Source organism: Misgurnus anguillicaudatus, chromosome 2 (assembly GCF_027580225.2).
Source record: "Misgurnus anguillicaudatus chromosome 2, ASM2758022v2, whole genome shotgun sequence".
Classification (NCBI taxonomy): Eukaryota; Metazoa; Chordata; class Actinopteri; order Cypriniformes; family Cobitidae; genus Misgurnus; species Misgurnus anguillicaudatus.
The window spans coordinates 4,063,242-4,124,189 of NC_073338.2; the positions used below are offsets into that span (position 1 = coordinate 4,063,242).

The 60,948-nt window shown below is 37.8% G+C and overlaps 2 protein-coding genes across 2 annotated transcripts; both read right to left on the reverse strand.

Annotated features, from left to right (window-relative positions):
- Positions 1 to 14,301: 14,301 nt before the first annotated feature.
- Positions 14,302 to 27,520, reverse strand: LOC129441506 (taste receptor type 1 member 1-like). Its single transcript, XM_055201165.2, has 6 exons — positions 26,720 to 27,520; positions 26,263 to 26,560; positions 23,228 to 23,950; positions 15,790 to 16,002; positions 15,573 to 15,693; positions 14,302 to 15,387 (listed from the first exon to the last, which is right to left on the reverse strand). The coding sequence occupies exons 1-6, from the start codon at positions 26,890 to 26,892 to the stop codon at positions 14,456 to 14,458; spliced, it is 2,460 nt and encodes an 819-aa protein (XP_055057140.2). The 5' UTR covers positions 26,893 to 27,520; the 3' UTR covers positions 14,302 to 14,455.
- Positions 27,521 to 38,065: 10,545 nt separating this feature from the next.
- On the reverse strand, positions 38,066 to 59,051 carry dhx30 (DEAH (Asp-Glu-Ala-His) box helicase 30). The gene is made up of 20 exons (XM_055201166.2): positions 58,822 to 59,051; positions 58,603 to 58,730; positions 58,194 to 58,304; positions 57,685 to 57,857; positions 56,558 to 56,666; positions 55,172 to 55,321; positions 54,795 to 54,947; positions 53,720 to 54,199; positions 50,275 to 50,658; positions 49,884 to 49,959; positions 49,552 to 49,656; positions 46,276 to 46,451; positions 45,987 to 46,193; positions 45,738 to 45,819; positions 45,387 to 45,580; positions 45,103 to 45,253; positions 44,507 to 44,664; positions 42,976 to 43,079; positions 39,096 to 39,235; positions 38,066 to 38,852 (listed from the first exon to the last, which is right to left on the reverse strand). Exons 1-20 carry the CDS (start codon positions 58,994 to 58,996, stop codon positions 38,593 to 38,595), a joined length of 3,516 nt encoding a protein of 1,171 aa, XP_055057141.2. The 5' UTR covers positions 58,997 to 59,051; the 3' UTR covers positions 38,066 to 38,592.
- Positions 59,052 to 60,948: the final 1,897 nt, after the last annotated feature.

A 60,948-nucleotide genomic window follows, 5' to 3' on the forward strand; every position in this document is an offset into this window, starting at 1 on the left:
CATTTGTATAAGAAAACCCTGAGGGTGCAGTAATTTCTCAAATCTCTGTTTGTCTATGATCAGCGTAGCGTTTTAACATCTTGCAGCCCCATCAGCTTTTAATTGGTCGTTTCAGTCATTTTGATGTCACGTATCATAGCAACGATGACGACAAGTGACAACAGCGGGAAATGTAAAAATGACTGCATCCGAGCAGCCGGCGAAAAAGAAACGAGCACAAAAATATAGAATTGAATGAGAAAATGACTACCCGTGGCAGGAATCCGTGAGGGACAATGAATACAAGGCCAATTGTACCATATGCCGTCACGTTTTTCTGTTTGTCACGGCGGAGTGTGTGATATTAAGCAGCACGCATGAGGAGATAATCACAAGAGGAGCGAGAGGCTGCGGGCACAGGATGGAACAATGTCAAGGTTCATTGTCCGTCAGTCATCTCCAGAGGCTCATATGGTATGTAATTATGTTGATTTTTAAAACTCAAATATAGTTGATAAGAAAGTGTGCTCTCCCTCTGTTCCTGTGTTCCGCTCCCTCCCGTCTCATAAAGTGTCAATAATTTCCAATGGGTTTCTTATTAAATAATTATGGATTCAGATAGCTCAAGGTTTAAAAAGGGGTGGGGTCTTTGAAGAGGGCATATAAACTTATCAAAACCATGGTTCATTGTTGGCAAAATGATCATGATAGCCTCTATATTTCACATCTATGTGGTTCAGTCTTGTATACTTATTAGGCATACTTTGCTATTCATGAAATATTTAGGCCTAAGAAGTTGTATGAAATATATATATCTAAATTTATGAATTAGCTTCCACTATTATCACCAGAAGTCTTCATTTCAGGGGTTATTTTTTTGTCACCGGACCCAGGCAACCCCCCCATCAACAATCAGCATGTCAAACACCTGCCCTAAAAGTCAAAGTATGCTCCATGTTTGGTGCTTGATGCAATGTTCTTCTGTGCAGGGTTTAAATGTTTGGGAAAGAAATCTCCATATTCTAAAGCTTGCGGTTTGTTGATCCTGTGGCAAAACATAGTTGTTGAATACAAATGTAATGAATTTATAAACCTACCCACTGAGCAAAGCGTCTTAAAAAGACGTTATTTCGACGTCCCATGAGGAGCCAGAATGAAAGTTTTTATGACGTCTTTTTTTGCCCTGTTCTGAACATCCAATATTGATGTCAAGGGGACCTCCACACAAAGTAAAACTATTTAAAATGTGGCCATTTTAGACATTATATTTGTTTATATAATCTTTATATATGAATAAATGTAAAAAAAATATTGCTTATAGATAATTCCCAAATATACAAGTTCCACCTTAACTATCTGCATCTGCAATCTTGCTCTCTCTCTCTCTCTCTCTCTCTCTCTCTCTCTCTCTCTCTCTCTCTCTCTCTCTCGTTCAATAATTGAAGTGAAGTGACGTGAACTTCACTCTTCCTCCCACGCTTGCTCTTGCTGGATAATTGTTACATGTACATTCTCTAAAACAATGTCATCACCATTACAAACAGTTGTTTTAACAAAGCATTGTTTTGAAGTAGGACCATACTAAACAAACCAAATTTACTTTATTTTTTGTAATTTCTACGGCTCATTTTTGAGAATTTACAAGATTCTGATGTTTTATTGAACATGTTTTGTCACCATCATGGTGATCAGTGTTTCCTTTAGTTGGGTAGTTTGACTCTTTGTTTTTATATTATAATGTGTGTGCTTGATGATGGTGTTTTTAAAACACATTATTAATGCACCAAGTGTTACCAATGCTTGTGGCTTCCCATTAATTACATTGATGGTCAGAAGTGGTGGTATAATATAACTGAACTAACAACACAGATAAAACATTATACATTTTGTTTAAAAGTAAACTTCTATCTCAGTTTTGTTTGGAGCTGCAATGAACATACTTCGGTGCATACTGCTGCCTACTGTAATGGAAATTGAAACCTTGTGGCTGTAATCAAAAATCTAAAGTCCAGAAATGTTTGACGCAGATGCATACATCAAGAATCAGCCCATGAATCACAACGATGGTGAGTTTTCTAAATGTTGCAGTGCATTGCACCAGCGTATTATAAAAACTTATGAGTCCAGAGAGTGTCACCACTGTTGTGATTCATGGAGTGATTCTTGATTTCTGCATATGTAACAACAATATCTGGACTTTGGTGGTATGAACCTAAATAAGTTGGATGTGACACCTCAAATCAACTGAGAAATTGAGACAATACTACATGCTCTACAAAATTAATTCACAGACTTTACATATGTGGAATTACTTTGATAAACGTTCAGTAAAGTTGTAAGATCCACATGTGAGTTTTGTTTATAACAAATTTTCTTTGCAACAAATAACATGCTTTAGCAAACACTCTTAGAAAGACCAAACACTACTATAAAGAGTCAAAGAGTCAAACTACCCAACTAAAGGAATCACTGAGCGTCATTATGGTGACAAAAGATTTTCAATAAAACGTCAGCATATACAGTCTTGTTCAAAATAATAGCAGTACAATGTGACTAACCAGAATAATCAAGGTTTTTAGTATATTTTTTATTGCTACGTGGCAAACAAGTTACCAGTAGGTTCAGTAGATTCTCAGAAAACAAACAAGACCCAGCATTCATGATATGCATGCTCTTAAGGCTGTGCAATTGGGCAATTAGTTGAAAGGGGTGTGTTCAAAAAAATAGCAGTGTCTACCTTTGACTGTACAAACTCAAAACTATTTTGTACAAACATTTTTTTTTCTGGGATTTAGCAATCATGTGAATCACTAAACTAATATTTTTTAAAACTGCTTGACATCTGTGTGGCATGGAGTCAACCAACTTGTGGCACCTCTCAGCTGTTATTCCACTCCATGATTCTTTAACAACATTCCACAATTGATTCACATTTCATGGTTTTGCTTCAGAAACAGCATTTTTGATATCACCCCACAAGTTCTCAATTGGATTAAGGTCTGGAGATTGGGCTGGCCACTCCATAACATTAATTTTGTTGGTTTGGAACCAAGACTTTGCCCGTTTACTAATGTGTTTTGGGTCATTGTCTTGTTGAAACAACCATTTCAAGGGCATGTCCTCTTCAGCATAGGGCAACATGACCTCTTCAAGTATTTTAACATATGCAAACTGATCCATGATCCCTGGTATGCGATAAATAGGCCCAACACCATAGTAGGAGAAACATGCCCATATCATGATGCTTGCACCTCCATGCTTCACTGTCTTCACTGTGTACTGTGGCTTGAATTCAGAGTTTGGGGGTCGTCTCACAAACTGCCTGTGGCCCTTGGACCCAAAAAGAACAATTTTACTCTCATCAGTCCACAAAATGTTTCTCCATTTCTCTTTAGGCCAGTTGATGTGTTCTTTGGCAAATTGTAACCTCTTCTGCACATGCCTTTTTTTTAACAGAGGGACTTTGCGGGGGATTCTTGAAAATAGATTAGCTTCACACAGACGTCTTCTAACTGTCACAGTACTTACAGGTAACTCCAGACTGTCTTTGATCATCCTGGAGGTGATCATTGGCTGAGCCTTTGCCATTCTGGTTATTCTTCTATCCATTTTGATGGTTGTCTTCCGTTTTCTTCCACGTCTTTCTGGTTTTGCTCTCCATTTTAAGGCATTGGAGATCATTTTAGCTGAACAGCCTATCATTTTTTGCACCTCTTTATAGGTTTTCCCCTCTCCAATCAACTTTTTAATCAAAGTACGCTGTTCTTCTGAACAATGTCTTGAACGACCCATTTTCCTCGGCTTTCAAATGCATGTTCAACAAGTGTTGGCTTCATCCTTAAATAGGGGCCACCTGATTCACACCTGTTTCTTCACAAAATTGATGACCTCAGTGATTGAATGCCACACTGCTATTTTTTTGAACACACCCCTTTCAACTAATTCAACTAATTGCCCAATTGCACAGCCTTAAGAGCGTGCATATCATGAATGCTGGGTCTCATTTGTTTTCTGAGAATCTACTGAACCTACTGGTAACTTGTTTGCCACGTAGCAATAAAAAAATATACTAAAAACCTTGATTATTCTGGTTAGTCACATTGTACTGCTATTATTTTGAACAAGACTGTACATCTCTGTTAATTAAAGAGAGAGAGAGAGAGAGTTCTACATGAGCAGTCACACTTAAGCTGAGCTCCTGTTACAGTTTTTTACAATCACTTTGCTACTATTTTCAGAACCTTGATGTCATTTTTCACAACTCTAGATACAAAACTCAAAACGGTAATCACTTGTAACACAGGCTGTCTAGTGTTCAAAACATTGCATTGTGCATTCACATCTTTAAAGACATCTTGCACTTGCACAATCATTGTTTCAAAACACAAATTTACTGTGAAATACCATTGAAACATAACTATAGATCACCCACACACAAGCAACTGATAGTTTCACTAAGTCATTGTTTGTACAATCATTAAGTATTGTAGAACAAAATTGGTGATACAGATTTCATTATGGTACATGTAGAGCAAATACATATCTGTAAAAGTACTGCAGTAGTAGAGAGAATACGACAGACACATTGGAATCATTGAACAAAGTTTGTAATGTATTGATGAAAACACTACAGTACAATCACAACATAGGTCACATCATTTCACAATCTGCACTCAATCATCAGTAACAAGTTGGCAGAATTGGACAAGCAATTACGAGGGCCTGCATCTATACAGTACAGTGATAATTGGTTCATGCTCCATGCTTATTGGTTACAATGAACTTCATTATCTTGAAACTTTCATGATTTTCAGTAAACATGGAAGATTCTTTGTCTGTTTCCATACAACTATTACGAATAATGCAACAGTTACTTATCATTTTGGGCAGTTGTATTGATTGATAGTTAGATCATTGTAAGAAAATGAATAGACACTTATTTGAAATGTGATGTGTGAATAGCCTTTTGAAACAGTAGTACTTTGATGTTAAGTTGTGTCATATTGAACATGTGATTTTGGTTGAATGAACAAATGATCCAAGTTTTATGTGTATTGTATCCAAGCAATTGAGAAAAGAGTTAAGAGTTTTGAAAAATGTGCATTTTGATCTTTGGTTATGAGTTTTGTATCTAGAGTTGTGAAAAATGACATCAAGGTTCCGAAAACAGCAGCAAAGTGATTGTAAAAAACGGTAATGAAATAGAGGATGAGATGCACTTTCTTCTTGTTTGCCCAAAATATAAATCCACAAGGGAATTGTTTTTTGCCAAATTTGAAAACTTGAATTGTTCATTTTTTACTTTAAACAATCCAGAAAAACTCCAATATTTGCTTGGAGAAGTTGATGTAGCAGCAAAACTAGCTGCAAAATATGTATATACAATCCACAGTTTAAGAGATGTTTAAGATATTTTGTTTTATATACATATTTGTATAATTAATATGTTTTTAGAAACAATCATTTTATAGACAATTGTAAATATATGCATTGTTGTATTTATGTTGATTTTGTTATGGATGTCTATTCTCTGTATGTATGTATTTATTTAAAATGCTTTGGCAAAAGAGAGAGAGAGAGACAGCATTTAAGGTGGAACTTTATCTATGAGCAGTGCTATGTTTTTGAACACACATTCATATATAAAGATAACATGATTTTAACAGCTTAACAAAATATTCTACAAAAATACACGTGATGTTTATGTTTTTTTTGACTCAGAACTCATAGACCACATTTGTATAAAATATTTTTGTTTTGATTTCCCGAACCCCTTTTGGACGTCTACATGACGTCCAAGAGGGGTCATAGTCAGACGTCCAGATACTGGACCAAATCTGCACGTTGTATAGACATACAGATAAGGGCCTGGACCAACCGACCTAATATAGACATGATCTGCACGTCGTGCGGACGTCTCATGTTTGGTGGGTAAATGTGTTTACTAGAAATATAAAAAGCCTCATTTTGACTTCAAAATTCATAAAAGTTGTGTTCATTTGTGAAAACAAACTTGTTGGACAAAAAGTGTGTTATAATCGTTTGTTAAAAACAGAGTTCATTTTGGGGATTATCGAAAATCTATGGCAAAAATTACGAGAACTACAACACTGTCTAGATGAGACTGTTTATGCTTAATTTATTGCAAAGACATAGTCAGTTTGAAAGTGGTGCTTACACAAACATTTGCTTTTGAAGTAAATTTAGCCTAGCAATGTATCAGCCAATCAAAATTTGAAACACATCACTCAACCGCCAATCAGAATAAGATCAACAGGTCATCGTTGACCAGATGGTGATCGTAAGAGGTTTGTTGCATGGTGTTTTACAAAGAAAGGTAAGTTTTAAAGTATTAAACTTACTGTGCATGACAAGGATAAATGATTATCTCATGATGGTGTTATTTGTTTATTTGTTTGTCGTTATTAGTGACGGAAGTTATTGTGCTCCATTAATGACACAACATACTGATGGATCCTACCTTAGATCCTCACAAGCAGAATGTTTTTATTTTTGTGTTCTCTGGTTTATTTCTAATCATTTATTTACATAATCATCATCATATGGTTAGACCTGATCTAACCATACTGTATATACGTATAAATTGCCCACACTCCTAAAACACGTTGAGGATTTTGTTAGGATGTGTAGTCATCAAATGTTGATCCTGATTAGTTTATCCTACAGGAAACGCTGCACTCTAAAAAATACCTTACGACTTAATTTTGACCCATAAGGGGGAAATATTGGACAGAACACAATGCTGGGTTGTTTTAACCCAACTGCTGGGTTATTATACCCCATGGTTTCATAAAAACAACCCAACATTGGGTCATTTTTAACCCAGCATGGGGTAATTTACAACCCGCATGTGTTCTGTCCAATACTTACCCATTACCCACTGCGCAAAGTGACGTCAGAATGACGTCTTTTTCATGGAATTTTTGGACGTCCGAATTCGGTACATAAAAGGGGTTGTTTTGTAACGCCAGGCGACGTCTTTTTTGCGACGTATTCTGCACGTCTAAATGTTTACATCCGTAGGACCTCCGTGTAAGGAAAAAAAGACATGAAAAAAGCGAAAAGAAATGATTGTCTCTGCACTTCACCCATCCATTTCAACACCGAACGCTTCAGTCATTTCCTGCCGGCCGCGGGTTTCGAACCACCGATCTCTGGATCACAAGCCAATCTCGCTAACCACTCAGCCACAAGGCCATATGTTACTTTTGTATATAAGGCACACTTATTGCATTCATAACACGAACGCAACATACAGGTGAGAATATTTTCATGTTAAATTGTTAGTATGATCATATATTGTAATATAACGAACTACGCATTTAATTACAGATTTTTAATTGTACATTTAGATGAATTTGTATATAAATAAACAAAGCAGAAAACACAGTATACTGTATAAAATAATGTAGACTATTGGTAAGTATTAATCATGTTGGTACAATAATGCTGATATTTGTAAATAACATTTTTTATATAGGCCTAATCATGTAATACAGACATAGGCCTGTCATAGACGTCCAAATGACCTCCAAAGAATTACCCAGTTCAAACGTCAAATGTTGCCCGTAAATATGACGTCCAAATGACGTCCAAAAAATTACCCAGTTTAAACGTCAAATGTTGCCCATAAATATGACGTCCAAATGACGTCCAAAATATTACCCAGTTTAAACGTCAAATGTTGCCCATAAATATGACGTCCAAATGACGTCCAAACAATCACCCAGTTTAAACGTCAAATATTTCCCGTAAATATGACGTCCAATAGGGTCATGGTTGGAGGTCCAAATAGTGGAACTAGTTTGGACGTCGAATAGATGTCCAGAATTGGTCATGGACCGACGGACCCAATATAGACACGATCTGCACGTCTATTCGACGTCCTGTGTTTAGTGGGTATGGGTCAAAAATAAGCCAGCCATTTTTACAGTGTGTGCACAATAAATAAACATACTTTTTCAGAAATTTGCGAGAAATGCAGATGTGAATGCAGCAAGTAGGTGGGTTTAAAAACCCCAAAACAGGTTGAACGAGCTTTATCAAAAGTAAAATCTTAGACAGTTTTTATAAACAAGAAGCATAAGTTGGAACATTCAGCAGTAGGATCGTTTTTTTTTTGCGGTAGGCACATTTATAAAGCTGCATATCACTGTTTGTCATTGCATATCACTTATTGTCTGTAGCCATTTATATGGTTCTTCCAAAATCTCAATTTTATGTCACTTATTATAATTTAAATCACAATGAAGAAAATCTGTATAGATCTGTTAAGAGCATGCAGATTTTGATAAGGTTTCAAAGTCCCCCGTTTAAAGTTTAGCTCTGATCCTAATCAAACACATCTGCATGTCATTTCTAAGTAATCCTGAAGACTTTGGTTAGATTTTTCAGGTGTGTTGTAGGTGATGTGAGTAAACTTTATCCTGTATATACAGTACAAGTTAAAAACAGAAATTGCAGATACAGGCAAGAAATTGCAGCTTGTGAATAATCAATGATTATGGTGTAATTAGTGATTTTAGTTAACACGTTTGACATGCGTCTTAACGTGTAACTTTTTGACATTTCTGAGGGCTGTTCAGATGATTTTATCCAGAATATTTTGACAGACCAAAATGCTGCAAGCCATATAGTAAAGTGCAACGTGCCGCTGTTGAGCAGGCTATGCCTGTTTGGCCGCATATTCAGGAACAGGTGATGATGTTTTCGCATGCACAACACACGCTCATTGTTAAAGTTCATTTGATTTTATTAATATAAATCTTCTAAATAAATGCTTAACCAAGTTGATAGTTCCAAAAGATGGAAATCCAAACATTGCAAACATAATTAAATGATAAAAAAATGTGTGTGACACCACCTGTCCTAAAACTTTTTTTCCACTGTCTCCACCTTCTGCCTATATGCAGTAACATAGATGTAGTGATGCACATGCAGTGACGTAGATTTACATAATAATAATAGCTTAGATCAAACAAGAGACTCATCATCAACTTCTTGAAGTGAATGATCAGACTCTGTACAGAGAGATTAAAGAGTTTGTGAGATCAGACAAACACTCAGAGAAGAAACTCTCTGCTGCTTACTGTTCAGAAATAGTGCTTCAGATGTCAGAGGAGGTGCTAGATGAGTTTGATCTGAAGGAATAGTTATTCAAGCTCTCGGCGGAAGAATGTACGGTGTGAGGCGTTTGGAAAAATAGGTCCACCACAAGTTAACAACGAATGCTAAAACAGCATCTTTTGCAGCGATTTTTGTGTGAGCATATCAGTGAACACCCCTGACCACTCGATGAGTTTCACATCTTTGTAAATGAAAGTTTAATGCATTTTAGGAAGGATTGTTCCAGTGCACCTATAAACCCATTGTAGAGGTGGGAGGTGAAACAACAAACACCCGAAAATTCTCGGGGCAGCCGCATATGTCGAAATTATAGTCAAAACCATTCTATTTCATCATAAAAGGTGGTTGTATTGTGTTGTTGTCTATATTGGTTCAAATTATGTATAATTGTACCTTATTTCATTTTATATCTTATTTCATTTGTTGAATGCTTTATTCTGATTTAAGGAATGTTGCACAAGTATGCATTATTTTTTGATAAGCGCACACCTGACCTGTCAAATATCTTAAATTATACAACGGGTCTGTTGAATGCTGCATTCTGATTGGCTGAGAAATGTTCTATGGGTGTTGATTATTTTTCTGTAAACCGCACACCTAATTTTTCAAATGTCTTAAAAATAGGCACCAGAGCAATGTTTGTGGTAACCGTGGTATAAGCGGAATAATTGACTTCGGTCCTTTGAATTATTTGAAAATAATGCACACCTGCGGTGTAACGGCACTCCGCTTTGCGTCGTGCCGCATTACCACCTTGGTGTGCATTATTTTCTTATAATTCAATGGCCCGTCGTCAATTATTCCTTACATAACCATGAGAGCAATGTCTTAGCAATGTCTATGGTAACTGTGGTATAAGCGGAATAAATTATTCTGGTCTTTGAAATATATGAAAATAATCCATACCCACGGTGCATTACCACCTTGGGTGTGCATTATTTTCGAATAATTCAATGGCCCTTCTTCAATTATCCCTAACGTAAACAGCCCTCTGGGATAAAAACCAATAAATGAACCAGGGAAAAAAATAACTATATTGAATAAAAACTAAATTACTAAAACTATTTAAAACAGTAAACATGAATGACCTTCTGTATCGCTTCCTGTTGCACCAGGGCTGGATCAGTCGATGCTGAGTGTGCTTCTCATTCCAGCAAGCATGTCATGATGTTATATGACGATTTTTATTTCTGCAACAGTCTCAAGCATTTCCAGATCCACTCAAATAACAGATCCTGCTTTCCTAATAAACTTATTCAACCTCTTGGCATCTGCACACTACAGCGCAGGACAAGGCACTGGTGACAACATACTGATAGATCATGTGAGGCATCCTGCTAGGCACAGGAAGATCTCATGAAGTAAAGCTGACACTGGATCCTTTTGTAGATTGCTTATGCATTAATTACAGTCAAGTCAGTCATCAATGTGGATCCCCCATGAATAGAAATACCACCAACCACAGAAGAGTCATCTGGAAACTTCTGCAGGTGGCATGACTTAAGAGTTGTATTTGACGTCTGAAGTATAGACAGTAAAAAGAAATGGGGTCAGTAGAGTTCTTTTAGGAGCATTACCACCCACTTTGACACAAAGTTCTGTAGTCTCACAAACGCAGTCTGCCTTTGAGGTAGCCATTGAACAGGAGATAATGGAGGAATGAACTTGGATAGCATCCAGTTTTCTTCTTATAGTGCTGGCTGGATGGTGTTAAAGGCACGTGAGAAGTCAACAAACATTATTCTGACAGTTCTGCCAGCACTATCCAGATATGAATAGACCTTCTGCAGCACGTGTAGATGATGGCATCGTCCACACCCAGCTGAAACTGATTGGCAAACTGCAAAGAGTCATGGTTGCATGTATCTGTTGAAAATGTTAATAAAATGTAACAGTGTGTACTTTTGACTGATATGTATTCTGGATCATTGCGTAAACTTCCCTGATTCGTCAAGCCCCTATGATGTAAGCTGAAATATGACAATGACCAGCTGCAATGACCTTAAACGATAACATTGAGACAGAGCTGCAGGGTTTGCAGAGTTTCAGCTGTTTAAATGCTCTTTTTAAGCACCATACTTATTTTCATGCAGATGCAATCCCTTGGAATAAAGAACTTGACAGCAGCTAAAAATGAAATTAGGCATAAGACTTGGGCATAAAAGGCTACCAGACTTTACAAAAGTTTGACATTAATAAAACCAAAGTAAGTCAAGCTGGTATTCAAACTCAAGTCGCTGAAAGTACGTACACTGCTCACTACATCAGCAGCTCTGATAAAACAATTTGTAAAAAAAACATAAAGGCAGCTGTTCAGATGTAAGAACACAGCCAAAAAGGCTGATATTAGTCACATAAGAATGAGAATTGCAAAGAAAAATTATACCGCTTCAATAAATGTATGTGGAAAGGGTTGGCTCTAGCTTTTTGGGGGCCCTAAGCAGATTTCAAAATGAGGCCCCATCATCTAATGCAGTGCTTCCCAATCATGGTCCTCGAGGACCCCCTCCCAAAAAGTTTAAGATGTCTTTTTATTTAAAACACCTGATTAAACTTATCAGCCTCCTTTCAAAATGGTAAACATGTCTCCCTAACAAGCTAAGGAGTTAAAATAGGTGTGTTAAAATAATTTCTAGGAGGGGGTCCTCGTGGACCTGGGGCCTCATTCATAAAATGCTGCGTAGAAACCATCCTAGATTTGATCTTACGATCATTTATCAAAAATGCGTACGCGTGATTCATGAAAAAACATACGTGCAGAAAACACGCATACCCCTGTGAAATTTATAAATCGCAATTGATCTTGAACTTGTGCACAGCTGAGCAGTTTCAGATCTCCGCCTTTAAACTATGCCCAATCAATGTCATAAAAGAGCGCCTCTCAATGTACAAATAATTTTCGAGCAGCAATAATGGCTTATATTTTCAAAAACCTGGAGCATCTGACAAGCAAAAGTGTGTACATCTGTTGAGACCCTTTTTACATCATAAGCACTATTCGGACGGGATTAGTTTTCCAAACGACGTTTGAGTTTCAACGTGTCCCTCAGGACGTCTGTGATTTTATGTACCGATTCGGACAGGATTAAAATGATGCAGGCTATTCCAGAGATGGGAGTGTCTGTTTCATGCATTTGGGCATTGCAGTAGCACGTGCTCTGGATACGCGTGTTTGTAATGTTTAATATTTTGCTTTAAATGTAAAATTATGACAGAACATGTAATTTATTCATTTAATTTTAACAAATCAAATATAACTGTCTGCTTATAATAAACACAAAGAAATGAAGAAATAATGATTCATAAAATGTAATATCTTTATTAATTAACATTACCATTCCGGAGTTGAACAACTTTGAACGGAGTTTCTTTTAACGTTAATGATATTAGTGGCCAGTCTTAACAGTGTTTGATATTCAGCTCGTATTGATTTAATTATTTTATTTTCCCGAATGCGGAAAAACATTCATATCTAAATGAATGGAACTCAGGAAATACAATATACGCGCATTAGTAAGACCTTACGGCAGATCACGTTGGCCAAAACACGAAATGAACTGCGTTTTCAAAAGATATTGCGGGCAAACACAGACGTTTGCATCGGGACAGGATTAAATTTCTCAGAGGACCTCTGAGTTCGGTGAAAAACAGTAGGTAAATTGCTCTGGAATTCTTACGGAGGTCGTCAGAGAAAAACACAGACATGGCCTATTCGGACGGGATTAAAAACACAGAGGACCTCTGAGAGGTCCCCCTGTAAAACTAATCCCGTCAGAATAGGGCTAAAGACAGTTTTTCACAAATACGGACTTTGTCGTCGATTTTTAAGCACACTTTACGATCAAATCTGTGCATATGCACCCTTTCTAAATGAGGCCCCTGATCATCAATGCCTTGAAAGTAGGAGATTTCCTAGGAGAAAGTTTGAAATTGGCACATCTAGACATTTCAATTGCTAAAGTGCTTTTAACTTTCTGGGGTCTAAAAACGCGGTGGCGTGTTTTGATGTGTTTTCTCCTCATCAAAGCAGAATCAACCTAAAATACTCCATAATCATACACTTACGTGTTAGACATCATTTGAAACTGTGAAGGGTCTACTTTTATTTGTGTACATACACAATAACAACAAATCTTTGTGTTTTTGTCAAATAAAGAAAATAAACATGGTGCACTTAATGATGTCTCTGTCTCCACCAGCTGTCTCTCAAAAACACGTTACAAAATTTAATTAAAACTCTGTGAATACTCATCACACACCAATATTGCCTGTTTATATAATCTGTATTAAAGTAGAGAGAGGTATTGTTTTTCCAATTGCAAGGCATTACTTAAATGAAAACTTGTAAATGAGATTTGTACCAAAGCATCGACAGGGAGAACTATGATGAGTTTCAATGCCTCTCCAAAACAGTTTTGTCAGAAGTGAGATTGAATTAACCCCTCTATTGGGAGACCAGAAACCTCACAAACTGAGAAGGTTGTACATCCTTGAGTCTGGCACCTTAGACCACTCACCAATTTTAACACAGCAGAAAGGAGTTGTCTAGAGGGCCAAAAATGTGACACATGTTTGGAGAAGCAGCTGTATTTGTTATCTTTAAGACGTTAAGCTTTTGATTTATGTGTCTAAAAGCACGCTGAACTGCAGTGGTAAGATCTGTTAACCTAACGTTAATTAAATGTTTATTTAACTGTCAATAAATATCTGCTCTATGTTTTCTTAAAGTCATTGGTTTTTCATATTGTTTACTAAAATATCTATAGAATGTGTGAGGTAGCCTAAAGTTTTATTAAGAAGAACCTGTTATGATGATATACATACAATTGATGAACCAAACATTATTAATACATATAGGGGCAGTTTCCCGGACAGGGATTAGACTAGTCCTAGACTTAAACACTTTTAAGAGCTCCCTAAACTGAAAACAACTTGCACTGACATATCTTAAAATACATCAGTGCCCTTTGTTTTACCTCAAAATGCACACAGGTAATGTTTTTAGTAAGGCATGTTTGTTAAAACTAGTTATATTTCCTAATTATACTAGGCCTAGTCCTGGATTAAGCTAATCCTGGTCCGGGAAACCGCCCCATAAAGTAACAATTTAGTAATGCTTATGTTTAGCATTATGAACAGAATCACAGATAACCAACTTTCTTCTGATATGTTTTTAAGGTCATCCCCTCGCAATTTAAAATTAGAATTACATTGATAAAATTGTTTTTACATTACTGTAAAATATAGGTACTGTTATGATTACTCATTAGTTTTACCTGTTTCTCATTTTGTTTCGTGTTAACAAATGTTTCCTAAAATGTCCAGCGTTTTAACTCCTGCTGATGGTTTGGGTGTAATTCTGAATAGATGTTTGAAAGTATGCAGCAGTGTTCTTTTTTGGTGTAAATATCATGATGTACGCTTTAGGTACGAAATGGCTAAAGAAAACTGCATAAATACTCCATACCTGGGCCACTGCTTGTAAAAGCATGACATATTTGCTTTTGATAGCAAGGTAAGATGTGTAATATACAATAAACATCACAAAGGACAAAATTACACTAAAAGTTATTGATTTTGCCTCATTGTAATTTCCCGGCAGATCTCTTCCTGTGTAAGCAAAAAGAATACACATGAAACCAAGAAAACTACTCATGAACATAATGATGCTATTGGTTATACTGCTTCCCATTTTACAGGTGAGCAAAATCTGATCATTAAAAGATGATGAATCTCTGAAGGCTTCGGTTGGAGAGATAGTCATCAACAAAACACAAACAATTGAAAACAAGACAGAATAAGCAGAAAGAAAGATCCACTGGCCATTGTACTTTACCCACAACCTGTACACATTAGGAAACTCCGCCATTTTAAAGACACAAACTATCTGAAAAGAACGAACAGCCAAACAGGAGACACAGACACCAAAGAAATATATATGCATTAAACTTCTCATGCGACACTTAAGAGATGTGGGTTCTCCAAAGAAAAAGAAAATACCCAGGCAAGATAAAATCAAACACGCTAACATGAGGAAACACACGCTGCCACCAGCAGACCTCACCACTGGTGTGCCGTAATTGTGTGCAAAAATGATAAATGTGATGATGAGAACAATAACCAGACATACAGTAAAAAATATTACTGCAATAGAGGAGATTTCTGTGATCTGAAGATAGACGACAGAACGTGTCCGACATGTCGTGCTACCCTCATCAGACCATTCATTCTCTGCACATGGAAAACAGGTATAAGGGTCACCTGGAATAAAAATAAGCAAAATAATTACAGAAATTTGTTTCGGTGCATTTAGTGACCAGGAAAGTAAAATAGTTAATACGTTTAAAATCAGTGTGGCGATAAAGCACCATAACTATACTACCATAAAGTTTTATGGTGTTACAGTAAATATCAAGGTGTCATTGATCAGCGCTTTAGGTACTTACGAGAATAATTCAAATAGGTGTTTTGCGGGCATTTTTTACACAGAAAACAGCAATCATGATATTCCACATGTTCTCTTGAAAATCCCTCATTACACTCGACAGAGCAATTTGAGAAAGGAACCTTAATAGAATAAAAAATGATGTCATTGGAGCTGATCTAGAAAGATAAGTGTTCATATAAAGGCTGTAAGAATACAGACTATCCAAGGTAACTTACCGAAACATTGCTTTGCCAGGGCAAGAGAGAGTTGTTGATGGTAAAATTAATTTCTGGATATGTATCATAAGTGCCCACCATCTCGATCCATGGAGGATTTTTTTCAGTGTGCCAAATCACAACTGCATAGCTGACGGCTGGATCACCATTAGCATCATATTTCACCTGACGTCCATTGAGTGGAAAATGCAACTTCTTAATTTCTCCCAAAAGCTGTTGTGAAGTGTGATAAAAAGCATTAACATAAAATTACTTAATTATAACTAATTGCAAATTGCAACATCTGCTAAATCAGAGCAAAATTGTGTAGGGCCTCAAAGGTTTAGGGCACTTTTTATGTATATTATTTAGAGTGCTGTGACAGTGCCATAACTGTATCATATCTCATACTTAAATCACAGAATAGCTATTAAGTGTGGGGGTTATGACCCCCATCTTCTGTACTAGTCTGTGGATGTCAACATCAAAGGAGACAAAGCCAGGCCTGTTTCTTTAGGGTTCATGCATTCCCTAAAAGTGTTGATAACCCAATGACCTCAGTTGGAAGTCAGTTCTTTCATTTCATACATCAATGTAAAATCATTAACATCAGTAGTACCATAGTGCATCATAAAACTGTCAGAAATGTGCAAATGTAGATAATTCTAGATATTTAATTATTCTTTGGAGCATCGGGATCCGCCTTATAACCAACCTTATGCTGCTGAATTGATGACTGTCCAGTGCACAAGGATAGACTGTCCAGACTATCCTTGTGCATAGTCTGTTTATGTGTACATCCGAAAGCACAGCCTTGCTGTATATAGTTTATTTGACTTGAAGGGAAAGTGACAAGCTTGTCAAGTATGCGATGCATACTCGAAATGTGACCTCTGCAATTAACCTATCCCAGTGAGTAGTGAACATACACACTGCAAGTCACAACCCGCCGTGAGATTCGAACCAGCAACTCTCGGGTTACAAGCCCAACTCTCTAACCAGAGGAGCCCGGGGAAGACGCCGCAACCATCGGTCTCTGCTGCGTAGAGAAGCTTGGACAGACTACTGCCTGTACTCTCGCTGTGTGCTTGCTTTATAACATTTCTGTATCAGATAAGGATATGGACGGTTGTTTGGTGAAGGTATCTATGCAAGAGAGCAACTTTGCTCGCGTTTGGACATGTTTATTTCACAGACGTGTTTCGGTTTACGAGCAGACACGCTGCGGAGTATATGAGCTTGGACAGACTCGCGCTGTTTGCTTTCGGTTTAACATTTTCCCATCCGATAAGGATATAAAAGTTTGTTTTGTGAATGTTTCTGGGCGCGTGCTTATTTCAAAGACGTGTTTCGGCTTACGAGCACAAGCTCCAAGAGCTGAGGCAGCGCGTCTGTGGAGATATTGTGCAGGGGACGCGTTTGTGTGCAGGATGCAGGGATAAACGGACGTCTGACTAAAGTGAATGTTTCTATTTTCTTTGTTATACTAACGTGGCATTTAGGTGTCTGAGTGTCTATATTTTGAGAGCAGTGAGGGCGATATAACACGGATGTAATTACAGTAACCAAGAGACAAAAATAAAATTGGTAAAACTAAATAAACATTTAAAATGCATACCCTTTTTTTAGTACTTGAAAAGACATTTGTACTGCAGATCTGAAACCGCACGTTACTGTTTGAATAAGACTTTGCTACACACCAGACCAGAGTGTTATTGTGTGTAACCAGAGGTGGAAAGTAACGAATTACATTTACTCACGTTACTGTAATTGAGTAGTTTTTTTGTGTATTTTTACTTTTTTGAGTAGTTTTTAAAATCTGTACTTTTACTTTTACTTAAGTATGTTTTATTTAAAGTATTGTACTTCGCTACATTTTAAATCATATCCGTTACTGAGTAAAAAAATTTTACAAAGCAAAGTGATAAAGACGCGAAACGAATGTAAATGGGCGGGGCCCGGGGAACGCGCAAAAAGAACCATGGAGACGGACGAGACAGGCGCGCGCTAATGCAGACCCGCCTCAGTTCAAATCTTATGAAAGAAACCCCTGGTCATATTTAAGCGACCACTTTCCACTGACGCGAAGCGAGTGTTTCATTTCTATGAAAGGTAGGATTCATGCTCTTAAGTACGAAATTGCACGACGCGTTTTTAATACCATGCACATTATCTTCCGAGGTCTAGCAGCTTCGCGTCAAGTCAAACACAACTTCAAAACGTCCTCAAGAATGCGCAGGTCATTAGACATTGCAGAGAGAGAGAGAGAGAGCAAGAGAGAGAGAGAGAGAGAGAGAGAGAGAGAGAGAGAGAGAAGAATAAAGGTCATCAGGTGGTCAGGGAAGTAAGACGATAATAAACGTGTCAAATGTATATAGACATGGCACTCATCTCATTATATGCTCATTTAAACTAGATATATAGTTTAATAAAATAATGAATGTTACCAGCAATACATCAATTACAACCTTACTATAGTGATTGTATTTAATAGCTGCTGACCACCTTCAAAAGTGCATAACTCACATGTAAAAATCATTAAACAATTCCATAAATGTTTCTTACTTTAAAAAAGCTTTTTATTTTATTAACTTTTTGTTATTGCACTTTAATTGTAAAGATGTTCCTACAATTAAAAACAACTAGTTTGAGATTTATATTCCCTTGTCGTCTTTGAACTATACTAGAATCCTCCACCTCTTCCCGCTGTAAAAAAAAGTAACTTTTACTCTGAGTAAAGTTAAAATGACTTACTTTTTACTTTTACTTGAGTAGATTTTTAAACAAGTAACTTTACTTTTACTTAAGTAAAATATTATTAAAGTAACTTTACTTTTACTTGAGTACAATATTTTAGTACTTTTTCCACCTCTGTGTGTACCACAATGTAACATCACGTTTAAAAGTAAGTCATGATTGGTGTCTGTCAGACACAGTGGTGGCGGCTATTTTCTTTGTTTTACTTACATGGCATTTATGTACACAGTAGCATATCTGAGCCGTGTTCCGATTCATGGGAGTGGCTTGCAGAGCTGTGCATTGTGGTGCATAGTGGCAGTTGTAGTTTTTCATACAAATGTGCTCTAAAGTCACGTTCTGTCTTTTCTCTGTCAAATAGGCACAAAATTCTAAATGTATGTTACATTTTGACTACAAATATGACCCACTTTCTATAAAGATAAATGTTCCTAACGGTGAAATGGCCCTTTAAAAACAAACGTTAACACCTTCTATTGGATTCTGAATTGAACAGGTAACCAGTGAAGGTTTATCAGTACAGGTGTTATGTGTTCTCGTTTTCTGGTATTTGTTAGAAATCTCACTGCAGCATTTTGAACATACTGAAGACGAGTAACCAGTGATTCACTTATGCCTAAATAAAGAGCATTACAGTAATCTAACCGGGTTGAAAGAAAGGCATGCAGAACAATCTCCAAATCATTGTATAAAAGGATGGGTTTTAATTTGGTTAATTTTCTCAACTGAAAAAAAGATGATTTCACAACGCTATTAACTTGGCGATCAAAGCGCATTTCAGAATCAAAAATTACACCGAGATTCCTTACCTGACTACACATATTGGTCAATGGTCCACAATTTCCAGCCAAACCATTCCCAGGCTGTTTATTCCCAAACATGATAAACTCAGTCTTATCTTCATTTAATTGTAAAAAATTATTTGCTAGCCATCCCTTTACCTCAGTCAAGCACTTATGAAATTAGTGATATACAACCATCACACTCCAATGGAAAATAAAGTTGTGAATCATGAGCATACAGGTGATATTTAATGCTGTATTGCTTTAAAATGGAACCAAGGGGTATCATGTATAATGAAAACAAAGTCGGACCAAGAATTGATCCCTGAGGAACGCCCCAAGAAATAGTTGCTGTTGCAAAGACATGGTTTCCAATTTTTACAGAACATGTCCTATTGTGCAAATACGATGAAAACCACTTAAGGGCCACGCAATTGATCCCTACATAATCTCTGAGGCACTCTATTAGAATTGTATGATCCAGGGTATCAAAGGTTGCACTTAAATCTAACATCATTAAGGCAAAAATTTTCCCTGAGTCTATACCTAACAAAATATCATTAGTCACCTTTAATAATGCTGATTCTGTGCTATGTTTGGTCCTAAATCCAGACTGAAAAACATCCATTATATTTTTTACCATCAAAAAATATGTAAGTTGATTATGGACAACTTTCTCTAAAATCTTATTCATAAAAGGCAATTTTGATATAAAAAAAAATGTTTTAATCCTGTGGGTCCAAACTCATTTTCTTTAAGACTGGTTCAATGACAGCGTGCTTAAACCCTGTTGGTACAATTCCATGAGATAGACTACTATTGATAATCAATAGTACACTGGGACCAATAGTGTCTACAACCTCTTTAAACAACCGTGACGGAAGAAGGTCATTAAGTGAGGTAGTGGGTTTTAGGTGGGTTATTATCTTTCCCAACTGCGCTAATGTAATCGAATCAAATTTACTTAAACAATGAGATGACTTAATTATATGAATTATATCACTACCAAAAGGCCTAATATTCAATCGGATGAGAGCAACTTTATAAATAAAATATTTTAAAAAACTGTCACACCAGGTCCCTAGACAGGGTCGGGAAAATATTAAAAGACAGCCTCAGTACCTTATCTATGGTAGAAAATAATACCTTGGGATTGTGTGCATTATGTGCTATAATTCGTGCAAAATATGAAGATCTAGCGGCTTTAACAGCGTTTTGATAATTAGATAGAGACTCTCTAAGAATATCATAAGATACTTGCAATTTATCTTTCAGCCACTTACGCTCTGCATGCCGACAAATCCGCCTCAGATTCCGCGTAACATCATTTAACCACGGTTCTTTTTTAACTTTTTGACTTCTCTTATTAAAAGGTGCAACGTTATCCAAGATCTCTGAACAAACACGATTAAAAGAATTGACCAATTCATCAGGTCCCACAACGGGCAAAGATGTAGGCTCAATATGACAGGCCAAATCAGAAAAAGCAGTAGAGAACGCACTGGGTGTAAAAGTGGTGATAACCCTGGACATAATTGATGAAGATGGATTACATGATCCATTTGTTGCAGAAGTAAGATGAAACCTAATAGGCATATGATCAGAAATAGTACATTCTTCAACACAAATATTATCTATCGTTATCCCCAAAGAAAACACCAAATCAAGTGTATGTCCATGATCGTGAGTTGGACCAGAGACCCATTGAGATAAGTTAAAAGAATCTACTAAATTCATAAATTCTTTAGTCATAGGTTTATCAGGACAACAAACATGAATATTAAAATCTCCCATAATCAAAATTCTGTCCGTGGATGGAACAATCATAGATAAAAACTCATAAAATTCATTCATAAAATCCTTATTATAACCAGGAGGCCTATATATCAAAGCACAAATCACTGGTGAGGACAAGTCAATCTTCATCAATTGCACTTCAAAACTCATGTAACTATCAACAGGCAACAACTTGCACTTTATCGTGCTCTTAAAAATAACAGCCAAGCCTCCGCTCGATCTGGTGCCTTAAATGCATAAAAATTGTATAACATAATTCTTCTCCATAATTAATTCTATCTAATTAATTGATCTAAGTAATATGTTAAATTAACAGCCCTAAAAAAACAAGTCATAGTTTAAGATTAAGATTTAACATTTACATTCACTATATATTTTTTACATAAGAAATGTGACCTGTCATGGAAACCAGTGAAACAAGTCGGCAGAACAAGTTTCAAGATTATGAGAAAGAACGTTTTATTTTTTCAAAATATGTGATTTTCGTTTTTTGGCAGAATCTGTTAGTTGAGATCACAAAGAAGCCTCTCCATGTTTGAGATAGTAGTTTTTGTATATTTAAAAGTGTACATTTTGCAGTTGAAATCAGCTTGTTTTTCCGGAGATTCTAGCATGCAGCGAGGGGCGTCTGTGTGTATTTACATACAGGATAAGCGGCTTTTGTTTGTTTTGTTTTTGCCCCCGCCCCCAAAGGGAACAGCGTGGCTACTTAATAGGGATAGTTTGCCCAAAAATGAAAATAATGTCATTAATGACTTACCCTTGTGTCGTTCTAAACTCGGAAGACCTCCGTTCATCTTCGGTAACACAGTTTAAGATGTTTAAATGTTAGATTTAGTTCGAGAGCTTTCTGTCCCTCCATTGAAAATTTATATACTGTTTCCATGTCCAGAAAGGTAATAAAAACATCATCAAAGTAGTCCATGTGACATGAGTGGGTCAGTTAGAATGTGTTGAAGCATTGAAAATACATTTTGGTCCAAAAATAGCAAGAATTACGACTTTATTCAGCATGGTCTTCTCTTTCGGATCTGTTGTGAACCGCATGAAGTCACGTGACTGTAGTGACGCGGCTGCCCTGTTCCTCAGATATGTTTGGTAAGTTTTTTTTCAAACTTACAGCATGCGTCTCCCCAGACTGTTAATGAAGCTTGGGTGCACAAAAAAAAAGAAAAAAATAGCTGGGGCGCAACAGATAACAGCTATTCAAGAAATATTACGGAGTAGTTTAATTTCGACTCACTCTCGCGGTACTTTGACGTCATCTGCCTGTCAGTTCTTGCAGCGCAGCATTAAGTCAAACACACACAAAAAGTCACACAGAGATCATTGAATTTGTTATTTAATTGGCTACATGTTTTGTCTATTAATATTTTCCATTTAGTCATTGGCTGATGAAGGAACGAGCGAGTGATTGGTTACATCCCTAAAGAACGTCACGTTTTTGACGGCGCTGTTTGGATTATCTATTATACTACCTCCCTATTTTAAATACAAACTTTGAAGGTGGGTTCATGTGTTTAGCGGAACGTAAATTACCGGAGTGTAATCTCATATACCCTTACATGTTACGATGTAAATACTAGTCCTCAGATTGTATAATATATTCTATTACCAGACGGTCATGCGAAATCTAATGTAAACAATAGACTATATATCTATATTTCACGGATTATATGCATTTGTGGACAAAAATGGTCTTTGGATGATTCACACATCTAAAACAGACTGGATTTGACTTGTGATCAACACACAGGTAAAAAGTTTATTTTCTGTCACAAAATACTACATATGATGCTAGAGCATCTGTATCTCAAAATGGCTTTACAGGGGGTATGGCTTAGCTAAATGAGATGTAAATGAGCCCTATTGTCTCTCCCAGCAGGAGAAAGGTCCAACTTTCAAAGTCTATTTTCTCGGCTTTGTGTTTTTTGACTTGCGTCTCTACTTTCCGTGACTGGTCACAAATAGGCTGAAAACTATTTTGGAGAACAAATAAAATCTTAGTCACTTGACAGACCCTTTGTAACAATCAGATTACTTTTAGTCAAATTATAATTTATGAATTATTAATTAGGAAAAGTTTACTGTATTATTATGTTATAAACAATCTGCAAACTTACCATGTATGGCTTAACTGTTGTATTTTTTATGCATTCATTTATGTTACAATGCAAAACTTTGTGTAATGCATGAGCTATGGTATATATAGCAGCGTAGATGGGAAAGGACAATGTGGATTCTTCATGTATAATCTCTTCTGCGGTCGGTAATGTACAGTTGTCACATTCTTGATTACATATTTTAGTCTCCTCATTATCATTAGTAGAAATCCTAAGTGTTTCTTTGAATTCATTAAATCCAGGCAATGACACCAATCTCTCCGTAATGCCAATTACAGTACCAATATTCTTGATTCCCGGCTCTCTCAGAAGCTCTTGATTCGTAGACCACGTTTCACTTGCAATCCAAACTTTGCCTCGGATGTTGCTTGTTATGGCTGCTTTGATTATGTTCTTTGCATATTGTGGCACAGCGAAAACCACGATGACATTGATGTTAAGCTCATCAATGTTTTTAAGAGTTAAACTGTAGTTTACATTTTGGCTGAGAGTCTCTTGATAGGCCAAACAAATACCAGTATTTCGGATATACTTATTAAACAGTTGTACGGCATCTTCACTGTTATGGTCTGGGCCTTCAAGAAAAGCAACCCAGTTCCATCCAAACCACTGAATAATGTGAATAATCATCTGGATCAGATTTTTTTCACTAGGAATTGTTCTGATGAAAGAAGGATACTGAAGTTTGTCACTTAATGTATTGCTGGAAGCTCCAAAATTAACCTTTAAAAGGGAAGAAAACACCATTAAAGTCACTTAAAGCTGACATAACACGAGACGTTTTTCCCAATCTAATGTTAATCTTGCTTATATATAGAGTAGTATTTCATCATTCATATGTCCAAAGAGTCTTTCGTTTTGTCAGATTTATAAAAGAAAAAACTGCGATTTTTGGCGTAAAAGGTCGAACACTTGAAGGCGTGCGGTGGGCGGAGCTGAAGAGTTACGAGTACGCGCAGCTTTGGATACTACTTTTGGATTCACTCAGCCAACATAGATGGAAATCAAACTTAAAAAAAATTTTTTTTTAAATAACCAGCCTAACATTATGCATATGATCCAGAATTGGATACTTTGTCAGTAATGGACGAACAGGAACAATAGCAGGAACGATTACAGCAGGACGTCTCTATCAGGTAATTAATCCTTGCTTGTTTATCCGCTATTTTAATTAAAAAAGCAACATAATCCAGTTTTTAAACCTCATTTGCCTGTGCAGTACAATGGGCTGTTGTTGGTGTTGTTTACATTACATGCACGTATGCGCGATTGCAAACCAAATACGTAAGATTTTGAATTACTTACGCCTGTGGTTGTGACTCCTAAACAGGGTCTTTTAAAGTTTTGACCGCTCCAATAGTTGTAAAAAAGTGGAAAATCCGGCGTCAAACCGAGCCTTGTTTGTAAAGCAATCCTCTCCGAAATACAGCCAGGGAACAAACAAACCCATTTGCAATTACGTTGCTGTATGGTAAAAACGAACTGCATCCACTGTTGTCTTACGACAGGGAAAGCTAAATAAGGTTTTCTTCTCCTTACATCCAAAAACACACTTCTTTTGTCGAACTATCTTGCTAAAACAAAGTTGTCGCGTGCTGTGCAGTGATACCGGTGACTTCTACTCGACGGAGCAATGCTAATGCACGTTCTCGCTCTCACTTGACGTTCTGGAGGTAAAGGCCCATAAAAGGAATATGGGGTCAATCAGTCGTAACGGATACCCCCATTTGAAAAAAACTTTCCGAAACTTGTAGGAAAAAGGAGGCGTGAGTTTGGCTCAGAAATACTCTGTTACAAGCTCAACTGCTTTTTTGACACTTTGCTTATGTTTAGCATGAGGACTACAACTCTTAAACTGTGTTAATAAGTCAGAATGCATGAAATAGCATTAAACCTCCCCTTTAACATATACACATACAGATTATATACAGTATGTCACAAAAGTGAGTACACCCCTCACATTTAAGCAATTATTTTAGGGTATCTTCTCAGTGGATAATAGCCTACTATAGAAATGAATTTGGATATATTTTAGAGTTGTCAATGTGCTCCTTATATAGCAGTATAGATTTACTGTCATCTGAAAATAACTTAACATACAGCCATTAATTTCAAAATAGCTGGCAACAAAAGTGAGTACATCCTCAGAGAGTTCTTTGCCATGAGGTGTCATGTTCAACATCTTGTGGTCAGTATGAGAGAATTTTAAGTGCTCTAGTACAAAATACACACATTTGTAACATGAACATGATGAATAGAACATGTGGCTTTGCATGGTTAAACAATATGCATCTATTATCACTTAGGGTGTACTCACTTTAGATGCCACCTATTTTGACATTAATGGCCGTATGGTAAGTTCTTTTCAGAGGACAGCAAATCAATACTGCTAAACTAAATTTCATTTCTATAGTATTGTCCCTTGAGAAGATGTAATAATATATTTGCTGAAATGTGAGGGGTGTACTCACTTTTGTGACATACTGTATATGGTGCAATATGGGAGCACTAGATGAAGTATATGAATTATGTATGCGCTGTAAAGAAATGCAGTATGAACTCAATTCAACCTACTATTTTGAAAAGTTGACATAACATATAAAATTGCTTAAAATATCTTATTTTTTCAGTTAAAGGTATAGCGGAAGATTGTCTTTTTCCGGGTGGATCATGAAGACTAATGGTCATCCCAGTTGTCAATCATTCTGATGATATGTTGACGTAAGGCCGTCGTCCCTAGGTTCGCTTTCTGCACATGCGCACTTTGAGGTGTATATGTGTGGTGGGCTACAGCTTCAGACATTCATTGAAGCTCGCGTTCTCACCGTGTTTTTTCAAAATGTCTGATGTTCGCAAGAGAAAAAGTGTCTACGAATCGCATGACAAGAAGAGAAAGGCCTCTAAAGAATGCTTATTTTTATATAAAAACATAAAAATATGTTGACTTGACAAAAATGCTGCATATTTTTTACAGTGTGTGCATTGCTTTGTTATTTCTTTACCAAATAACAGTATAAAACACAAATATTATTTACCATTGGAATGAGGTCCATTGTGATCAATGGTGCAACAGAAATAGTTCTTGTGCTTCCAAATGGTCCTGTTAAAGCAATCACTCTAGGTTGATGGCTGAAGAGTTTTTCTTGAGGGTTAATTGATCCATTCTGTGAAATAAAACTAAAGACTGATGGGAAGTTTTTAGTGTCAGAACAATGGTCAAAAATTTCATAGCCCAGAGAAACATTGGGCAACAGCGTGGTTGAATTATTGATCTCCTCAACAGCAAACCGCATTACTTGAAACATCTCATAGCCAGATTTTGTGAAGGTGTGCCTAGAAAGCATCAGCAAGGAAGTAAGTATGTTATATGTTTAGCTTTAGAAACATTAGTTTATATTTTTATTTACAATTCTGCCTAGTAGAAAGACTGAGTTCAATGAAGTCAGTGTTAAACCCACCACATAAAAAAGCAATGAAAAGGTCCTGGCTTACCTAAAACAGTTGATGGACTCTGGGGAGAAGAGAGATTTTGCATGTTTAACTTCATGTACTGGAAAAAGGCCACCCAATAAATAATCTCCATCCAAGCTAAACTCTGAGGATGAGCAAAAAAAGACACAATGAGTAGAGCTCACAAGAAATAAGTAAATGTGCCTCATAACCATTTTTGACTATAGGACTTTTGCTCATGAAACAGGGATGTGTGGTGTTTCTTATACTATTGTTAAATTTGCTTAAACCACTTTGTTTACTTACAAGTTTGGATATCACTCCTAATGTTATTATTGTTAAAAAAACATGAGTTGTTCTTTTGGCTTTATAGATGAAGTTGTTAAAACTGGACAATGACAAAAATCTCCCTGTAATGCCAATAATTGTATTAAATAAATCAATTCCCTACCCTTTAGGAAGCTGTTGATGATATACCATGTTAAACAACAAAAATTCAAATTTTGTCGCAGATATTGTTTGCATTGGCAGATTTGGTTATGGTTATGCATATTTTTGCACAGCAAGAACCACCCTGACATACATTGAAGTCAGACTGTAATTTGCATATTTGTTAAAGGTATAGTTCACCCCTTAACATTTTTGTTTTTTATTTACTTACCCATGTGTCGTTCAAGCCTTAAATGGCCAAAAGGAAGAGGTGGTTGGGGTGTTTGGGCTCAAGCCCCTTTTGTCTCAAAAAGTAATGTGCCCCTCTCTATCTTGTAACAGTAAATAATAATGATTAATATTATAACTATAATAAATAACTAAGCATATAGAATGGTCACTAAAAATAATAATACAAAATTAAAACTGCAAGCAGTGATGGAAGGGCCCTCGCACACCTGACACCGCCACGCCGTGGCATAAGAATTAAAGGGAACAGTAGTAAATAGGCATTTAAGCATGTAAACATAGGTGGACCATTTAAAAGTGTAGTATAATGTGCCACATTTCCTGTTGCTAATTACAAATGACAGCGAGGTAGCATCGTGTAAGATAGCATGAGAGAGAGAGAGAGAGAGAGAGAGAGTGAGCGAGTGTGTGTGAGTATGAGTGACTACATGTAAATATTGGCACGTAGATGTGTCAGGACTCTTATCAATCATGTAAAGTTTGGGACAAATCCGACATTGCATTATCATTGTAAACATGTTACTTCCTGTTACCAGCTGGTGGCGCTATGACCATAACTGACTATTGGCATCATAAGTGACTATCAGTGATGGGAGTAACGCGTTACAAAGTAACTGTAACTCCACTACTTTTAGCAGTACGAGCATGTAATGAAGTATTTTTTTAAATCAAGTAACGCAATTACAATTACTGAAATTTAAATGAGTTCGTTACTTGCGTTACTCTATTTTGTTAAAAATAGACAAGACATATCTGACGTCGCAGGACCGTAGTTGGCGGCGCAATGATTCATTACACTTCATCATAGCTGACAGTGCATATAGAATGAACATGAAAAATCGAAACGGGACAACATACCTTTGTTTAAAAAAAGTCATAATCCATCCGTTCTCATGTTTGTAAATTATCTTCACCAAGCACTCGCAGTATGACATCAACTTGCATTTGTAATCCACAAAGGTAATAAATCTAAGAAATGATCATATATTCTTAGATGTTTACATCGCCTTCATGGAAGAAAACGATCAGCGATTGTTGTTTCCACTAAAATATCCACACTGCGCTGTACACCCGTGTTAAAACTCCATAGTATGTGTGAGCTCGCTTTTAGTTTTAGTTTCAGTCTCTCTGTATCCGAACAAACAATCCACTCGCTCTGTGTCCGTCTGACAAAACAATCCACTCGCTCTGTGTCCGTCCGACAAAACAATCCACGTAGCCTACTCCGTTTTCTGATTAAATATCTTCCTTTAATCCTGTGTATCATTTAAATCCAACAGAAATATGACCAAAGAGCGCAGTCCCTGTGTTCCAATGCAAGGGCTGCACCCTACTAAGCATGCGATAAAAGGTGAACACTCTGCCTTTCAAGGCGCTCAGAAGTTTGCGAAGAGAACTGAAATGAGACGGTCTAACCTTCGGAGGACCCATAGTTTGCCTCATCTGCTGCATGCGCAATCGCGCCTGTCAGCAGGACACAGCAGAGACGTTTCTAACTTATTAAAATAAATATGAAATCAGAAAAATTATAATTTATTTTATAAAATATGACATGTTGACACAATTGTCTCCAAGTTTTTAAAGAGACACTACACAATTTTAATACATTATATATTTTTGTAAACATGCAGAATATTTGTCTAAATGGTCTAAATGATATACATAGATAAACTAAGTTTACATATTAAGATAATTTCTAACAAAAATATTCAAAGGTTGAATCTAAAGCAAAATAGGCTCCTACAGTATGTGATATATTAGAGTCTTACATGTAAAATAGCCCATCCATATCATTTTATTGTTTGACTGTTCAGTACTGTTCATATTTACATTTAAAAAGCAGACATAAAAGTAACTTAAAAGTTACTTTTCAAGTAACTAATTACTTTTGATATACAGTAACTGGTACAGTCATTCAGTTACTTTTAAAAGAAGTAACTAGTAACTGTAACTAATTACTAATTTTCAGTAACTTGCCCAACACTGGTGACTATTGACATGTAGATGTGTTCAGTCCAGGACTATATTAATCATGTGAAGTTAGGGAAAGATCAGACATTGCATAATCAGTGTAAACATGTCACTTCCTGTTGCCAGCTAGTGGCGCTATAACCATAAGTTACTATTGAAATGTAGATGTGTTCAGTCCAGGACTCTTATTAATCATGTGAAGTTTGGGACAGATCAGACATTGCATAATCATTGTAAACATGTCACTTCCTGTTGCCAGCTGGTGGCGCTATAACCATAAGTGACTATTGACATGTAGATGTGTTCAGTCCAGGACTCTTATTAATCATGTGAAGTTAGGGAAAGATCGGACATTGCATAATCAGTGTAAACATGTCACTTCCTGTTGCCAGCTAGTGGCGCTATAACCATAAGTGACTATTGAAATGTAGATGTGTTCAGTCCAGGACTCTTATTAATCATGTGAAGTTTGGGACAGATCAGACATTGCATAATCATTGTAAACATGTCACTTCCTGTTGCCAGCTGGTGGCGCTATAACCATAAGTGACTATTGACATGTAGATGTGTTCAGTCCAGGACTCTTATTAATCATGTGAAGTTAGGGAAAGATCGGACATTGCATAATCAGTGTAAACATGTCACTTCCTGTTGCCAGCTGGTGGCGCTATGACTATAAGTGACTATTGACATGTAGATGTGTTCAGTCCAGGACTCTTTTTAATCATGTGAAGTTTGGGACAGATTGGACATTGCATGATCATTGTAAACATGTCACTTCCTGTTGCCAGCTGGTGGCGCTATGACTATAAGTGACTATTGACATGTAGATGTGTTCAGGTCATGACTCTTAGCAATCATGTGAAGTTTGGGACAGATCGGACACTGTATGCCTGAGTTCCAGCAACCTGTTTCATAGCGAAACATCAAACTTCGGCTGGCCGAAACAGACACAAATTTTAATATAGAATCAAATCCTTTGCAATTTAGCATCACAAAGGCCTTAAGATGAGACTCGCCAAATATGATGATGATCCAACGAAAACTGTAGGAGGAGTTAGTTAAAGTATGACTGCTGGAAATGAGAAAAACTGAGCCAAAATCTGAGAAATAATTCAAAATAGCTGACTTCCTGTTTGGTGTAGGGCGTTGCTCCAAGAGACTTTTTTGTGGGGCTTGTAATAATACATGAGCATAACGAAATTCGTACATGTAAGTTAAACACAGTCCAAGGGCTGCTTCATTCAATATTTGAAAGTGGCGCTAAAACATGTTCCTTCAGGTTGCCAGCTGGTGGTGCTATGGCTATAAATGAAAATTGTTATGTAGATGTGTTCAGGTCAGGACTCTTAGCAATCATGTGAAATTTGGGACAGATCGGACATTGCATCACAAAAGCCTTAACATGACACTCACCAAATATGAAGATGATCCGACTAAAACTGTAGGAGGAGTTAGTTAAAGTATGACGCATGGAAATGACAAAAACTGCGCCCAAATCCCAAAAATAACTCAGAATAGCTGACTTCCTGTTTGGTTTACGGCTTCGCTCCAAGAGACTTTTTTGTAGGTCTTGTCATGCTACAGAAGCGTACCGAATTTCGTAATTGTACGTCAAACACAGTCCGAGGGCTGCTTCGTTGAAAATTTGTAGGTGGCGCTATAGAGCCATTTTCCCACGCCTAATTCTAAAGCCTACACCACATGTAAATTTTCATCACTCTTGACATCTGTGCAAAATTTCATGAGTTTTCGAGTATGTTTAGGCCCTCTAAAGTCCCGCTGAAGTCGGAGAAGAAAAAGAAAAATAATAATAATAATAATAATAACTCCTTGAAGAACAATAGGGTCCTCACACCCCGGTGTGCTCGGGCCCTAAAAATTTGGCGGAGGTGGAGTGGTAGGGGGAGTTTCCTTTGCAGCACTACGCAGCAGTTAGCCACGAGTCTTCAAACTAGATATACGAATGTCAAAAGCAGCAGGTAAGCTAAAACGGAAAATACATATATCTTACATGCTGCTACTGTAAAGATTATGGCACCATGCGAGTTATGCTTAACTAATTGGTAAAGCTCGATTTCAGAGGCATTCTGAAAATGTCATTTCAGTAGCCTACTTTGGTATGATTGTTCAACTGACACAGTCTCCGCACAGTCCAACAATACTGCCCTACAAAGCGAAAGCGCAGTAACTACGCATTTGGTCAAAATTGAGTTAAGGGTTAAAATGGGCTTTGTGAGATCTGTTGTGTCTTGTGACAAAGTCTCCTGGTTAAATTTTGTCCCATTTCAGAGAAATGTGTGTGCCAAAATTGCAGTAACATGTTTGACTGGCTGGTGTAAAAAACTTTAAAGCCATTTTTCTCAGTTTCAGTGTTTGCGTAGATACTGCACTTAGCCTTTGGAGGGCAGAATAGTAAAACATGCATTGACCTAGTGCTTGTTTTGTACATGACTTACTGAGAAGACATTAAGAGTTTAAAAACCTACATCAATACACATCATTCATTATTAGTCCAAGTTATAAAAACGACCACAGACACTAACATTTTTACACTCATTTAAGCAAGTATGTAAGCTAACAGAGCCATAGGAAAACCATAAACTGTAGCCTACTGCAATTGCAGCATGCTAGCGCAACTTACTGGCAAGATATTAATCCATATGTGTTTTGTTTTGGTTTTTGTCTTAATTTGGCCACAACTTTCTCTGTCTTTCAAAAAATGGAATGATTCTTGGTGACAAATCTTATATATACACATATTTTATGCTTTATACACAAATGCTTTGATTTTTTTATTAAACTCAACAATATAACTCAATAAAATACTCAACAATATAACTCAATGTACAAGCTAGAAATAAAGCTCTGTTTTTGCACAGGCCTACTAAAGGGTTAATGGTGCCACATGGTGATCAACCATAAAAAGGACAAATTTTACCTCTTTGCAAAAGTAAAAAACACCAACAATCAAGAATGCATGATAATAATGTGTCATGGCTCTGCAATCAAAAATGGAAACCATAAATGAGGGAATAAAATTAATTCTTATGCTGTACAAAACTAAAAATGCATCAAAGCCAATGTTTTTACTAATCTTTGACATGTCCAAGACTGTGAAAAAGGTAAAAGAAAATCCATCCACAATCACTTTTTATATTAAAAATCTGTCAAAATATCCATATTTAAAATGTTGTTAACGTTGTTAACTACCTTCCGGTAGCGCCACCATCTTAGACTCAGGAGAGAGTATTAGCGTAGTGTACGCACTTTTCTTAGTGACGTATGACAAATTCGGAGGGCGGGGGCACAGAGCAGCAGCAGAGAAACTCTGTACGCTGTGTAAGCTCTCATCCTGAATGCGCATCACTCCAAAATGGCGGCGCTACCGGAAGGTAGTTTATAACGTTAATAACATTTTAAATATGGATATTTCTACAACAACACCGCACGGATTACCCACAGAAGACCTTTGTTTATCATCCTGGAGCCGTTTGGATTTAATTTGTGAAGGATGGACGCACTTTTTTGGACTTGAAGGTCGTGGACTATTGCTGGACCCCGTAACATTACATTTAATGAACAGAAAGATCTAAAATATTTTCTAAAATATCCGAAAATGTGTTTGTCTGAAAAACGATGGACATATGCAACTCGGACAGCTTGGGGGTGAGTAAATCATGGGTTTAATATCGTTTTTGGCCGAACTATCCCTTTAAAAAATCTTAGTTGTTCTAATATCCGTGGTATTGAGTATTAGCATAATGTTACTATAAGTTGCCAGCGGATACAATATATATATATATATATATATATATATATATATATATATATATATATATATATATATATATATATATATAGAATCCGCTTTGTATAGAATTTATTATATATAAATTAATTTATTCATATAAAATTAAGTCTGATTTTATCATATTTCTTTATGTTAAGTTTTCTGGTCGTATTTTTACATTGTTAAAACAAACATTAAGAGAATATTAACGTACATTGCTAATATGTGATTTCAGGGTAAGCTGGTGTTTTTTCTATTTGCATGTGTTCCCTTTCGAGAGCGGTCACTCGACATTGTGTCCGCTGACACTATGGGAACACCTCCCTTTTCCGGTTTTTCTGAGCTTTTATTGAACAACGCCAGTGTACTGGCCAATGCCGCTCATGACAGCATATAGGGGCGGGACTTCTGCTGCTATATAGCCTCTTTAGGTGGCAAAATACTCAGATTCTTTCTCTTCACCGTGACTGAAGCGTCTCGCAGTAGATCGTTGCACTTGTGAGGGCAGAATTTTACAAGGATTTAGAGCTTCGCTCCTCGAGTGAAGAACCATGTATCTTATGGACTTCGAGATATCTCGAATAACTGCGTTCTCAGCAGCGAACCACCGCCGCCAGCGCGCCGTTAGTGGCAATGCTGCCAAACTGAGGAGAATGTTGCGTGCCTTCCACGGTAACGCCCGCCTTCCACGGTAATGCCCACCCTATTAGCCTCATACCCCCGGGGTATTCCGAGGTTATGGATGCGGGAAAGCCACAAGGCTTCCTTTCCCCACCTATGCAATGCGTAAAATGCCACAGTGTGCACAATACATTTACCGTTGCCAATACCCTCTCATATGTGTTTGTCCTGTACTTATAGCGCGCTTCGGCCACTCCCCTTACAGAATTAGACCCCCACCCTGGCGTCTGCCTTGTAATTTAACGCACTTCGGCCAGTGCTAGCATGAACAGACCCCCTTCGGGACCGGCCGCGTGCGAGCACAGCGCGCAGACGACTCCTTTCATAAGACCTTCAACCTGCGTCATGGCCGTCTATCACACTGGTATGGATGTAACATTAAGGTTATTTCCTTGGCGTCTACTTTGTGTGATACAGTGCACGCTAGCAGATTTTTCACGTTTCGGACACTAGCACAGCGGCTGGCCTAGCATAACATATGCTCGGCTTGCCTCAGGCTCAACCGCGTGACATCCCTGCCGTGGGCGCGGCTACGCGCGCATTTCGGCCACGTCACTACGCAAGCTGTTTTGCGTAGCGTCATACGTATACACAGACCTGCTATTCTTCAGACGTACTGAGGGGGGCAGCAATACACCATTAAAGTGTCTAAGCTGCCGCAAAAATTATACAAGAAGAAATGTTATGTATACAGAGAGTTATACTTGTGCCTGTGATCCAGGCTACATTTATTGCTCTTCGTATGATCCGTGGTGGTACCGCATCACACACCACACACACATTCACGCCCCCATCTGTTTCGGGTGACGACGGGAATATGTGTTGTCTATGCTTAATGCTTTCAGATGTTGTGTCCAATGGCCGCTGATGGGCAGCGAGCTGCCAATCAGCACAACATATTTCTGTGCCCTGTATATTGACATTCCCTCTGCACTTGTCCTCTTTCAACTATGTACCAATAGAGACCATATATATAGCAATATACAGCTCTTACGGAGGATATTCAACGCGCAGCGCTCAGCCATACTCTGAATGTGCCCGTTAAACACGCGCTGCAAAGAAAAAGGGGGGAGGATAATGTCGGGTGTGATCCTTCGCACGGTGCACACACCTATGTTAAGCAGCAGGCTTGTTCCACAGGTGACAACATATACTGTAATAGGCACCCACATGTGTGATCGGAGCCATTGCAAACATGTCAATATGGAGCTACAACATCCCAATGGCTCGGCAATGTTTAGCTCATTACCTTACCCTGTGCAGCACTCAATTCCTCTCTTGGCCAACGCCGCCATGATATAGAAGGGAGAGAGTTATGAACACCTGCTTTATAGGGTATTTGTATATACTATTACCCAGAGCGGCTGCCAATTTGATTCGACACAGACCCTAACCTAACCCAACCTAACCCTAGGACTAGCCTAATCCCTGTCCGGGAAACCGCCCCTTAAGGTCTCTCAAGAGATGAGGAGATTAGGTGTGTGGTGCTATAGGGTGCATTTATTTATGTTGCTACAATTTCTGTATGCTTTATACACTGCTGTTGGCATTATTACAAATTCGTTGTAATCACTGATCTATATAAATGACTGGATTGCGCATTATGTCAAATGTGAAGCCACCGCGCCGCCATGTTGGTATACCTAAACGTTCTATTAAATCAATGGACGTTATCAGATTTTAATGATAAAACATCACTTTACTCGTTTTTATATCTGAAATTACCCTGTACATTATTAAAACACAAACGTCCTAAGCATGTACACTGGTAAGAAAAGGTATGTGAACCCCTAGGAATGAACTGGTTTTCAACAGTGATTTGACATAAAATGTTATCCTCATCTAGATCACGACAATAAACAAACACAATGTGCATCACAAGACATAAATAATTCCAGTTTCTTGTGTCTTTTTGGAAACACCCATTAAACATTCACAGTGCTGGAGGAAAATGTAAGTGAGCCCATGGACTAATTACTTTATTGAAAGCTTTTTTTGTCAGAAGCTGGCAAACTGGAGTCCAATTAATAAAATGAGTTTAAATGTGTGGCTTAGTGCAACTTTGATTGATATTAAGACACTCACACATTTTAAGATTGTTGTCCTTAAGAAGCATCGGCTCTTCTGAACCATGCGCTAATAAAGATATCTGATCAAGAGATTTTGCACTCCATAAGGCTGAAAAGGGATACAAAACAATCTCAAAATGTTTAGACCTCCATCAGTCTACACTTAGACAAATTGTCTATAAATGTAGACAGTTAAATACTGTAGCTACCCTTCCTCGCCGTGGGCGCACAGTCAAGATGACTCCTAAGACACCATGCAGAATACTCAATCAAGTAAAGAAGAACCCACGAGTAACAGCTAAAGGCTTGAAGACATCATTGGAACGGGCCCACAGCTCTGTTCCTGAGTCTACCATACGCAAGTCTTTGAACAGGCACAGTGTCTATGACAGTACATTACAGAGGAAGCCGCTGCTCTCCCGAAAAACATTGCTGTGAGCCTCAAGTTTGCAAAAGAGCACCTTGGCAAACCCCAGTGCTACTGGGAAAATATTTTATGGATTGATGAAACAAAAGTTGAATTTTTTGGGAAAAATGTTATGGCGCAAAATGGGCACAGCTTACCAACATCAAAACATCATCCCAACAGTGAAGTATGGTGGAGGGAACATCATGATTTGGGCTTGCTTTGCTGCCTCATGGCCTGGACCACTTGCCATCATCGAGGGTAAAATGAATTATTAAGTTAAATAAATCCTACAGGATAATGTCAGGGTGGCTGTCCACCAGTTGAAGCTCAGTAGAAGTTAGTTGATGCAACAGGACAATGACCTTAAGCGTTGTAGTAAATCCACTACAGACTGGCTTAAGAAAAACAAAATGCGCCATTTGGAGTGGCCTAGTCAAAGCCCAGACCTTAACCTGTGGAATGACCTCAAGAGAGCGGTTCACACCAGACATCCTACAAATGTGTCTGAATTTAAGCGGTTTTGTAAAGGGGAATGAGCAAAAATTGCTTCTGAACGATGCGCATGTCTGATTCAGAACTACTGAAAGCGCTTGCTTGAAGTATTTGCTGCCAAATGAGGCTCAACAAGCTGTTAAATACAAGGGTTCACTTACATTTTCCTCCAGCACTATGAATGTTTAATGGGGGTTCTCAAAAAAGACACAAGAAACTAGAATTATTTATGTGTTGTCACCTTATGCGCATTGTGTTTGTCTATTGTTGTGACCTAGATGAGGATCAGATCACATTTTATGGCAAATCACTGTAGAAAACCAGTTTATTCCTAAGGGTTCACATACTTTTTCTTGCCACTGTACATAGTTATTTACTAAAACTTGTACATTTTGCTTTTTAATCAGTTATTATACATTCATCTTCATTACAGTATCATCAGCGGCCGACCGCAGCATATTTAGTTTTAATGACAAACGTGCTCATTCTGAAATCCAAATAAATAATCATACTTTGTACCGTATGTGCATGCAGTAATTTGCTGGTTTTGTAATTATGTTATCTAAATTTACAAGTTACCTAAACTTGTTCAGAGAAATAACGCTGACCGTGTAGCTGAATGTCAAAAAAACGTTATTTATACCCGTGTCATTAACAGAATGCAGCAGACACAGGCCCTGTCCCAAATGGCGCACTTCATGGACTTTCGTTCTCGTGGCCTTAAATTGCGCGTTCTCGCTTAGTCTACGAGTCCATAGGGTGTCCCATCTGTCATTTTTACGCTTTAAAGTGTGCTCATCAGCGCCTCCTTTGCCCCCTTGATGTGGTCTTCAGCAAAGCCCGCACTGCAGCAGGCTTCGCGCACTTTACCAACCCAGAAGTCCTTGCGAAAGGGCAATCAGATCAATCAGACGACGGAAGGGAGGAGTTCACACTGACGGGTGTGATGCTCGAGTCTGTCCCAAAATACGACTCCGGTGTACCCACGTGGACTCGCATCAAGGGTCCCTAAAGTCTGGACTACGTGATGTCAGCAAAGTGCGGACACCACAAGTCCGGAGTGTGCCATTTGGGACAGGGCCACACTCACCTTAACGTTTTTTTTATAAATCCATTAAAACATAAACATTGCACATAACACCAGAATTAAAAAATTATTTATGTACACATATTGTAAAATTAATCTTGTGTGACTGATACGCTGTAAAGGGGGTACATTTAGATCATGATTTTGAATAGAAGTCAATGATGCCCTCGGCAACATTGTGAAAAAAAGTGCTTAACAACTTGACAACTATTTGCCGTTTCAGTATTTTATGTTGTTTTTTACAATTAGAAACTAAACAGCAAACTTCACAGATCACATGTGCATTAAACAGTACAATACATTATTTTAGCATTATTGCTGTTTTATACACTTTTGCCTTTGAATATGTGGTAGTCTAAACAAATCATTTCAAACACTCTTAATTATACAGCTTGATCTTTTTTTATAAATGCAGTCACTGTAACAGTCCTTAGATGTACATATCACAGGTTATTCTCCGATAGTGCATTAGTTTCATTCTTTAAATAAAAAGATTAAAATTCTCCTAATATGATAAATAAATATCTTGAATAAGTACAGTTTAATCCCACATGTCCTGACTGCGGGTTTTATTTACAGCCCATATACTTCTGCACATAATCACATCATTATAAAATTACATGCAATGAATTTACAGCATCACAGACATGTATTTGGTCAATGTTTACTCTTCATTGATCCTGTGATCCGTTTCTGCAAACCCTGAGTTCTCACTGAAGAAATGGTCCAGCAGCGTCACTCATTGAGGTCATCACGATGATTTGTAGCATCTAAATCTGTGTTATTAAGAAGGTCCACTAATAAAGATATAAGCTGACTGTCTTTAGAGTTGTTGGCAGCGGAGTTTGATTTGAGTTTGGAGTGTTGAAGCTTCCGGTGGATCATGGCCTGTAGGGAAGTGCGTAGATCCCACAGCAGCTCCCACGCATGAGGAGAAAACTGCCATCGTATCAGTCCGTGATCTGGTAATGCCACCTCTACATGATCTCCAACAACTGAACAACAAACAAGTACATAAAGTTACTTGAGTCTAGAAAGCTTTAAAAATGCTTTTCATTTCAACATGGGGTAAATATATGGCATGACTGGATGTTGGTTCAGAGCAGTCAATATCCAGTATGCCTACACTGGTTGTCACATTAATTATCTAAGTGTTGCTGTCAGTGTAAAACAGTAACATTTTGACATATTTATGCACATGCTGTATTTGGATCTAGTGATAGTAAGTATTGCATTACATTTCTCACTGAGGTCACAATCTGTGAGGAGCAGCAAAGCAAGTGGGTGAACCACAGAAGAGTCTCTAATGAAGACCTGACCATTGGATTTCATAGCAGAGAAGAATGTGAGCCAGCGACTCGAGAGCTTCTGCTCTCCCCTAAGTAAAATAAAAAAACACAGCAGATGAGTAGATTTAAAGGAACACGCCCACATTTTGGGAATTTAGCTTATTCACCGTATCCCCCAGAGTTAGATAAGTCCATACATACCTCTCTCATCTCCGTGCGTGCTGTAACTCTGTCTGACGCAGCCCCCGCTAGCTTAGCTTAGCACAAAGACTGGAAATGCATGGCTCCAGCTAGTATACTGCTCCCAATAAGTGACAAAATAACGCGATCATTTTCCTATTTATGTGTTGTGATTTGTATAGTCAAACCGTGTACAAATAACAAGGTGATATGAGACACAGCGATCTTTTAACAGTATACATACTGAGAACTATATTCTCTGAAGACGAAGCACTGCCGCATGGGCGGAGTGATTTGCACAACTCTGACCGAACTCTCTGCTTCTCACCAGGGGCTTCTCGTGTGCTGCGAGCAGATCACTCCGCCCATGCGGCAGTGCTTCGTCTTCAGAGAATATAGTTCTCAGTATGTATACTGTTAAAAGATCGCTGTGTCTCATATCACCTTGTTATTTGTACACGGTTTGACTATACAAATCACAACACATAAATAGGAAAATGATCGCGTTATTTTGTCACTTATTGGGAGCAGTATACTAGCTGGAGCCATGCATTTCCAGTCTTTGTGCTAAGCTAAGCTAGCGGGGGCTGCGTCAGACAGAGTTACAGCACGCACGGAGATGAGAGAGGTATGTATGGACTTATCTAACTCTGGGGGATACGGTGAATAAGCTAAATTCCCAAAATGTGGGCGTGTTCCTTTAATGAAACAAACATGCACATATATATTTAAAGCAGCACTATGTAGTTTTTTTACCTTTAAATAATGTCTCTAAAATTATTTCAGTGATAGAACAACTTTTAACTTGACAAATTGTACTGCTGCTGCAACCTGAGCAGCCTCCTAGCTGCTACAAGCAAACTCTGAAAGTGGCGGTGGAGGGTAGGAAACACAGCCCCGCCCCTCCCCCTGCCTGCAGAAGAGTGTCTGATACCTAGCCTGGTCCAACCAGACTCGTACATTCATTTCATTTGTACAGAGAGTCTGGCCACGCTTCATTGCAAAGCGTTACTTCCGTTAAGGAGGGTCCTCTGTTAAAGTTTAAAACTATTGGATCTGCCCAGAGTCACTCTGAATCTGCCATAACCAATCGCTAACGTTTGGTCGTGACGTATATCATGCACCGAAAACGGCCGGAAACAACAAGTAAGAATAATCAGACGTACAAAACTTAGCAAACCTTGTTCTTGCTCCGGCTTTAACTTCTGTATATTCGGCAGTTTTGCAACAACGGACCGAATAGATTTTCTTACGTCTTTCTCCGCTGCCATTACTAAACTAATACTCAAACTGACGCACGACCTCAACGTCATCGTTCTTAGCCACCCCCATCTGTTCGCTGATTGGTCCTTCAGATTTTTGCAGGAGAAAACGAAACTCTACACAGCAGTCCCAGACGTAGTACTGAAGCGAAATGAAGATTAAGCGGAAGAACGTAGGAGGGCGGAGCCAGGCTATCTGATACCAGGCACTGTTGCGCTTTTCAACCACATTGGGGAGCTGTAAATCATTTTAACATGGAAACTACATAGTGTTGCTTTAAGAAATATTTACATGTGTATATACATTTTTATATTTATATTAGTGCTGGGCAAAGATTAATCGCGATTAATCGCATACAAAATGTATATATATGTATATGTATGTATATGTATGTATATATATATATATATATATATATATGTATATATATATATATATATGTATATATGTATATATGTATATATATGTATATATATGTATATATATATGTATATATATATGTATATATATGTATATATATATGTATATATATGTATATATATATGTATATATATGTATATATATGTATATATATGTATATATATGTATATATATGTATATATATATGTATATATATATATATATATATATATATATATATATATATATATATATATATATATATATATATATATATATATATATATATATATATATATATGTATATTTAAGCAATATCGCTCGAGTAGGAGTGTGATATAGCTCTATATCATCACGGCTGTGATTAGGCCAGAGGCACGAGGCCGCAGGCCGAGTGCCGGAGGCAATCACAGCCGTGATGATATAGAGCTATATCACACGACTCCGAGAGCGATATTGCTTTTATACAACAGTTCGACGGCACACGTTTGAAAAACGAAAACTAGAAAACAACAACGGAGTTATTTTAAAAGCCTCTTTGTTTGAGAACTACTTCTTCCGCCACGGATTTGAGGGCGGCCAAAATGACAGGTAAAACTTTCGGCTGCTTTGAAGCTCATAACAACTCAATGGACAGAAAAGCCGTTACTTTATATTACCGTTTCTTGGTCACAAAGTGTAGTTTTAAGATTAGTTCAGTCGAGAATGTATCTGTATTATATTTAAATCTGCAGTCAATTAGTAAAGATAGCGCCTGTTTGAACGTTTGCTTAGTGAGATTCGGTACGAATGAGAACCAAAGCATGAGCGGACATCAGTGTTCACTCGCCCCGCTGACCACCGCCCTCTCTGGGCTACATTTCTGAAAGGGATTCCCTGGCTCTCATGTTGGCCTTGTTTGTTTATGATCGTCAAAATGAGATCAAATCAGCAGTATTTGGTGTCATGATCAAACTTGTACTTGTTTTTTTTATTCATATTTAGTGTCTTTTGTGTTGTTATTGTTTTGGCGCGAGGTAAAAGTTAATAAAATTACTTGTATAACGTTACTATTGCTTTCTCATTTATTCTTAACGTGATACGAGCACTCGACTATTATTATTAAACTTTGTTCTTGTCAGTACTATATAAAACTGTTTTTTATAAGTGTCAGAGATATGTTTTTGCATGCTGCTTATAAATATACCAGTGGCGATATCTCATAACATGTTTTAATAGTCACGTCACGATAAAGTAAATGATCAATGTCCACATTTAAAAGCTGCGGGGCTTACCTGCAGTTTCACGGTGTTTTCGCGTTCTGATAAAAGATTTAGCTCCAGAAAAAAAAGAGTGTTTATATTCCTCTTTCCAAGTGTTAATCGTCCACACGATGTGACAAGACATTAATCCCATTAACTTCAACGTAACATCCAAGAGCGCTGATCTTTGACGGAATAATACTTCTGATTGGGGATTCACAGACTGATTTATGAGCTAGTAAACTAATGAGACAAACGGAGAGTGAGACAAACGGAGAGTGATTCAAACAGCGCGTCTGTGTTTTTCCATTCAGAGATAGGCCTGCTTAGGACCTCCATTCACTAGGTGGCGGAATAATACGAAAGGTGAAGCGGTTACAGTGCCGTTATCAGTACAATATCGTATAGCTCTTAGCCAATCAGATTCGAGAACCAGAAAGAACTGTTGTATATATGTATATATATATATATATATATATGTATATGTGTATATGTGTATATGTGTATATGTATGTATGTATGTATGTATGTATGTATGTATGTATGTATGTATGTATGTATGTATGTATGTATGTATGTATATGTATATGTATATGTATATGTATATATATATATATATATATATATATATATATATATATATATATATATATATATATACACACACCTTTCATTCTGCAAACAATTAGTTGCGATTAAATATGATTACAACAATAGTTAAATCTTACTCCACTGCATGTATTTACCTGTTGACAGAGGAGCGGTGCAGTACAACAGGGCCACTTTGTGTGCGATAGATAAGATTCTCTGGACGAAATCTTCCACCTTTGGTCACTGTGCCTTTTTTCACCTGGTGAAGTTTAAAAACTTAATTATTTTACAGTGATGGTCTGATATACAAACGGTCCCTTATACAGAAGGTTCAAGTTTTTCGTGTGTTTAAAAAACTTTTGTTTCCTTCTTTGAAACAAATGTAAAATCAACTTTTTTTGTGTAAGTCGCATCACTGCGCCACCATGCTTGCAATGCTTGCAGGTCTTACTAAAGCAAGATCTGTCAGATACTGCACATGCACACACATACAAACTTGGGACAAATAATATCTGAAATGATTTTCTTCCATTATTAGCATGACCAGACAAATACTGAGAAAAAAAGTTAAAAGACTTAAGTCACACTTGAAATGTTTAAATGTCATCAAATTACATTTAAAATATAAAGTCGCAAATAATGCAATTTATTTTACGGTGTCCTCCTTACTATACATCACTTATACTTACTAAAGAAATAATAAAAAACGGTGCGTAGTTACAAGCAACAAACACTTAAAACAACACTAACCCTAATCTTACAATAAGTATGTATACATGTCATTTATTAACATTACTCAGTATTTAAAGGGACATTACACTTTTTTTTGAAAACATGCTCATTTCCAGCTCCACTAGAGTCAAACATATTATTTTTTACCGTTTTGGAATCAATTCAGCTGATCTTCGGGTCTGGCGCCAACACTTTTCACATAGCTTAGCACAATCCATTGAATCTGAGTTTTGATATTTTTCGTATTTAAAACTTGACTCTTCTGTAGTTACATCGTGCACTAAGACCAACAGAAAATTAAGTTGTGATTTTCTAGGCTGATATGGCTAGGAACTATACTCTGATTCTGGCGTAATAATCAAGGACTTTGCTGATCCAACATGGCTGCAGCAGGCGTAGTGATATTACGCACTGCCCGGAAATAATCCCCTGCTATTTAAAGTTACTAAGGGGACTATTTTCTGGCAATGAATAATATCACTATTTAATTTTCTGTTGGTATTAGCACAAGTAGTCAACACAGAAGAGTCAATCCTTAAATAGTAAAAATATTGAAACTCTTTGGTTATTTTTTTAGCGAGATGCTAATGGTCTAATCAGATTCAATGGATTGTGCTAAGCCATGCCAAAAGTGCCAGCACCAGACCCGGAGGCCGGCTGAACAGATTCCAAAACGGCAAGACTCAAACGCTCAACTCTAGGGAGCTGGAAAATAAGCATATTTTCAAAAAAAAGTGGAATATCCCTTTAAAATAAAGTGTAACATATTTAATCCATACTACCATTAAACTAACTTTCTATCGTCTCTATTGTCATGTTTAAAGTGTCATAGCATAATGCAAATCAAAGCTGAATTAAGTGACTCTTTGGGCCATTAAATGGTTGAAACTGATATGGATCCTCATATAATCTATATTATAATGTAACTTCTTATTATGTGGTCGTGTGTTGCACCTGTATTAGATTAGGATAAAGGCCTGCCAACAGCACTGCTTTAAGGAGCTGTTCCTGATGACTGTGCTGATTGAGATGCGAGGACAAGCGCAGACATTCAGCAGAACGATCCACCAGTCCAGCTTCAGACAGATTCTCACTGAACTGATGCATCAGCCCTGTTTAAGACACAAAGACAAGGAAATATTGGCCCAAACAACAACTAATAATCAATGGAGACATTTGTGTTGGCCATTTAATTTTACATAGACAATAAAATGTGTAATTGTTCCAGGCAAATAATACAGAAAATAAGTATTTCAATAAGACTTTAAAACACATTCCAGATACTTTTTTTCTGGATAAAATACTTAGCAATGGTGCAGATGATGAATTTGCACATGGTTTGTCCTAAAGAATGTAATTTGATCTCAAAGCTTTGTGGCAGTAGACAGTGTTATATCAGGACAAAACTTGTTTTTAAATAAAAAAAAAAAGGTTACAACACCACTGGTGAAAGATGCAAGTCTGTGTAATTTCTGTATGACAGAATATGGCTAAAAATGTAAAACAATGAATATACTTCACTTTTCAACTCTGATGCTTATATTCCTTACCGTGTATAAATCGCAGACTGGCACCAGACAGAGTATATTTCTCTAGATACTCCTGCTTGCTGTCCCTGTTATGTTGGTCATTCCAGCTTTGAACAACACGACTGAAGACCAAATAATCACTGCAGCTAGAAACACTCAACTTTTTCTTGGCCTGCAAAGAGTCAGAAACAATGAATAAATGTGCTGTCAGGTTTAAAACGCTAATAAACATTGGCTTGAAAATGTAAACAAAACTACATTTTGTTGTGAACTACGAGAATCGTGCCTTAAATTGTCTTTCTGACCTTGGAGACAAGCGCCCGGTTCTGCATGCTGTTATAGAACGGATCTCGAGTCAGGCAGGCTGCCACAGATAAAAGAGGGTGAACACAACCGAACAGAGCCGAGAGAACCAAAACTTTTCCCAAACGTGGGTCACATGACATGCAGGCCACCCGTTCACCCAATGGAGTCAGATTCTCCAAATTATCCAATACACCTGAAAACAACAGAAGATAATATAAACATTGATTCAATCAAAACATCCTTAGCATCTGGTTGCTTTAGCAGGTGGTTACTTTACTTGGAACGTCATTACCAAGTAGGCCATTTGAAAATAATATTTAGAAAAATACGAATAAATCACAAAATCCCACCAATATCCATTAAGGTCTTTACAGCAACTTTCACTGCTTGACGGTCTGGGCAGTCAAGCACCCGTGATAGGAAGTCCACAGTCTGTGTGAGGAATACAAGTCATGATGAGTCAAAATGTTGTTAAAACAATATGCTAGAAGTAAACTTGTTTAAACGATTTATAATAAAGGTGTGTCAGGACAAGCAGATGAAAACATTATTTTCTTTCACATTTAAAATGACATGGAAAACTCATAAAACTTCCTCACTTTGCTTTCAGGACAGTGAATTTTGGCCTGAATCACCACGCTCTCCAGAGGGGTGCGTAGAATTTCAGGAATGGGAAACGTGGTCATGGCGTCCAGTTGTTTTCGTGGAAAAAGGTGATATGCGTGTCCTGGTTGGCACCGCCCTGCCCTTCCTCTTCGCTGCGTGACATTTGCACGCGAGATCCAGACCGTGTTCAGACTGCAGACCTGAGAATGCACCACAATAACCCGCTGATTAGTTTTTTCTTTTTTTTCACTTAAACAAAATGTGTAATAGCAAATGTAGGACCTTGGTTTTGGGGTCATAGTTCTGTTCTTTCTGTGAGCCAGCATCCACCACATGCACTATATCATCAATGGTGACTGAAGTCTCAGCGATGTTGGTTGCAAGGACAATTTTACGCTGACCCTCTGGAGGTCGATTGAAGACGGCTTGCTGGTCTGCGACAGCCATACTGGAGTGAACTAGAGTAAAACAGGCAGTTTAAGTGAGCCAACAAAATGACTGATATGCAAGCAGAGGGGTTATATATTAGTCAAAAGACAAACTGACATTTGGCCACTTCTACAGTATTGGCAGACCAAGGTACTCACTTGGTGTTTTAAAATATTACAGTAATTCAAAATAAATGTTTCAACTACAAACAAAGAATATTAGCAAAACAACTTGAGTGAACCACTGAATTAATAAAGTGTCAAAAAGCAGATGGACACGTGACAGAGTATTTCTGTGCCAAGTGTGGGGATGCGTGATAATTTGCATGCGATAATCGCAGGACCAATTATAAGTTGCGCAATGACTATCTATGCTCAGCTTGTCAGTGAACTAAGGCTTTGTGTAGTAAATGCCGCTCCATTTGAAAGCAGGTGATGGCAATTTACTACTAAGCAAGGAACCGGCTTCACTGACGAGATCCACAATGACTATCGCATGCAAATAATCGAGCATCCCTAGCCGAGTGTACTTCGCCAGGGTTCGTACAAGTTTCAGATTTTTTTTTCAAACATGGATACATCTTAAGTACCACGGGGGTAGACGTTATGTATCCCATTTCGTTTATAAGCACTTCGCCTGGAAAAGCATGCACACACGTCAATCAGCATGAGAGAGAGGACCGAGGACGCTCGAAGTTCAAGGCATCACTTCACGTGACAGCTTTGTTTTATTTGAAGACTCAACAATGGCACAAAAAATAAGTGTTTTTGGATGCAAGGAAAAGAAAGCCTGGTCCAGCTTTCCAGGTAAGCCAGCCTTATGGAAACAATGCTCTTCGGAGATATGAAGGATGTAATAATGTTAACATGAGATAAGCAGAAACCGCGCGTTACGGGAGCTTTTACGTACTCCATCCTGCTTTGTTGTTCTTTTCCCTGTTTTTTTTTTTTTCTATTTCATGTGCACTATTTAAATAGAATTTGATTGAAAAATATTGGTTTGTTGGCAGAATTAATTAAGAAAACATGACAGATGCACTTAGAGGATTTTGCATCTGAGCTCTTTATATATTCATATGAGCCCTATAACTACCATCTGCCAAAATTAGGGCTGGGACAACGCGCAAAAAATACGTAGACGCAAAATATGCGTGTCGATTCGTCAGACCCTAAATGGGTGAGTAGTAGCAAGATAGCAACGCGAGAGGCTTCTCACAAGTGTGAGCAGTGCATAAGTGTTTTTATCAGCACCCATGTTAACAAGCATGCACACCGCACGCATGAGCAGCGCAAGCTCACGGCGCTGTAACAGCAGTGCTGCGATCGTTTCTGAGTCGGTTCTATTTTCGCTGTGCTGCTAACCCTCAATTAAAGTGACAGTGCTTAGTTTTACTGTTAATGCTCGTGTATTGACGCGAAAAAGTTTAATTTTACCATAAAATCATGAATGTGGTGCCAAGTGAGTTTTAAACAGTCATGACTTTGAGCAATTTGACAGAAAGCAATGAAATATTTAAAAACACACTGTTGCCAGAAGACTGCGATTTCATTCACTCTCTGCCCAGCACTAAATGCGTCCTCCTCATCCATCTTAATAAACTTAGAGAAAGAGTTTTAATAATGTATGTGCTTCTTAAAGGAACAGTATGTAAGAAATTTATATCAATTAATCATAAAATGTCCCTGATATGTCACTAGACATTAAGAAATCATTTTCATTTCAAATACTTATATCACTGACAACAGTGGTCCGGCCAGAATATTGTCATTTAAAAAGAGAAGTTGCAGCCCTCAACTGATGTTTATGTTGTCATGTTGTGTATTGGCCACCAGTTGTGTGATTGCAGTACCAGTTTTAGACACAAGTTTTGTGATTGCAGTACCAGTTTTGGCCACAATCCTACATTCTGTTCCTTTAAAGAGTAACTAAACCCTAAACCAACTTTTTTAGTTAATGATTTGTAAGAATGATGCTTTATTAGTGCTGTTCATTGATTTTAGTAAGTTTTTTGACATTTGGATATAAAGTGTTTCAATACTACAATATATGGTGTAAAAACGTCTGAGTGCTGCCCTCTTCAGTTTGAACGGTGGCTACTGCAGTTGAATTTTCCTATTGGATGTTGGGTCCAAAAAATAACTTGTGACATAAGCAGGTTCAAGCTTACCACGCCCTTGTTACGATCTCACCACACACTTGGTACGAGCTTAGTTCGTCCCCTCAATCTCCGTTGGGATCGGCCCACTTTTCTTGAATTTTTCAAATATTGCAGTGGGTGGAGTCAGGCTCTGACCAGTGGTTTAGTTACGCTTTAAGTCTATAATTGTGTTTATATCTGTCATTACATGGACTAGCACAAAAACAGCACGAAAACAATGTGGGTTAAACAAATCACAGTTATAATAATGACACTGACCATCAAAAGGCCCATTGAAGAGGTTTTGCTTATAAATGCATGTAAAATAAAGCAATGTGGTCGGAGCCAATGGTGTAGTGGGCAGCGCTCTGACATGTGGTGCTTTCGCACTTTCGGCGACCCGAGTTCGATTCCGGCTCTTGGCCATTTGCCGATCCCATACCCCTATCTCCTCCCTGTACTTTCCTGTCCTCTCCTCAATCACTGTTAATAAAGGCAAAAACGCCCCGAAAAAAATAATATCTAAAAAAAATTAAAACAATAAAGTAATGTGAACTTGAGATTTTTTACTGTTACTAAACTGCACAGTATGCGCTGCAAATGCTGCAAAACGTTTTATTGAATGTTTCCTCTGACTAAGAATGCATTACTTTGCACTTGTATAGTCTTTTTTTATTTTTTGCAGTGTTAAGGAATCAACATGTATAAATTGCTATTAGTTAATTAATGAGGAGATAATCGAGAATCGAATCGAAATCGATTCAGACTGATGAAATGGATCGTTAGATTAATCGATCCATTGAAAAAATAAACGCTAGATTAATCGTTTAAAAATTAATCATGTATCCCAGCCCTAGCCAAAATAAAACAATATTGGTCAACAACTAATTTTCATGCCATTTTCTAGAAAAGTTCTCGAATCCCTCTTCTTAGACCCTCTAAAAATACTACTAAATAAAGTAAAACTAACTGAATAAATCTGGTGCACTTACGGGGTAAAATCATCTGTAAGCCTGATCTGTAAGCTGTCTTTTCTTCCAGTTTCTGTTGTACAGCTTTAATCTCTTGCCATCCCGGCAGGAAACACAACACAGCACCTAGAGTCAGCACACAGGAGACGAGATCAAAACATGTTATAGATGCACATAAATATTTTCCTTTAAGTTGTGCTTGCATGAGTATGTTTGAGTTCCAGATTGCACCTATACAACATTGACAAAAACTGGTTGACCACTAAACAAATTGTCTTCATTACTGCATCTGTGGTGGTACTTTGAGTCTGACTAAGAAATATGATTTCCTAATAATAAAAAAAAAACTTTACCTGGCTCTCCACATCTGTGAATATGGTCGATCACATCAGTTACTAGATCAAGATCAGGAGAAGCATCATTTTCTTCCTTGAGATAAAGGACAAGAAGAAATCTTTTCACACTTTAGTTCTATACATTAAAAAAATCAAGATAAACACACAACAGACAATTACGACAACCCAGCTAATGAAAACCCAGCTAGGGGTAATTTTCTAATTTACTGTTTTCTATGTAAAATCATCCTAAATAATGGAAAGAACATTCTGTAAAAAATATAATCTTGATATCTTTAATACTCTGACTGAGTAAGTTCATGTCAGAGATCGAAATTATAGTAAAATCAAACTTTGATGGTCCTCATCTCATCATTAGATTATGAGACTTTAAAAAACTCAAACTGACCTGCCCGTTTCTTTTCTCTCTGCTTATCGCTGGTAACTGTCGACGCATGTCTGTCATCACTTCCTCCAGGTACCTTGCCTGCACCGGGTGCATAAACCCAGGCACACGCACCACCGGGCATCCACCGAAATACTGAGACAGCCGCTGCGTGTCACCAGTCGCGCTCATGAGAACCACTCGAAAGTCTGGATTCTCTTCTAAGGCTGAACGCAGTAAGGCCAGCAGAAGATCTGTGTTGACGTCTCTCTCGTGGACCTCATCGACTACTACATGGCTGATGCCACGGAGGGTGGGGTTAGACTGCAGTTTACGGAGGAGGACACCAACAGTGAGGAACAGCAGAGCTCCACCGCTGCGCTCAGGTGGACGTGATTCGAGACGAACCTGTGTGACACAAAGACAATTGCCAAAAATCCAAAGTGAAAAACACACACTTTACAAAAAAACTCAATGGATTATTCTAGGTACAACTTATTTTTTAAGTAATGTTGTTGTAAATGCAACATGCAAATACATCATCAACAGCTACTGTGGCAAACAGTAATATTCATGTAAAAGTGGTTATGACATCAAATTTGCTTTCATCTTTTGACAATTAACAGGTCTTTGTATCATTAATATATCATGCCAATTTAATAGCTTAAAACGCCATCCTTATCAATAAAGCATTTATGTAACCATTCTACGAAAAAACAAGTGTTAAATGGCTGGATGACGGATGTTACTACTACCGTATTATAAGTCATACTTTTATTCATAGTTCGGCTGATCCTGCAACTTATAGTCAGATGTGACTTGTAAGTCAGTATGAATTAATTTTGACATACACTCGCCTAAAGGATTATTAGGAACACCAAACTAATACTGTGTTTGACCCCCTTTTGCCTTCAGAACTGCCTTAATTCTACGTGGCATTGATTCAACGAGGTGCTGAAAGCTTTTTTTAAAATGTTGGCCCATATTGATAGTATAGCATCTTGCAGTTGATGGAGATTTGTGGGATGCACATCCAGGGCACGAAGCTCCCGTTCCACCACATCCCAAAGATGCTCTATTGGGTTGAGATCTGGTGACTGTGGGGGCCATTTTAGTACAGTGAACTCATTGTCATTTTCAAGAAAACAATTTGAAATGATTTGAGCTTTGTGATATGGCGCATTATCCTGCTGGAAGTAGTCATTAGAGGATGAGTACATGGTGGTAATAAAGGGATGGACATGTTCAGAAACAATGCTCAGGTAGGTCGTGGCATTTAAATGATGCCTAATTGGCTCTACGGGGCCTAAAGTGTGCCAAGAAAACATTCCCCACACCATTACACCACCACCACCAGCCTGCACAGTGGTAACAAGGCATGATGGATCCATGTTCTCATTCTGTTTACGCCTAATTTTGACTCTATCATCTGAATGCCTCAACAGAAATCGAGACTCATCAGACCAGGCAACATTTTTCCAGTCTTCAACTGTCCAATTTTGGTGAGCTCGTGCAAATTGTAGCCTCTTTTTCTTATTTGTAGTGGAGATGAGTGGTACCCGGTGGGGTCTTCTGCTGTTGTAGCCCATCTGCCTCAAGGTTGTGCGTGTTGTGGCTTCACAAATGCTTTGCTGCATACCTCGGTTGTAACAAGTAGTTATTTCAGTCAAAGTTGCTCTTCTATCAGCTTGAATCAGTCGGCTCATTCTCCTCTAGCATCAACAAGACATTTTTTGCCCACAGGAATGCCGCATACTGGATGTTTTTCCCTTTTCACACCATTCTTTGTAAACCCTAGAAATGGTTGTGCGTGAAAATCCCAGTAACTGAGCAGATTGTGAAATACTCAGACCGGCCCGTTTGGCACCCTCAACCATGCCACGCTCAAAATTGCTTAAATCATCTTTCTTTCCTATTTTGACATTCAGTTTGGAGTTAAAGAGTTTGTCTTGACCAGGACCACACTCCTAAATGCATTGAAGCAACTGCCATGTGATTGGTTGATTAGATAACTGCATTAAATAAAACTGAACAGGTGTTCCTAATAATCCTTTAGGTGAGTGTATATAAACCAAGAGACAACATTACTGTCTACAGCCACAAGAGTTTGCTATATGCTGCTCCTATTTATGTAATTCAATGAATTCAGTGTGAAATGACGAGCCTGTGAACATAATGCGCATTGGCTTGTTCTGTTCATTTAGCCTTCAAGGTATGTTCAGTATGCTATTGTGTATCGTGTAAATAACTGATTGTATTAAGTTAACGTACGGATACCAATTCAGCCTGCTGTTCTGTGTGCTATTGTTTAGTTGAATAACCTGCCTTTCCAAATTAAATGTCTGTTCTTCGGCTTGGATTTTGTGAAATCATTTTCTAAATAAACGCGACGTATAGTCCACTGCGACTTATGTTTTTTCGTCTTCATGATGCATTATTGATTGATGTGACTTACACTCTGGAGCGACTTATAGTCTGGAAAATACGGTAGGTAGATTCATTTTCATTTGACCTGCCCCACAGAAAGAGACAGCACATCATCATATCGTTGGCTCCGCCCACTGGCGTTCAGTCAGAGGAGCGACTCATAGCGATCTGAAGGAGTAGTTGCTTACAATCATGTTTAGATTGTAATAACAGTAAAAGTAGTTGCTGACTGCATCTTTGCAGGGCTTCTGAAGGTTCCCGATGTCAGAGAGAAATGCATTGTTTATTTTTTAACAGATGTACCATCATATCAGGGATGACCTATGTGCCAAGACTAAACAAACCCAGCAAACTGTAAGTCGAGCGTGATTTATAGTTCTGCTTTGGACCTTTGTCAGTTTTATTTATTCTTCTGCATCGTTGTTTGCGTCGACGTACAATTAAACATGCAAATCACTAGCAGACAATGTCCATGCGCATGTCACAGTATCAAGGCAAAAGCCAAAGAAAAAGCAGCATGTTGTGGACATTGTTGGAGAAGCATCAGCAGTGATTGAAGCAAACAGACTTTGGTTGCAGCTTGAAATGTTAAATATCCTTCCTCAACTTTGTCCTTCATTGTTTTTACCATTGCAAGGGGAAATGCATATAGGAAAAGTGACGCAGATCTTTTTGACCTGAGGGAGGGGATCTAGCAGACCAATCACAGTGCATGGAGTATGCGCAGAATCAACGCGTTGTTACATTTTTTAAAAGTAAGCATCAGGCTACGCCGGGTTTGCCCCCGTTTAGGCTACACCGTACAAGCAACACAAAATTATAAATTGGACTTGACATATTTCAATTAAACACCACTTTGCAACCTGTTCATTTATGAGTTTGGAATTACATCACGCAAGACGAAAGCAGGAGATCTGATAACACTATTTTATTGTTTTTCATAACCATTTGCCTGAATGAGAGTTAAGCAGTTCTTACATCTTTCTAAAACAGAAGGGGTTGATCAAATGAAAAAGCACTAAAAACATTCATACGTTATTACCTGGTATCCAACACAGTGCCGAAGCGAAGGACCCATCTCCTGTGCTACACGGTGTGCTACAGACACAGCACTGATCCGGCGGGGCTGTGTGACCAAGACGTTGCATTTGGCCCCATCTCCCCTCCTGACTTGGCCCTCTAACAGAAACCGCGGGATCCGTGTGGTCTTACCGCAGCCCGTCTCGCCTGCAATCACGACAACTTGTGAAGATTCCACTGCTGAGAGCACACTTTCTTTATACGAGTCCACTGGCAGCTCCACCCCCCGGCCAGGCCCCGCCCTCATCCACAAGCTCAGGAGGTGGTCACTCAGATTTTCCTCTTCATCAGGTCGCAGGGCGCGGTACGGCTTATTGGTGATAGCATCTGTGATGAGGTCATCATCATCGTCATCATCCGTACTGATGGCTGAAGACTCGTGCAGAACTGCAAACTTCTCCTCTTCGTCCCATAATCTCTGAACCTCGGCCTCTGCTGGGTACTGAACATAAGAGTAAAAGAGTCGTATGATCAGGGAAGAATACGCAATGATCCAGAACACCCAATAAAAAAGCGAATGTGGGCACTCACGCAATGTTTACAAAAGTCGCCGTTTACGATGGTCGAAAGCTTAGGTGTAAGTGTGAAAGCCAGGCGTAATCGTAGCAAAAGTAATGCGTTTTAAAACAAAAACACGCTAATGTAAACGTAGTCTAATTCGGTATCAAAGTTGACCATGATTCTGAATGACAAGAGAAAAACTAAACTGCAGTAAAACTTTAACCAATAGCATCTGCATAAAATGACTTTTCTAAATTAACAATGCAAAAAAAATAATCATCACATTTAAAATACTACATTTGCAGTCTCTCCCTAGAAAAAACACAAAATATAATTGCTTACATTAACTTGTAATCATAGCTTTATGCGATTTAATAAATGGATTGCTCTCGAGAACGTCAGTGTCTTTTTCTATTACTTTAATCTACAAGCAACAGCAAGTTGAAACTAACAGTTACGTAAATGCTATTTGCAACCCTTTAATGCCATTACAGGAAAGAAAATTGTTCATTAAGCCGTTTGGTTTGGTCTTTAACCTGTGCAAGGTACTGTTGAATCCTCTGTTCCACATCTCCGGGTATTTCCACCAAGCATGGTCGTCTCTCTCGCTCACCAGCTTCACGTACCTCCTTTTGATGGTACCTGGCATGAGTGAGAGGACTGTTCTTCTCATCCAGTAACTGCAGTTCCTGTAGATATTCAAATCGTGAATATAAGCACAGGTCCTAAATAATGTGGATCTATTCAGGCTTTACATTCCTGTTTATTGTAGCTCAACTGGAACAATGCAAAGGTACTGTGCTCAATCTCCAGGGAACCATTATACCAATGAGAAACATTTTATCCAGCAGCTTTGAATAAAAGCGTCTACCAAATGCATAAATGTATACTGCTGTTAACAGAAATAACCAACCTTTAACCTGAGACAGGCTAGTGCTGCTGCCTTGGACTCTGCTTCCAGTTTACGATGTCCAGAAGCTGAAAAGGTCATCACCTCCGGCCAGTGCAAGATTAACTCGCACGTCTTTACCTTACCACCAACTGTTTTGTACTGAATCAGCTCCTACATGCGAAAAAAGAGGAAGTAAAACACATTTCTTTTAGTCTTAATATCCAATTCCCATTTCGACATCAAAACAAATGTGATATGATTTAGGAAAACCCATCATATGCTAAAATTTTACCAATTTTAGGTTTTGATGCCATATGAAAGAAACAGCTTGTGTAAAACAAAAGTGATGGCTATTAAAATTCGGCTGATTGCTGTGATTTTCAGGAACAACATTTTGCACAAATCAAGAATTACAAGTAAAAGTCACTTTACTTTAGATACAAACTATGACTATTTTACTTTGTAGCTTACATTTAGAATAGCAAGCACAGGTTGCCCCAATATAAGCTTGACAATAGCATGACTAGGGTTAGGGTGCCTTCATCAAGACTCCGCCTCTTCAGTAACACGTCTATCAGCTGGGCCTATATGTATAAAAGTTCTCAAAAATGCTCTTAATAGTCTTAAGCTATGACTTAAGTGTCAAAAAATTCTTAGTAAAAAGTAGGACCAGTCTGAGAGTAGGAGACATTAATAAAAAAGCTGAACGCAACTTTCAGTAAAGTGTAAGACTCATTCTTAAGTGCTGACTGAGAACTACAATGATTTCAACCTGAAATGGCCGCCCTTTACCCCTGGAATCAGCCACTGAGCCACTGCCGCCAATATAATGTTATTGTACATTTTATGGGATTTTATTTACCTGTCATCAACTGTAAAACGTAAAAGCGGCTCTACTTGAAAAACCTACATATTTTGATACAACTTTAACTTTTTACATTCTATATTTTACAGAGCGCAGAATTGGCAATCTGTAGTGTAATTTTGAAACACGCAAGTCCTTTTGATTCATTCCGATGCGCTTTCTTGAATTCATGCAGAAGCTGATCCATGCACGGTGTGTGTGCGCATGATTGAGAGAGACTAGCGCTGATTTTTATGCTTCTGCTACTGTTGTCATATTCTATCTATTTTTTTCACTAAACTGCATCTCTGCTTTTTTAAGGAGTACTTTACATATACTCAATGATTTTTATATACTCAACTCCTCAAAAATAATTCAGTTTTTGTGACAGTCCTAAATTCAGGTATATGCCGTATAGTCCAAACACGCATTTAAAGTGTTATTAAGCAGTAAAGTCGTAACACGCATTTAAAGTGTTATTATAGTCCAAACACGCATTAAAGTAGATCACCACACAAAAAAGTCTGTACACGCATTACAAATTATTTGTATGTTGAACTTACTCGAACCCTGCAGGATGATGTGGCTACTTGAATGACACTAGACAGAAGTGCTTTTGGCTTTGGAAACATGGAAAGTGCTTCTCTGAGTTTTGGATCCTCTTCTATTGGTCTATGAGAAATAAAACATATCAGTATAAAGATAATCACAGATGCATATTAGACAACAGACACAAACATAACAAAATGATGAGTTGTCAAAAACTGTCACATGACTGCAGACAGTTGTAAAATTGGATTAAGAATGGCAGCTCACACAAATGTCAGAGCATTTATCAGAATGGTAATTTTACAATATAGTTTCATTTAGTAAAATGGTTATAATGTATTAGCTAATAGGAACCGTTTTTAAATCGTCAAATCAGCGTCAAATTTGTGTAACAACGCTTTCCAGTGATTGCTGGAAAAATCACTAAGGCTAGTTATATGGCTGGACGGAAAAGTGCACTCGGTACTGTAAATATAAAGACATAATATATAAATTCGAAGTAACTTTCAAATACGAAGTAAAATCATTCACTGGCTTTCCTGTTGACTCAATGAGGTACGCGTAAATGTCCGGGTAAGACACCTCTGGCCAATGGGGAGCGTTGTTACACAAATTTGACGCTGTGAGAATGAAAGGGACATTTTTATATTGACCAAATTAATTGTGTTAATGTATCTTTCGTGCTCTATGGCAGGCAGGGTGGACAGAAAATTAATCAACATGTTTATTCTGAGTGATCTCTTAAGTTATTTATGCCTGCCGGGTGTGTACGAACCGGGTGTGTGCTTTGTTCCGCTATTTTGTATGGGGTCAATGGGAAGTCTAGTTTGTTTTCCCCAAAAGTGGGCGTGAACCTGAGATATTCTATGACGTTGCTCACTTGGCACTTATAGCTCACTTGGGTGTATTATTACAAAAAATTCTAATTACTTCATTATCAATTAGCAAAATAGTTGTTAGGGACAGTCCTAGATTAGTTAAAACCTTAAAAAAAAAAAATTTGATTACAGTTTTCTATTCATTTATTTTATCATTGAGGACTTAAAATAATCTTGCATATCGTCTCGTGAAATAAGTGTCTCTACACACCCCTACTAAATATACATTACAAAAATGAACTTGAAATGATAAAACTGGTAACCTTTGGCCTTTTATGTCCTTCAATGCTGTTCTCTTCTTTATGGGCAAACACTCAAGGCTGTCATAGGAAGTCAGATTTTCTTCAGGATCTTCCCAGACAGACGTCTGCCTACCTGACTGTGTCACCATCCCTGTTATAGATGGCTGCTTTCCTTGACCAAGGATTCCAAGCTCCTGAAAATACATTTCCAGAATTACCAACATACACAGTGTCCTAATGATATTGTCCCTTGTGTAACAGAACAGGTTTTTTGTGAAATTTCTGTCAGAATTTAATATAATAATAATAACAACAACAACAACACAGTGCTCTGTACAACTCAGTGTGTTAGCTGGGCAAAAGGTCATAGATTTAAACCTTGTAATCGACTGTACTGTGTTTAATAGACATAATATTTTCACATTCACTCACTGTCTCTCATATAAGTTGCAAAGCTGTAGGTGCAACACTTTTCATCAGCCCAAACATATCACAATAAAGATGCAAGAAAGATTAAAGAGACTCAATACCTTCAGTTTATAGCAGGCTGCAGCTGCGGCATGACGCTCTGCCTCGATTTTGCGAGACCCAAACCCCTCAGTCTCAATTCTCATGGGCCAGTGAAGAGTGACGGTGGCTCTCTGAAAACAATCAGCAGCGTCTGAATGTGGCGTTACTACACTACCACTACTACAGTGAAAAGTGTTATCATTGGGACATGCATACATGTTTATTAATCCAAACACATTGATATGAATAGCAGTAGAGCGTGTACTGATTTTTTACTTGACTACCACTTGTATTATCTTGTATTATCACTTGTATTATCATAGTTTTACCACAAATATCATAGCTTTTACCACAAATAAAACCATGGTTACTACTAATATAAGCCATGGTTGATTTCTGTAGGGGTTACATGATGCTAGGCTAGCTAACCTTGACATCCCCATCGGTGCAGCTGTACTGGATGTACTGAGAGAGGTCAGACAGCCCTAATGATTTGGACAAAGTGGCGTGCAGAAGGTTTTTGGGTTGAGGAAATTCTCCAAGAGGATCTGATCCACCTGTACGCAAATATAACACGTGCACTGTGTCAGTGATTATTTAGTTTCTCTTTAGTATGTGTTTGTATTCTCTGACCGCAATGTCTCTTACCTGTGTTAACCGTTTCTGGTAGAGATTGCCGGGGTTTATGAATGACACCAGCCTTTGTCCTATACCGACTTATAAAAGCCCAATTTAATCCGATGTCTTCGTGAATTTCAAGAGTTTTTCTCCTTAAAGTGATCAGTGCTCGGAGCCGCACGAGTGCTAGACAGGACATCGCCATGTTTAAACTTCTTCTTCTTCAGCACTGTACACGCGAAACAGTTCAAGCGCCACCCACAGGAAAGCGTGAAATATAACCAAATTTGAAACAGAATGGCTGTGTTTGGCACTTAATCTGGACTGAAAAAGACTGTTGGACTCTGGTATTTTGTTTTATTGTTAGCCTATCTAACAATTAGGCCACCACCACCAAATTTGTTGTTTTAGAATTTATTTTTCAATCTATTTTATTGAGATACAAACAGAAAATACAGGAAATATGTACAAAAAAATTACAAATTAAATTTTCTTTAGCCATCGTCAGTGTTTAGTGCGACCTCTCTTGGCACTAAACACATTTTTTAGCACAATGAAGTAAAAAGATTAATTTCTTTAACATTAGAAATTAGGATTTAATTTTATTTAGGTTTAAGAGATCCTGCAGTTTCCTGCTATTGCTCAAGTGGAAGGGGAGTTTACCATAAAACTTGGCACATCAGTTTACATTTTTATACAGTTTTTAATAATATATACACATTTCCTGTATTTTCTGGATGTTTTCTATTAAAGACACTGAGAAATAATTATATATGATCACTATAACATTGCAAAAACAACAAATCTAATTGTGGCATGGTGGCCTAAGACTTTTGCACAGTACTGTAGCCTACAATATTTTTCTATATTAGAAAAACAGAAACTATATTTTCATATTTAAATTACGAGAGATATAATATATAAGAAAAACAGAAACTATATTATCATATTTAAATTGTGAGAGATATATAATAAGTTCCGTTGTTTTATGCAATTTTGTCAAATATTGTTATTTAAATGTACTGACAAATTATTTCCCACGATAGGAAAGGGAGCATGTGTCTACCCTATTGTGTGATCATTGGATAATTCAACAACATTCACTTTAAATGGGCCTAAATAAACACAATGTCATGGCAGATTCGCAGATACATAATAAATACTGGCAATTAAGCAATTTTTAAACATTTCAAACATTCCGCAAGTTCAAGACACGTTCCACAGATTTTTTGGTAACACTTTACAATAAGGTTCATTACTTAACATAAGTTAACTACATTAGTTAACATGAACTAATAATCAACTGCACTTACACAGCATTTATTAATCTTTGTTAATGTTAATTTCAACAATTACTAATACTTTATTAAAATCTTGTTAACATAGTTAAATACTGTTGAACTAACATGAACAAACAATTAAAGCTTTATTTCTATTAACTAACATTAACAAAGATGAATTAATACTGTAACAAATATTGCTCATGGTTTGTTCATGTTAGTTAATACATTAACTAATGTTAAATAATGAACCTTATTGTAAAGTGTTTCCGATTTTTTTTACAATTTGTAAACAACAATATTGGCATAAAGCTGTCACGGTGATCCGTGTCATGTTTTGTTTGTCTCTCCGATTACGTCACCTGGACAATTCATGAACTGATTCATCACACCTGTTCCGTGTTAAGTACTGTGTATTTATACTGCTGTCTGTTTCTCACCTGTCGCCGGATCATTGTCATTGTCATTACGTTCATGTCTGTTCCTGTGTTCCATGTACTGCGTGTTCCTGTGTTATGGTTTTACTCCTCGTGTTTTGTTTCTGTTCATTTTATATTAAATGTTATTTATTTCATGGTGAACCCTGCGTATGCGTCCTACTTCCTGTCTCTCCAACCCTGTCGTGACAGAATGATCCGGCCAGACTGGACGCAGCGGGTTCACGGAGGGCGGCTCCCCCAGGAGTTTCGTCGAGGGGGAGTATAGTGACATCGGGGTTCATTCTCCACCAGCCCCGATGTCTCTTGGGGACCACCGTGAGCGATCGCTCGCTCCTGCGGGCCTGCGGGAGGAGGATCGGCCCAGGCGGTCCCCCAACGGTTGAGTCGTCGTCGTCGACGGTCCCTCGGAGGACCACCGTCCCGCTCGTAGGGGGATC

Bases quoted from the DNA above. Each gene is read 5' to 3' on its own strand.
- LOC129441506 (XM_055201165.2), bottom strand. From the start codon at position 26,892: ATGGTTATGAGGCACATTTACTTATTTCTTGTGAGCTCTACTCATTGT. The intron at 26,561-26,719 runs GTAAGCCAGGAC...GATGCTTTCTAG, and splicing joins GAGTCCATCAACTGTTTTAG to GCACACCTTCACAAAATCTG. The intron at 23,951-26,262 runs GTAAATAATATT...TCCCTTTTAAAG, and splicing joins CAATGGACCTCATTCCAATG to GTTAATTTTGGAGCTTCCAG.
- dhx30 (XM_055201166.2), bottom strand. From the start codon at position 58,996: ATGGCGATGTCCTGTCTAGCACTCGTGCGGCTCCGAGCACTGATCACT. The intron at 55,322-56,557 runs GTAAGTTCAACA...TTTCGCATGTAG, and splicing joins CATCATCCTGCAGGGTTCGA to GAGCTGATTCAGTACAAAAC. The intron at 38,853-39,095 runs GTAATGCAATAC...TTTGTTGTTCAG, and splicing joins TTGTGACCTCAGTGAGAAAT to TTGTTGGAGATCATGTAGAG.